The following is a 72,089-nucleotide window of genomic DNA, read 5'->3' on the forward strand; positions in this document are numbered from 1 at the left end:
TGAGAACATGTTTTCCTGCCCCAGATGTCCTCAAGGAGTCTGATGAATTGAATGCAGCACGAGGAGATGGAGTAAAATGAGTTAGCGCCTTGCATAACTTCTGCACGCTCACATGCGGAGGATGGGATCACATTCAGTCCAATTAGAATAAAAAAGAAGGGAAAAAAAGAGAAAAGCTTCCAGCACGTTGGACAACTTGTATGTCTGTGTGTAGCATGGAGGGATGACATCTATGCGTCTGCACCAGGATGATACACATTTCACAGATTCACAGTGAATTCCCACTGACCTCATATTCTCCAATAATTTGACTTGATGAGCAATATTCTGCTTTGAAAATGTATGCAAAAAAAAGAAAAGAAAACGTGATCATTGTAATTTGTAATTTGTTTTTATTTGTAAAACCTCTTCATCTTAGTTTAAATGGTAAACTTTAGTTGTGTGTATTTGTGACTCATTTTCTACTTGTTTGTCCTTGTAAGAAACACATTATCAACACATGTGAAGCATACTAGTCTGGGTAATGTTTTAGATTTGATGGTATTTCCAATTTCTGTGGATGACGGGGCATTTTTGTGTGGATATTCCACAGAATTATGTTACTCTGGCTCCATAACGGGTTAATTTTACATACCTTTTTTCCTCCTTTTTAACAGTGGAGCATCTGCACCGCTTTTTCTTTGAGAAGTAATTGGACATTCATTTTATCTGATCTCTGCTGACATACTCTAGTATATATGCACCTATTTTCCTGTGTGTGTGTGTGTGTGTGTGTGTGTGTGTGTGTGTGTTTCCAAAAACAGGTAAACGTAGATGAGCGGAGTGAAGCAAAAAGAGGCAAAAAGAAGGGAAGTGGGGGAGGAAAGGAGAATGAGCGTAGGGATAGGGAGAAGACAAGAGAGGAGAGGAAAAGGTAAAGAATAGGAGAGGAGTTAGAAGAGAAAATTAGATGAAAAAGAGAACAGCTAAATTTCAAAAGAGCGATGTGTATTGGGCATCTAGTGCGGCTGCCCCCGACATACCTCTTATCACACTTTTCAGACACCCCCCTCCTTCTTTCACTCATTCACTTCCTCCCCCATCTTTCTCTCTTTTCAGCTCGCTTCACCAGTTTCTTCACATTAGTAGACAGGTGTAGGAGGGGAACCGGGGCAGGGGTGGTACAGGTGTGTGTGTGTGTGTGTGGGTGGGTGGGGGTAAGAGTGAAATCTTGGTTAATATTTAATCAATGTCGAGGGCTATAGAATGCTGGTGAATGGGAAGGCAGGAACAGGTACAGTAAATGGCTACTGTTGAATCCCACCATCCTTTCCTTCCTGATAGGCCAGCTGACAGGACCTGTTACCTGATGCTAATTTTTGTAACATTAGTAGACATTCACACTTCAATAAAAGTTTCTCCATTTATCACTTGGAAGAAGGTGCGAAGGGCTTTAATTTTCTACACTTCCCCACCTCCTCCTCCTCCTCCTCCTGTTTTGTCACTTTCTTAACTTGCATCAGCGGTTTCCTAAGTTTTGAGACAGTTGTGTGTGTGTGTGTGTGTGTGTGTGTGTGTGTGTGTGTGTGTGTGTGTGTGTGTGTGTGTGTGCGTGTGTGTGTGTGTGCATGCATGTATGTGTGCACATGTGCATGCATGTATGTGTGAGTGTGTGCAGCCACATGCGTACCAGGATCTGGTATGTGTAGTGTAATGCAGGTAGATGAGAGGGGTGCAAGTAGTGAGTGTGACAAGGGGGAGATGTTTCATAGCTTTAACTCATCTAAAATGATTATTAGATGGAATCTACAGAGATATTAATGATGTCACTTGCCACACACCCTCTGACTAATAAACCAATTGAGATGTGTTTTTTTAAAAGTCAAAATCCATATGGTGGTTGGCTCACTTTGTGGGTATATATTTGAAGAGCATGAGAGGCCTCATACTCCTAGAAAAAAAACATCATAAAGAGTGTTGTGGTGGAAAAATAGAGGGATTAAATGCCACAGTGTGAAGAAGAGTGAATAAAGACAACATACAAAGCGTTCCATGTTTTGATTATACCATCATTTATTTACAAGCGATGGAGGACAAAGCTAGAACAACCAATAGACACTGTATAAACATCTGATTTGGGGACCATTGCATTGATATAAACAACACCTAACCAACAATAATGCCCAAAGAAAGAAGAAGTAACCATGGCCTACATAACTGAACAGTTTTCACCAAAAGATTACAACATTCCTCTTTATGCAGATGACTTTATACTTTATCTCTCAGACCAAGAAACCTCCATATATACCTGAGGTTCTTTCTAATTTAGTAAACATTTGGTGGATGTCAGGTTATAAGATACATTTTTAAATTCTCTACCTGCAATCAATTTTAACCCCTTCTCTCAAGCTTATATGATCATTTTGAATGCCTGGCCCATCTGCAACCCTCACTGGCAGGATGCATTTATTGAAAATGAACATTAATCTGAAACAATTTTCTGGTCATCCCTGTTTTAACTCACAAATATTACTTAAAAAAAACAACAACAATAATAAAACCCTAATAGTAATGTGGTATCAAGGATATTATGTCCCGGTTGTGTGGTCTGGGTTTCCAAGTCTCACCATTGGCAGCTCCTCCTGGGGGACCTCAAGGTGTTCCAAGGCCAGATTGGACATGTAGTCCCTCCAGCGAGTTCTGGGTCTACCCCGGGGTTTACTCCCAGTTGGACTTGCCCGGAAAACCTCCAAAGGAAGGCGCCCAGGAGGCATCCTAATCAGATGCCCGAACCACCTCAACTGGCTCCTTTCAACGTGAAGGAGCAGCGACTGTACTCCAAGCTCCCTCCAGATGTCCGAGCTCCTCACCCTATCTCTAAGGCTGAGCGCAGATACCCTACGAGGAAACTCGTTTCAGCCGCTTGTATCCATGATCTCACCCTTTTGGTCACTACCCAAAGCTCATGACCATAGGTGAGGGTTGGAATGAAGATTGACTGATAAATTGAAAGCTTTGCCTTCTGGCTCAGCTCCCTCTTCACCACAACGGTCTGGTACAACGTCCGCATTACTGCTGATGCTGCACCAATCTGCCTGTCCATCTCCTGCTCCATCCTACCCTCACTCATAAACAAGACCCCGAGATACTTAAACTCCTTCACTTGAGGCAACAACTCATCCCCAACCCGAAGGGATTAATCCACAATTTTCTGGTAGAGAACCATGGCCTCAGACTTGGATGTGCTGACTCTCATCCTGGCCATTTCACACTTAGCTGCAAACTGCCCCAGTGCGCGCAGGAGGTCGCATTCTGATGAAGCCAACAAAACCACATCATCTTTGAAGAGAAGAGATGCAATTCTGAGGTCCCCAAAATGGACACACTCCTCACCTTGGCTGTGCCTTGTGCTCCTGTCCATGAATATCAATCACAAACAGAATCGGAGACAAGGCACAACCTTGGTGGAGTCCGACAACCACTGAAAACATGTTTGAATTTGTGCCGAGAATACGGACACAGCTCTCACTTTGGTTTTACAAGGACTGGATGGCTTCTAACAACTGTCCTAGTACCCTATACTTCCGTAGTACCCCCACTGAGTGTCCTGGGGTACATGGGCATAAGCCTTCTCCAAGTCTACAAAACACATGTAGACTGGCTGGTCAAACTTCCATGCCTCCCTCAGCACTTCCGCAAGGGTAAAGAGTTGGTCCATGGTTCCGTGCCCAGGACGGAATCTGCATTGTTCCTCCTGAATCCGAGGTTTGACAATCAGTCGGAGACTCTTTTCCAGCACCCTAGAGTACACTTTCCCAGGGAGGCTGAACAGTGTGATGCCCTGATAACTGGAGCACATCCTCCGGCGTGTTCTTCTTAGTTATATGAAAGTCATCTACACCCCTAATATGAATCTTTCAAGGTATAGTATATATATTCTTTTTTCCTGTATCCGTGTTGATATATATAGTATTAATACTAAAAAATATTTTAGCATTAAAACCTTTTTTCCTGTATCCATGTTGATATTCCGCTCCTCATTAGTTGAGCACTCACAACACCATTGCCGGTTTCGGAAAAAAAAACCCTATATATATATATATAATGGCTCCAGGCAAAATAACAAGGACCCCCAAAGAAAATCTTGCCTTGGGCCCCCTGTTGTCTAGAGCCAGACCTTCATATATGGGTCAACAAGTCTATCAAGTAACGAGAGAAACAAGCTGTGTGAGAGAGAGGTGTCACTGCTTTTGTTATTGTGGCTGTTTATAACAACAGTGTTGATGTTTCTATGTTAACTTGTGCTTTTCTAAGAGCAGCTGTATTGTGAGCACTGACGACCCTTAGCTAGATTCAACGCACATGGAAGACAGGATGGACTGACAGACCTGACAGGTGAGGCTGAGGGAGAAAGTCATACAGATGTAAGATAGACCGGTGGGTAGCATAGGGATGACAGTTTGTTTCATTCTTTTCTACCATTGTTCTTTTCTCTCTTTAATTAATGAGGAAGAGTTTGAAAGACAGCTCTCTGGGTAATTGTTGTTGATAGTTGTTATTGTAATTACCATTCATTTTGTTATTTCAGCTCACACTTCCCTAATGAACATCTGCTTTGTGTCTGCGACTGCTACCTAGACATTAATCCATTTCACATATGGCAAATAACAAGTCAGACACAACACACCCACACATGCAAACACACACACAGACACACTGCACACTCAGAGATACTACACAGTTTTTTCAAGTTGCCATGTGCAATGCGGTGATCAAATTTATTTCATGCATGAAAGACAATGAAAAACTTAAATTATCTAAAACAATCTATACATCTAAAAAAATTATTGTTTTCATGAATTTTTACTGTTTTTATTGCGTAATATTTCCCACAAAACTCTTGCATCGCTTGTCTCGCACCTTTCTTTTTAACTATGATTGACAACTGATATTGTATTTGCTGTGCATTAAGATGAGCCTAAATTGAACTTACCACAGCATCACATTCACACTTAGACCAGAAACATGTCTGAGGCTTTGCACATTAGCACTGTTAAAAAGAAAACAAGCCAAACACAGAAAAGAAGAAGACAACCCTTTTGGTTTCATGCTGTTATCTGTGTTTTAAGATAGAGATCATAGGTTGGTCTTTAGTGTCTGGTTAAGCTACCTTTAGGGCTAACTGTTCATTTGTGATATGTGGTCAGGCTGTGCTGTGCTGAGTAATTTCATTGCTCTAGCGTTGGTGCTGAGTGATCGACTTCTGCACGTTTTGTCTTCTTCATTCTTTGTTTTAGAAATGCAGTCTGATCGTCCAGTTGCCTCACATTGGGTCTAACACTGTTTTTTTTCAGCGTTTGTATTTCAAAGATATCATCAAATTGTAATCTCTCACTTATTTTGTGTGTGTGTGTGTGTGTGTGTGTGTGTGTGTGTGTGTGTGTGTGTGTGTGTGTGCGTGTGTGTGAGAGAGAGAGAGAGAGGGGGGGGGGAGAGGGAATAGATGTGGATCAGGGTGATTGGTTGCATCAGACCATGCATGCACTGTGTGCTTACTATGAGAAAGAATCCTGCAGGAACTGCTGCCCACTGAAATATACAGTTAAGTTCAAACGTATTAGCTCTCAAGGAACTATGGAATATTTCCCTACAATTCTGCCCAATGTTTGCATCATTCATAAAACTTTACATAGTAAAACATTCATCAATGTTAAGGCCCCGATTTGGTACATTTTGGAATGTAAAATACATTTTCAGGTTTGCTTTATACCAAATGTAGTGAAAATTGAGGTGGTCAAAATTATTAGCCCCATGTGATTTATTGCTTTCAAAACACACCTGAGCAATCAATCAGCTTTCAAACCACACCTGAGCAATCAATCAGCATTGGACTTTACTTAAGGGGCTCCAATGAACAGGGCTAGTGGCACTTGAACACTTGATTGAAAGGAACTACTCTTAAATTCTTGGTAATTTCATCACGCCAAAAAGTAAAGAAATCAGTCTGGAACTCAGAAAGAAGATAGTGGATGCTCATCTTAAGGGGGAAGACTGTACTGCCATTTCCAAGCATTTCACAGTGTCTAGAACAGCTGTACGTTGCATCACTGCAAAGAACAAGGAGACAAATTCTGTTAGAAACTAACCTGGGCGTGGTCGAAAGTGCAAGATTTCAAAAACTTTGGAGAGGAAAATAGTCAGAGATGTCAACACAAATCCCTGGATTTCTACCAAGATGATTGTTGCTGAACTGGCCTCTTCTGGTCTTGATGTTTCAAGGAAGACTGTTGTGAGGGCTCTTCATCATGGTGGACTTCGAGGTCACCGTCCAAGAAAAACTCCATTGCTCACACAGCGGCACATCAGAGCCAGACTGAAGTTTGCCCATGAACATTTGAAACATGGGCATGAGTTTTGGAAGTCTGTCCTTTGGTCTGATGAGATAAAACTTGAGCTGTTTGGGCACATGGGTGGTGCTTTTGATTGGCGAAGGAAGGGAGAGGCCTTCAACCCTAAAAACACAGGTGCCAGAGTTAAACATGGTGGTGGGAGCATAATGCTGTGGGGCTGTTTTGCTGCTTCAGGCACAGGGAACCTTGTTCGGGTGCATGGGATCATGAAGAAAGAAGATTATGTTGACATTTTGAAGGATAATGTAAATAAATATGCTGCCAGTCCAGCTTTAGGTCGCTGCCGGGTCTTCCAGCAAGACAATGACCCGAAGCATATGTCCAAGTTGTTCCAAAGCTTTTTGAAAGACACCAAAATCAAGGTCCTGGAATGGCCCTCTCAGAGCCCAGATCTCAATCCTATTGAGAATCTGTGGCAGGAGCTCAAGGTTCATGTCCATGTCCACGCAATCTGGGTGAGCTGGAACAATTTGCCATGGAAGAATGGTCTAAGATCCCTCACAAGGCATGTGCCAACCTAGTTAGGAGCTACCATAAGAGGTTGTTGTCAGTTGTGAGTCAGAAAGGTTACACTATTGACTATCAATTGTCAGAGGGCTAATAATTTTGGCCTTGTCATTTTTTTTTTCTTGTTTCAATTCAGCGCATCAGTAAAATATCTTACTCAAGCTTAGTGGAGATTTTGTCTTTGTTATTTTGGAAGCAATTAAACTATAAACACTTTTGGTTATGGTCATTTCCATGGAAAAGTTAAGGGTTTTGTTTGATATCATAAAGGGGGCTAATAATTTTGGCCTTAACTCTACATGTAGGCATCCCACCTGATGTCCAAAGAGGGCAAATTATTCTCCTAGATAGAATTTTCCATTTTCAGTTAAACCCCAAATCTTGATTGTGTGGCCTTAAATGAACACATTTGCTCTGGAACTATTTCAAATTCTTATTTCTTCCTCAGATCTAATACACATGCTTTTGAATATCGCCCATCTCTCCAGAGGTCCATACCACCATTTCCCCTTTCACATGCTCAATCTTTGCTATAGTTTGAGGGTGTTCATCCAGCTCCTTAAACCAAATATTCATATTGTACACTGTTGATCAACAGCCTAATGACGACCAGAGTTGGGCAAGTTACTTCCAAAATGTGATATATTACATATTACTAGTTACTTTCATTTAAAAGTAATAAGTTACACTACAATATTACTTTATGTGTAGAGTAATTGGTTACTGATTACATATTAATTTGAGTTACTTTCACCAACCTAAACACCGAAACCTAGGCATTAAAAAATCAAAGCACATACTACTTCTTTCATGGCGAATAATGGAAGCACAGAAGCTCAGATTAACTGGAGCTGATTACACATAATTACATCACAACAAACAAATACATGACAAGACACAAAATATATTTTTCTATGCTTTTTTTAATTGCTTGGACTTCAACAACTTCATGTTAGAGCGTCACTAAACGTACAGCCACCAGAAGGGTATTCATGTTTTCCATCCCTTAAATAGTAGGGGACCAACAGCAACAAATATTAGTGCATCATTCATTAATTATAAAATATGGTTAATTTCAGTCCTGGATGAAGAAAAAAATAATACATAACCTCAACTTCATTAAATAAACAAGTGCATAGCTTGTAGTGTAGGCTATTATTTCAACAACAAAAAAACACTACAGCCAAACAGGGTAGACCTGCAGTACAAGCAAGGGAAACATACAGCCTTAGCTGTATGTTTACAGCTGATAGTAATAATAAATGATAAATAAAAATAAACTATAGAAGGCAATTAGCCTTTACCTAAGGCTTTACTGCATACTGCTAAAGAACTTGTTAAAACGCAGCAGGAGTAGGCGCTGAAAGCGTGCTTCACTGAGACGGTTTCTCTTTGGAGTGAGAACAAGTCCCCCAAGACTGAAAAGTCTTTCCACTGGTGCACTGGATGGTGTTGCTGTGTTATGGCGGAGTGCCACTTTAAAAATTCGTGGAAACTTGTGCAGGCTTTCCATCACAGGATCAGATTTGAGATAGTCCACCACCTCTGTTTCCACTGACATAGCTGCACTGGTTACATTGGCCTCTGCATCAAAGGAAAAAAAGTCATCCTCACTGGAGGCAGCAACAGGTGGATGAGGATTAGGGGTCAGGGCCGCTGGTTCTTCTGTAAAGGAGCGGCACGCCGTAATGAGCAGCAGCTTAATGTTGTCTTTTCTCGTTTCCTCTTTCAACCAGCGGAGCATAAACGTGGGGAGCGAGACAGCAGCCAGCAAAGCCTCCTTGGAGTCAAGAGTTGTTGCAAACCGACTTTTGATTGCGGTCATAATGATGTCTGGCAGTCCACTAGTCATCTGCGATAGGCCATGTTTCATTGCAAGGGTTTTGGCCATAAGAATTTCTAATGTTGGCTGACGTGTTCCATAAAAACAATTCTCCTCGCCCTGCAAAATGTCCGAAGCAGCTGTGAAAGGTCTCATTATAGAACAGTATTCTTTTAGAAACTGGTACTCCCTGTCGTTCATACATTTAATCTGAGGCTTTGTGCAGAGGTTATTGATGACAGTGAGGGGCATTTCTGTAATGCGGGCATATGCCTAGTAGAATGAGTTCCACCTGGTTACAGTAGGAACAATCAACTTTTTACTGCTGACCTCTTCCAGGTACTCTGATGCTATTGTAGAGCGGCTGGCCTTTGTCCATAGTGCAGAACATTTGCCTGTAGCACTACGATACACAGCCTTGGATTCTGAATTAGATGACAGCCATTTATCTACCTCATTGTTTGCAATTAGATTTAGTGTATGGGCTGCACATCTAAAGTGGGGAAGCAGTTCACATGTACTGTTTTCAGAATTTTCATCGGTGGTGGAGAGCACACTGTGCAGGTCTGTAAAGGTCACCTCACCTCCTTCCTCCATCTCCTCCTCATCAGACTCAGACTGTGCTTGCTGCTGTTGAAACTCCTTGAACGCCTTTACAAAATTACTCCCATTGTCTGTCACACATGCAGTCACAAAGCCCTCTGCAACTGTAATTTAGGGTTATATGGGTAATCCTGACTTAACTTGAATTAACTTTTTTTCCAGTTGCACAGGACCCAAAATCTGAAGTTTATTTGACTGATCTTATTTAATTTTATAATGTGCATTAGACAGCATTTAAGCAGGAAGACAAATATTTTTAATCAAGATCAACATAATTTTTGTTACACACACACACACACACACACACACACATTCTAAAGACTGGAATTTCAACTAATTTCACAGCTGATTTAGTTATATCATTTACATACCATGCTCCTAAATGCAAATACAGCAAAAGTTTATAAATAAATAGGGAGGTTGAATTTGTTTGAACTAACTAGTAGTTCCTTTGTCCCATTGTAGTTCATGCAGTAATTAACTAGTACATACATAGATATTCGCCCCCCCCCCCCCCATGGCTTCATGGCTCAGTCACATTGTTTTTACTGTGAATATTTTGTCACTTCGCTAATTGAGCCTTAATTCGCCCAAAATGAAGAAATAATTAACTGCAAAACCATCTGTCAGTCAGTCGCACCCCACCCTTTTCTTTAATAGTCTCAGTCTATCTCTCAGCCCCTCTAACCGTCACACAATCCATTCACCCCCCACCTCCATCCATACCTTCCTGCTTATTTCTCTGCCCACATGCCTACATTTCTCCTCTTGTTAAAGAGGCACTAATGAGTGAAAGACAGAGCATCCATGAGGTGTCATTCTGTCGCCTTCTCTCCTCTGTTCCCAACTCAATTAACAGGTTAGGCAGAATCCGATAGATTTCCCAATGGAGAGTTTAGGTTGATCATTTCTGGTTCCTGTTCATAGTGATACTTTGAAAATAATTCCAGAAAAAGAAAAAACTTTATATTGTACTTTAATTTATGTTGGTTTAAAGACTTGTATTTTCACTGCAATGGTCCTTGCCTTCATTTGTGAGGTCTGATCCTTAATCCTATGTACTGTCTCATGCGCTAATCTGTTTTATGTGCTGAGCTATTGTACTGCTTACAAGCCTTTTTTTCCCTTGCAAAACTTAAAGAATAAAGTATTTGAGAAGGATAACAATTTAAATTATTGTAAACAAACCAGATAGACACTATTTATTCAGACTAACGCTATTTATTCAGACTAACAAGTTGTAGCTCATAATGTTTTATCAGGTCTCTTCACTGAGTGCTGAACCTACAGCGTTTTGTTCATCCCACTTTGAACAGTAACCCACTCTATACTGTTCTGCTCATTATGGTGACTGCTACATTATCTCGAGAACTAGGTTGGCCTCTCCAAATATGTTCTTAACTTGTTCTAAAAATACATCACAGTGAGGAAATTTTATGTAAGTCTTAGGTTCACGTAACAGAGAAATATTACATATTTTTTGGTGTTACACAAGGAAGCTGTCTTGGTTCCCTACTTTTCTTTCTATACCTGCATTCCCTTGGATATGTCATCAGGGAACACAATGTTTGCTGCTTTATCTACACAACTGATGCACAATTATGAGCCAAATGATGCATTTGCATCATTTAGCTCATAATGGTAGGCAGAAACATTAATTATTCAATCACCTGGAAAATCCTCTCAAAGAACAAATCATATTGAACCAGTAGTAAAATGTGCAGTCTATGTCTAACTGAAAAGTATGTTCCATCCATCCATTATCTTAACCGCTTATCCTGCTCTCAGGGTCACGGGGATGCTTGAGCCTATTCCAGCAGTCATTGAGAGCAGGCGGGGAGACACCCTGGACAGGCTGCCAGGCCATCACAGAGCTGACATCCACACACATACACTCATTCACTCCTAGGGACAATTTAGTACGGCCAATTCACCTTACTTACATGTCTTTGGACTGTGGGAGAAAACCGGAGCCCCCATAGGAAACCCACGCAGACACGGGCAGAACATGCCAACTCCACACAGAGGACGACCCGGGATGACCCCCAAGGTTGGACTACCCTGGGGTTTGATCCCAGCATCTGATTGCTGTGAGGCGACCATGCAAACCACTGCACCGCTGCGCACCCCCCCACACACACACACACACGGAAAATTTAGTACGGCCCGGCCGATTCACCTGACCTACATGTCTTTGGACAAAATATTTATTTTATTATTTAAGCTGAAAAAGGTGGGAGGCTGGACAGACTCAGTTTTATCTTCGAACTCCAGTAAACTTCGAGTTAAACTGATATATTTGTAAATATTAACATGTTGGTAGTAGTAATGGTAGAAGTAGTAATATTTTTAATATTACTACTTCAACCATTCTATATTTTTAATATTTTCAATATTACTTTATTATCATTATTATTATTATTATTATTATTATAATACCAATAAAAATAGTAACCTGCCTGTCAACAATATTTTATTAAGTTTGCCACCTTTCAGTGGCAAAAAACAAAACAAAACATTAGCCTGATTTACCCCCTTGTTTTGTTAGGACTGTGAGGACTCTTGACATTTACTTGTCAAGATAATGCGTGCAGGACAATAATAGATATCAGTGTCTCAAGAACAGTTTAGGATGTTTTAATTTCTCGTGACCCATCTTAATGCCCTGTCTCTTTTTTTGAAATGCTCCTGCCACACTTTGTTCTATTCTATTCTATTCTATTCTATTCTATTCTATTCTATTCTATGTCTCTCGCTCACACACACACACACACACACACACACACACACACACACACACACACACACACACACACACACACACACACACTTTGGAACTGTTCCTACCTTATGTGTTTCAAGGGGACTCTATAAACTGTTGCACATCTTCCGGGCATGCGCAATTACAACCATGCCGCTGGTGTTTACATGATTTTTCCCCCGTTTACGTCGCCCACAGTTATTAAGAGACATTTAGCAACGTGCTTGTTTTACAGTAAGCGTGAATACTTATCTAATCCTGAGCGGCGGACCCAAGAAGAAATCGCTGCTACACAGCCGTGGTCCTTTTTATATCAGCTCGGAGCTAATGGTAGGAGTCAATGCTTTGCTATGCTAATTGTCCATTTGTAATTGGAGTGCCTCTGGATTCCCGTTTCCCATCAGTTTTTTAAAACTGTCTTAAGCTGCATAATTTTACGTATTTTTATTGGAAAGATTATTTGAGACAATTGCTTGACTGCGTCGTCTGTATAGCAGTAGTGCATCTGCAGTGTGATTGGCGTGACGTGGAATTGATCTCCAGTTTGTTTCTGAACTTAAGTTTTGGATGCATATGACATTGGCTACTCAGAGTTCATTGCAATATTGATAAAAGATAAAGAAAATAAGGGTTATTTGCTCTCTCTAAGTAGACTAGTAGGCGAATGAAAAATGGTTGTCTCCGTCCCTTGGAAGCCATCGTTTCTTATTATTTTTTGATATTTGATTTAGCAAAGCGTGGATGGACTAGTGAGTTTAGCAGTAAATGCATGACTCGTTGTTGCTGTAAAGGGTCTCACGAGTCATAACTCATTCCGTGTGAGGACAGTAGCTGACTGCTAGAAGTTGACCAGTGAGTAATTCTAGCACTCCCCATCTCACTGTCTTCCCAATCACTAACACACCCCTGAAAATATACACCACTTTCTCAAAACTATAAACACAAAAGCCAAAATCACAGTTCAGTCGGTTCAAACCTCTGAGTCATAATCAAACGCCCTACCCCAAAACATCTAAATCAAACATTGCTCTCATATGGCATCCATACAAAAGTCATCAAATCCACAGACTGTACTCTACCCATTACACACGAGTGACAGCTGTTCAAAACACTATTAAAAAAAGCTGTTACTCCAATGAATCAGGATCTATATGTTTTTTCACAAAGCATCTATACAACTTTGCGACAGCGTTCTACTGCAGTCAACAAATTATGCAAGTGTGCAGGCACTGTAAAGAAATCACAAAATCAAATTTCAAAGTTTTATTTCAAGACTACAAGATTACAGCAAACTGATGTCAGATGAGGAAGTACTGTAACTGATAGAGCACACTATTCGGAAGCAAATTACTGTAAAAAATACAGCAATACCCAAGCACAGGACTGTAAACAACAATGTAAATTGAGAAATAAGAAACAGTGAATACAGTAAAAGAAAAAAAAGCATTCACACTATGTTATCTTCTTTGGTATCATGTCTCTGGGCTAGGTCAGGCCACAGAGACAGGAAGTACCCTCTCTGGATCGACTCCAGTGTTATGTCCCCATATGCTTGCAGCAGGTTTTCCCACTTGTAAAGATTTCTCTCTTAAACCCTCTGTTGCTGTGCCAAGGAAGATTTCTCTATGAGAGGAGATTCTGATTGGTGTGTGATCAATTTGTGCTGCGTAGTGTTTGCACCTGGAGCATTGAGTGTTTAGTTCAAGTTGTTGTAATGGCTAAGTTAAATTTGTTGAGTGCTAGTGATTTTTGAATGAGCACATTGTGCAACCTGTGTTTTATAAGGGGATTTGTGGTTAGAGTTCTGCACAAAAGGTTCAACAAATCTGCAACATGTGTGGAAACAGGTGAATTAGTTTTTATAGTTTTGGGAAACTTTCTTTTGGTAGTTGATGAAGGGGGTTGGGATTTTTTGCTTATAGAATCAGTTTTAGTTTGTAAGTGATGGTGAAAAACCTCAAAAAATAAATGAAATAAATGATTCACTTGATAACATTTGCGTTTGCTTACTTAAATGTCCACCTTCATGCTTTAAGATGCTTATTAATTAATTATGATTATTGGAAGATGCAAAAATTCACAGATCAAAACAGTTGGGTGACAGAAAATAGTTTGGTGTTGAATAAGGAGGTTTTTTGTACATTTGTCAAAATGCTTTTTTTTCACTGGAATTTCACCACATTTATAGATACAAAATATAAAACTTGTTGGTTATTAATAAAATATAATAGTTGTTTTTTTCTCCAGATCACTCACATGAGACTGACAGTCAACCTGTTCACGATTTATTTTTGGACATTTTTCTTCCAATTTTTTTCAATACTATTTTAAGTTATAAATACATTTAAAATATTTGTTTCCTTTTGAAAATGTATGCCCATGTATTGCCTAAAATTGATTACTCCCAGTAATTGGGTTATTGGTTTACACTCAGTTGAACCTCCAAATAGTTCAGCTAGGCCAGAAATATGCAATTTAAAAGGGGCCTACAAGTCAAAACATATTAGCTCAGGGTACTTCTGGGGCTGCCGCAGGCATTACTGTCATCCATACAGAGAGCATTGACAATTAAGTAGATGTTTTCTGACCATTTGTGCTACAGTTAAAAGGCTTGTATTGGTGTATTAATCAAATCTTATTTCTCCAGTAGGTATGTCTGGTGAATCTGCACAAAAGGACCTGTATTCTGTCCTAGGAGCTAGCTCCTCTGACTCTCTGCAACAACTGAAACACAGATACCAGCAACTAGCTTTACAGGTATGCCTAACTAGACTGTCCTCTTCGTCTGCTATTCTGCTTCTCTCTGTCTCTGTCTGAGGAATTTGCCACCAGAGGGGTGTGACCTCACTGTCTTTGTTTCCAACAGAAGACAGAAAAAACCTTTAGCAAACATACAGTTGGTTATCTCTATATATTTGCGACATCATTTTCAAATCTAATATCACAGTGGTTAGTGTGGTTGCCTCACAGCAAGAAGGTCCTGGGTTCAAGCCCCAGGGTAGTCTAACCTTGGGGGTTGTCCCAGGTCATCCTCTGTGTGGAGTTTGCTTGTTCTCCCCGTGTCTGCGTCGGTTTCCTCCCACAGTCCAAAGACACATAGGTCAGGTGAATTGGCCGTACTAAATTGTCCCAAGGTGTGAATGTGTGTGTGTGTGTGTGTGTGTGTGTGTGTGTGTGTGTGTGTGTGTGTGTGTGTGTGTGTGTGTGTGTGTGTTTTGGCCCCTCTGATGGTCTGGTGGCCTGGACTTCCAAACGTTTACTGAACAACCGTGTATCTTACATTAGTAAAATCCGGGGCATTCAGGTGTTCTCATCTCACTTGCGTTAGTAAAGTTCTTCTAACTCGTTTTTCGACACTGCTTTGTGGCACTTGTAACTTTACACTCAAAACATCACTGCCACCTTGTGGTCTGTATTAGTCACTATTCACAATTATAATTCTTCATAAACAAAATGATACAACATTCACAATATCTAACCTTTTTAACGGTATATTTTTAACTATATGAATTACTCTGAATTACATGTATCAATGAACTAAAGAGATAACATCGCCTGTATGTAAATACTGCCCCCTCCAGACTGTGTGGTGGTACGGTGTAGCCTGTTATAATTTGTAGCAGAGTGGTGTCGCGTTTCGTTGCAGTTTGTGTCTATGTCTGAGAGACAATAACAGCTTAGTAAACATACATCACAGTAATTACTAAAGTAAGCACAATAAAAGTGATACCTTTGACATGATCCTTGGCAGTAGCCTGTTCACGTAATTTGGGCACCCACGGGCAAAAACGCATCGGCGCCTATGCATGTGTATGTTTCAGAACCATGTGTCCTTCTTGTGTCTTTGGTTAAATTATTTATTATTTAATTTGCAATTATGTTTAATCTGTTCCCCATAATCTGGATTAGACTATCATCCCAGTCCATTATTATTATCAGGCACGTGCATCTTCTATCAGATTGCTGGATAATCAGTAGAATAAAGATGTGAAGTGTCTATTTTTGGAGCAAAGATTGTTTTATTAAAAACCTGCATCAGTCTACCAGGTTGGAGAGGCTTGAACAGGGGTAATTTGCAGTGCCCAATATGAATAAGATAATAAAAGTAAAAGCTTGTACCTTCAAGTTTTATTAGAAAAAAACTATTGCTAAAACTTTTGTTTACAGCTTTTTTACTACTGTTTTTCAACTGTTCTTACATTACTTTCTAGTCTTAATGAAAGGCAATGGAAATGATTGAGGGAATATATATATACAATTGAGTTTTGGACAGTTTAGCATTAACCATTGAGGTGGACATTTTTAAAATTGTGTTAGTTTCTGCATGTTTGTTATTTAGCTAGTCTTATTTTGCAGTTTTGATCCACAATTAGTAAGATATGCACATTTTTTTAAGCTGACTTTGCAGAATTAGTTTCTCATAAAATCCAGCTCAGTACTCATTCATGTTTGAAAAGTGTGCTGCATATCTAGAATTTGCATTCATGGTGTGGAACCAGAATCACACAATGCAAGTTGGTTTTCCTGAATTACCTTACATGCCTAAGAGTTGGTTTCAAGAAGTCTGCACTGAACAAAAATATTAGCATAATATTTATCAACTTCAAAAACTTGGCTAAGTTAAAATTCTAACACTTAGTCTTAGGGTCCAACACTAGTCAGTATCTGATGTGGCCACCTTTTGCATCATGCAGTACAGCCCGTTTTCTTCACATAGGGCTGATCAGTTTGTTGACTGTGGCCTGTTGACTAGTGTTCCAAAACTTTTTAATGACTGTGAGACATCGCTGATTGTTCATTGCTAACAGAATACAAATGTATGCATAATTGTGTATGGATTCCTTTCTGGGTGGCTGATCACAGAAATTCCCACAGGAAAAATAGTTGGAAGAGTCCTGGGCCAGCATGGTTACATGGGGTGGTGGTTAGTTGGCTGGTAGGAGGCACTGCCAAATCCTCTGAAAGGACATTGGAGGTGAGTTTTGTCAAACCTCCAGCGCTTCTCTACTGCATGTCTGCAGAAGTGGGCTTCAGCACGAGGAGACCAGTTGAGAGAAGCTCCCCACTGATACCCATTCATTTTGGGTTGCCTTCGATGAAAAAAAATAAAGGTGTTTCTGAACATCATCACATGCCCTAGTCATCATCTAGAGAATTTGAACAGTCTATGATTTTATTCAAAACCCTGAAAATCACTTTATAGCTTCAAAATACACATTTCTATTGGACAGTACAACTAGTGACCTGCACGAGAGGCTTGGTTCAACCACGTGCTTGCGCTCTCTTGTCTTTTCCGTCATCATACCGTTGTATTGAGCTTAGGTTCCCAGTATGCCAAGCCAGTTTTCAGTGATTTGCATACAAGAAGCCCATCAGGAAGTCAAACACGGTTGTCCTCATCTCCCACTCATTGTGAATGACAGCCTCACTGTGCCCAGTTCTTCAGGTGGAGAAGCTAGCATACTGTTTCCTGGCAACGGTTTTGGTGGATATTTCTGCTGGTAACATGCCAGCGTCACAATCCCTCAAGTTGACTCGTCTGTGGCATCAGATTACAAATCTGTACATTAAGCATTTTAAATGCCCCCTGGAGGACTTTTTTTCTTTTTTTGACAAAATCTGTGATCTATCTATTTTAGTTGCTGAACAGACACCAGAAACATTGTAATTGTGAACTTTCACAGCCTCAGATTATAATGGTGATCTATGGAGAAATGGCTCTTTTGGCAACATTTTTGTTGCTCTCTGTAAGTTGAGATGCTTGTTGGCTTCAAAGCCCAAGGGACATTGATCCCCTGGTCATACCACTTTCCTCCTGTTTTGAGCTGCTTGCAACCGCTGTTGTCAAATTTGAGGCTATGTTGCTGGTGTGAATGTGTTGGCCCTGTGATGGCCTGGCAGCCTGTCCAAGGTGTCTCCCCGCCTGCGTCCCAATGGCTGCTGGGATAGGTTCCAGCTTCCCGTGACCCAAAGTAGGATAAGCAGCTTAGATATTGGATGGTTACTAAATGTAGTGACTTTAAGACCCTTTTGGCAACCTAATTCCTCAAATGAAACCAGCACCAGCTATTTTTTCCTCATCTTTGGGAGAATGTTTGTGTTGACACTTGACACCAGCACATTTAGCAACACAGTTATGTAGAGGAACATAACATGTTCCTCACTTTCCACCCATGCCTATGGGGGTCGAGTCTATGGAGAGGAGGCTGCTGTGAATCTCCTCCAGTCCCACGGTGCTGATTTAGTTCAATGTCACTAAAGGAGTTGTGGTCCAGGCTGAGGCAGAGCATCTTATCTGCATCACTGAGCCTTGGTTGAAACAAGGAGAATTAAGCGAGCCTAGCTGAGCTGGACCTCATGCCACATCTATAGGCACTCACAGAGTACCCACCTCTCCTTTAATTGTGTGCTCTCTCCTACTGCCCTGTGCCCCTGAATTGCATTGTAGAATACATATCAGTTCATCGTCAATATTATTGTGAATGCTGTTCAGTAAGGTTTGAATGAGAACTGTGCTGGAGCCATGTAGAGTCAACCTTTCTCACCTGCCCACCCCTCCCTCCCCCTCCCTGCATTCACACCGGTCCGACCTTACTTTTCAAAATGGGCGAGTTGAGAAGCCAATGCATTAAAGAATGATTTTTTTCACAGCAAATTTCTGTTACATAAATACTGTGCCCTCAGAACAGTTTTGTGTTTGTAAGTGAAGTATTTATGTTTCAGGCATGCATGTTTTAACAATGGGGTGTCAGTCAGGCACTTAATGTCATAGGCTGCTTTACATGAAAATGTAAAATATTGTTGAATAGTACAAATTAGGAGAAATTCATTGTATGTTATTTTACTATGTTAATGTTTTCATCATCTACACTAGTATATATAAATATGTAGGCTAGGTTTTTTTTGTTAATTGCCACTTTTGTCTCCCATAAATTCCGCATTGAATATAGTGCATGTAAATTATTTTTTTTAAAAAACGTGTTGATACAAAAATAGTGTATCATTGTGGTGTTTAATTTCTACAGACACATGGCAATTTTGTCTTTCACTTTTTCTTTGTCTTGCTTGGAATCTAAACTGTATTACTTTTCATTTTTGACACTGTGTATTATCTATCTATCTATGTACCTATCTGTCTATCTATCTATCTCATTGTCCATTTCTATCTCGTTGTCCATTTATGTTTTCATCCATCCTTCTATCTGATCATCCATTTAACACACACACACACACACACACACACACACACACACACACACACACACACACGCACACACACACAGACAGTCTCTATCTCTCTCTCTCTCTCTCTCTCTCATACAAATAGTGGACATGTCCCAGCCCTTGCTGACAGGATTTTCTGGGTAATTTGCTCTTTCAGGTTCATTTAACAGAAGGAAAGAGCTAAAGTGAGAAAGACAGAAACAGACAGTGAAAAAAGAGAGCGCGAGAGAGACAGGAGGAGGGAGACAGGAGAGAGTATGTTGATCTCGTTCTCTTTCCAAGTTTGTGTGTATTGGTAGGCTGTGTGTGTGTGTGTGTGTGTGTGTGTGTGTGTGTGTGTGTGTGTGTGTTAATGGCAGGCAGAGGTTAGACAGTGATGTATACTATGCTTGCCAGTAGCTGGTCAAAAACACATAAAAGTATTTTGGGTACATAGCTGTTACTCAAACAGTAGTGAGTGCTGGCTATGTGGCCAGCTTTTGTTGTTGTGGTTGATTTTGAGCTCATAACTGCTTGCTGTATTAGCATGGATTGGGCTTGGATTGGCTGGTTTGCTGACCCAAACAACATGCTGTTGAGCTTGCATTTATTTAGAATTCATTTGGCATGCATCAACTTTCTGGGCTCTTGGCTTTTCTTTAAAATAGTGAAAAATAGCCAACCACCTTATAGTATTGAGCGATATAGTGTTTCCTATAGACATGGACCTTCACCGGGGCTGGTGTGTTGGGGAGCATGGCTGATGCTGGTGCCCAGACAATATAGATTATGACTGTTCTTATTTTACGTTTACTTATTTAGTAGTGAATTTTGTCCAAAGCAACTTACAAGAGAGCCATGAATTATCAAATACATTTGATTATTTCCAACTGGCATCACAGAGCGCTACACGGTGATCATCTCAGATCTCAGAGCCAAGGGTGCATGTTGCTGCATTTCAAGTTCAACTCTCTGCCTTAACACAGGGGACACGTGTACAAAGGACACAAGGACACGCAATCCCAAAAACAAAAAACAAAAAACAGACTATGTACACAATGAAATCAAAGGTCAAAGAAGGTTGAATCAGTTCATCTGGATACAATGTTTGTTGACAGATATGATTGGCAGATACGGGATGAAATGTATCAGTCAATAAACATTGTATCCAGATGAACTGATTCAACCTTCTTTGATTTTCTTACCTGCATTATTGAGCATGCATAACGATAAACAATGAACTCATACATTATATACGCAATATACAGTCCACGATAACACAACAATGTGCATATGGGTGCATCTGCTGTGCAGCAACCTGACTGCCTGTGGAAAGAAACTATTACTGAGACCGGTGGTGTGTGATTTGATGCTTAGGTTACATTTTTTTTAGATGGAAGGAGTGAAAACAGAACATGAATGGGGTGGCTGGTGTCCTTAATGATGTTTTGGGCTTTCCTTTTGACGAGAGTGGTGTAAATATTAGGGTTAGGGTTAGTTGTGGTAGTTGTGTGAAGTTGTGGTAGTTCCATGCCAGTGATTTTTGCTGCTGTCTTTACAGTCCTGTGACGCAGTCTGCAGTCCTGAGCAGTCAGGTTGCCTTCTTTATTTGAATAATTTACAACTATCCATCCATCCATCCATTATCCAAGCCGCTTATCCCAATTGGGGTCACGGGGATGCTGGAGCCTATCCCAGCAGTACAAATATTAGCTCAGTATAGTTCAAGTTCATAGTGCTACCTGACTTTACTGGTGCATATCTTTTACACTTTTATTAATGCATGTTTCTGTTTCTTCTTACCAATCTCATTTCAGATTAGAGTTGAACCCCTTAAGGATATTGCATATTGTTGTGGTACTGTTAGTTATTGTGACTGAGCAAGGCAATGGAAAGAAGAACTGGGGTTGGTCCCCGGGCGCTGCAGCTGCCCACTGCTCCTTTACAGTAGGATGGGTTAAATGCAGAAGACAAATTCTTTGAAAGAATACAATGACAAAAATGAAAGTGGCTTGTGACTGTATAAATGTCAGAAAGAAAAACTGCTTATCAATGATTGAGATTAAAATAACCTTGTTTGTCTGCTTGTGCTTGTACCTATTGTTTGTGTTTTAACTAATCCTGCCCAGCAGAGATGCGGCATCTTAAATTGTGTCCGTTCACCCTGCAGAAAAGTTGATGCGTATTTGTTCTGTATGTTAAATTGTTTCATGATCTCGTTGTGTGGACAATAAAGTTGTATTGTATCATCTGTATGTGCATCATCTGTATGTGCTTGTATGTCTGTGTAGTACCATCCAGACCGCCTTGGCAATGTGTGTCCTTGTGAAGCAGAGACAGGCCTGAAAAAGTTTCTGGAGGCAGACGCAGCATGGCGAGTTCTCAGTGACGACACCAGCAGGAGAGAGTATGACCTACAGAGAAGAGGTGTGGTTTTATTTTATTTTTTATCAAATATGTACTTGTGTTGCTGTTTTCAATTTATCGGACATTAGAAAACACATCATTAAACTCACAACTCCAGCCACACGTATCTCATTGTTAAAGCAGCAGGTCTTGAGTTTTTGTGATACACACACTGGTTCATTACAGCCATGCATGCCTCTCAAACATGTTCTGATAATGCGGACTTTAAAATGACCATGGGTCCGTTGTGGCGAAGAAGGAGCTGAGCCAGAAGGCAAAGCTCTCAATTTACCAGTCAATCTTCATTCCAACCCTCACCTATGGTCATGAACTTTGGGTAGTGACCGAAAGGGTGAGATCGCAGATACAAGCGGCTGAAATTAGTTTCCTCTGTAGGGTGTCTGGACTCAGCCTTAGAGATAGGGTGAGGAGCTCGGCCATCCGGAGGGAGCTCGGAGTAGAACCGCTGCTCCTTCGCATCAAAAGGAGCCAGTTGAGATGGTTCGAGCATCTGATTAGGATGCCTCCTTGGCGCCTTCCTTTGGAGGTTTACCGGGCACGGCCAACTGGGAGGAGAACCCGGGGTAGACCCAGAACTTGCTGGAGGGACTACATGTCCAATCTGGCCTGGGAACGCCTTGGGATCCCCCAGGAGGAGCTAGAGGGCGTTGCTGGGGAGAGGGACGTCTGGAGTGCCCTACTTAGCTTGCTGCCACCGTGACCCAACCCCGGAAAAGCGGCTGAAGATGAGATGAGATGGGATGAGATGAGATGACATGGGTTTGATGGATAAGACACAGATGGCTCATGTGACAATGACAACGGCATAATTTTTTTTTTTACACGAGATGAAACTTGAGTGGTCCCTGTGGAGAAGTGGGGTCTTTACAGTGTAGTTTACACCAGAGCTGGTGAGGATGGGCAGGGGGGTGACCCAGACGTTTTCAAGGGCCCATAGGGGGCTCACGCTTCTAACACATTTTGTGAAAAACAGTTGTTTTGACTTTGGGTTCTACCATGCAGAGTGGACCAACAAAAAGTAAGTAATCCAAGAGAAATCAACGCAGTTCAGAAATCCCTCACTTCTGCTTATCCCATGATTTATTTTTTAAATTATTTTAATGTTCTTGTTCTTTAATTTCTTTATCTGCTCTTTATCTCTTATTTGTTGTTTTTTATGCCTTTGTGTGAAGCATTTTGAATTGCCTTTAAGTATGAAATGTGTTAGATAAATAAACTGGCCAGGGTTGCCTTGTGTCTTTCTAATGGGATATTAGTGAAACTCTGTTTTGTTGCAGCCGCCGCCGATGTTGCCACTTCCTGTTTGAATGCATAGTGTAACCTACGCCTTTGCTACGCAATTTAGTTACCCTTTCCATTCCATTGAGCGATTTCTGTTCCTCTCATGGCAATTATGTCACGATCATAGCAAGAAAACATTGCAATATTACACAATAGGCCAGCATGGATTTAAAAAAAAATTTTGTTTTAACAGTAATGTCACAAGCAACCTCCTCGCCCTGTGGCTAGCAGCTGTATATGAGTGATCCTTTTGATTGTATGTTTGTGCATTTTGGTTTGTTCTCAGTGTGGATCCTTGGTAAGGCTACATGTTGGTCCTAAAAGAATTAACCAGAACATACAGGAGATTTTTAAAGTTGGTTTCTGACTGCCAATTGTGTGTACTGACAAAAAGGTGGAACATCATTAAGCGGTTTTTAGCACCTTGGTTCACTGCACTGCATTCGACATCTATTAATGTATGTACTGGTCTCTCTGTGGACTGTGCAGGCAGAATTTAATGACTCTGCTAGTAACATATGCTAGCAGCACTGTGGTCAACTGAGGATAATTGTCACCATTTCGGGTTCCATGATCAGGTCATTAAATCTTTTCGCTAAAGAAATTCAGTGCAAATTAGTACAGGATTAAATAACTTTAATTCATGCTCAGTTAACACCAGCTATAGTGTTAGAGTAGTTTTAGGCTTTTAAGGTGGAGAGTAGCCTAATTTATAATTTATTTAAAGTCAAGTGAAGTCAATTTTATTTATATAGTCCAATATCACAAATTACAAATTTGCCTCAGTGGTCTTTACAGCTATAAAACATCCTGTCTTTAGACCCTCGCATCAGATAAAGAACCACTGCTACTACTACTTTCGGCTGCTCCCGTTAGGAGTCGCCACAGCGGATCATCCGTTTACATTTCTTCCTGTCCTCTGCATCTTCCTCTGTCACACCAGCCACCTGCATGTCCTCCCTCACCACATCCATAAACCTCCTCTTTGCCTTCCTCTTTTCCTCTTCCCTGGCAGCTCCATATTCAGCATCCTTCTCCCAATATACCCAGCATCTCTCCTCCACACATGTCCAAGCCATCTTAATCTTGCCTCTCTCGCTTTGTCTCCAAACTGTCCAACCTGAGCGGCCCCTCTAATATAATCATTCCTAATACTGTCCTTCTTCGTCACGCCCAGTGAAAATCTTAGCATCTTCAACTCTGCCACCTCCAGCTCCACCTCCTGTCTTTTCGTCAGTGCCACTGTCTCCAAACCATGTAGCATAGCTGGTCTTACAACCATCTTGTAAACCTTCCCTTTACCTCTTGCTGGTACCCTTCTGTCACAAATCATTCCTGACACTCTTCTCCACCCACTCCACCCCACCTGCACTCTCCTCTTCACCTCTCTTCTGCACTCCCCGTTACTTTGGACAGTTGATCCCAAGTATTTAAACTCATATGCCTTCGTTACCTCCACTCCTTGCATCCTCACAATTCCACTGCCCTCCCTCTCATTCATGCATAGGTATCTAGTCTTGCTCTTACTGACTTACATTCCTCTTCTCTCCAGTGCATACCGCCACCTCTCCAGGCTCTCCTCCACCTGCACCATACTCGCTACAGATCACAATGTCATCTGCAAACATCATAGTCCACGGAGACTCCTGTCTGATCTCGTCCATCAACCTGTCCATCACCATTGCAAACAAGAAAGGGCTCAGAGCCGATCCTTGATGTAATCCCACCTCCACCTTGAACCCATCTGTCATTCCAACCGCACACCTCATCATTGTCACACTGCCCTCGTACATATCCTGCACCACTCCTACATACTTCTCTGCAACTCCTGACTTCCTCATACAATACCACACTTCCTCTCTCGGCACCCTGTCATATACTTTCTCTAAATCTACAAAGACACAATGTAACTCCTTCTGGCCTTCTCTATACTTCTCAATCAACATTCTCAAAGCAAACATCACATCTGTAGTGCTCTTTCATGGCATGAAACCATACTGCGGCTTGCTAATCATCACCTCTCCTCTTAACCTAGCTTCTATTACTCTTTCCCATATCGTCATGCTGTGGCTGATCAACTTTATACCTCTGTAGTTGTTACAGTTCTGCACATTGCCCTTGTTCTTGAAAATCGGTACCAGTATGCTTCTTCCCCACTCCTCAGGCATCCTCTCACTTTCCAAGATTGTGTTAAACAATCTAGTTAAAAATTCCACTGCCATCTCTCTTAAAAGATAAAGAACAACTCCCTAAAAAAAAAAACCCTTTAACAGGGAGAAAAAGTAGGAAGAAACGTCAGGGAGAGCGACAGAGGAGAGATCTCTCTCCTAAGACGGACAACAGGCAATGGGCATGGGGTGCGTCCGGGTAGCATAGCGGTCTGTTCTAGTCTATTCCTCCAGCTTGGTCGGGCGTCCCTACAGACACAATTGGCCGTGTCTGTGGGTGGGAAGCCAGATGTGGGTATGTGTCCTGGTCGCTGCACTAGCGCCTCCTCTGGTCAGTTGGGGTGCCTTTTCAGGCAGGAGGGGGAACTGGGAGGAATAGTGTGATCCTCCCATGCGCTACGTCCCCTTGGCAAAACCCCTCACTGTCAGGTGAAAAGAAGCGGCTGGCGACTCTACGTGTATCAGAGGAGACGTGGTAGTCTGCAGCCCTCCCCAGATCAGCAGAGGGGGTGGAGCAGCGACCGGGACAGCTCAGAAGAGTGGGATAATTGGCGAAGTACAATTGGGGAGAAAAGGGGGGGGTGCAATGGATGTTGTGTTTACACAATTTACAGAATACAACATTGAAAGAAGATAACAGAATTATTATGGAATTATAAAATATATGAAGAATATGATGAGGAGGACGCTAAGTAGTGTCCAGATGCCACTGGAACAGCCTAGGACCTGAGCCATGCGACCATCACCATGTAGACAAACAAAAATCAAAAAACAAAACACATTAGTCACACATCTGAGGAAGAGGATACAACATTGAAACAGGATAACAACATTAAAACTGGAACAGTCAACATTACTCAGATCTGTATTGTTCTGTATATTTGTTGAGATGTTTGAACTCAGTGCAACATTCTTGTGCGAGAATACAGCTCACACCACCAAAGTAATCACATCCTTCTCAGCCAATATGATCACTTTAGGCATAGTTGATGATTAGCTGGTGATTTCAGAGGTGGATTTTTGGAGCGGAGGTGGCACCATTCAGTATCATGGAAGTAAGCAAAAAAAAATTTAAGTCAAGGCAAGTTCAATTTTATTGTCGTGCGTATTAGAATACAATGAAGTTCTTGCGCTCTGGCTCTCTCTGGTTTAACACAGTGGACACACCATCTACAGACCTACATTTCAACACCATTCCCTGTATTGCCTTGGTTTTAAACTTTTTTTTTCCTCATGAAAGACCCAAATTGATCACTTTAGCAGACTGATCACAAATACCAAATTATTTAAATACCATTTTATGTCAATTATTCCATCAGCCGACGTCAGACCAGTATAAGTTGTTGCTCATTGTAACAGTCATCACTATAAGCATATTCCACTGTAGGCCTACTGAATAGTAGAGACTATTTTGCTTCTTTGTAGCCTGAATGTTTTATCAGGGCTTTAATTCTACTGCACAGAAGAGTCCGTTTTCCTGTAAATTTCTTTACTTGCCTACTCAATGCAAAAGTTAGTCTACCTCGTAACATTAAGTTGTATTTTACCAAAGGCGTCCGGGTAGCGTGGCGGTCTATTCTGTTGCCTACCAACACAGGGATCCCGGTTTGAATCCCCGTGTTGCCTCCAGCTTGGTCGGGTGTCCCTACAGACACAATTGGTCGTGTCTGCGGGTGGGAAGCTGGATGTGGGTGTGTGTCCTGGTCGCTGCACTAGCGCCTCCTCTGGTCGGTCGGGGTGCCTGTTTGGGGGGGAGGGAGAACTAGGGAGAATAGCGTGATCCCCCCACGCGCTATGTCCCCCCTGGCAAAACACTGTCAGGTGAAAAGAAGCGGCCGGCGACTCCACATGTATCGGAGGAGACATGTGGTAGTGTGCAGCCCTCCCCGGATCGGCAGAGGGGCTGGAGCAGCGACCGGGACAGCTCAGAAGAGTGGGGTAATTGGCCGGGTACAATTGGGGAGAAAAAAAAAGGGGGGGGGGAGAAAAAAAAGTTATTTTTTACCCGTTTCGTCTGAGTGAACTTCCATGTGTGTGCTGAATTACTTGGCTCATAAAACTTTTTGCAAATCTGATCAGGACAGCAAGGGATGAGAAGAGGTGGGAAAAGGGAAGCGTGAGGATGGGTGTACGAGCTAGGGCAGGGAAGAGCAACTATATGATTAGAAGACTGACACACCGAGGAGAGGGTTGTAGAGATGGAGACACCAGCAGAGAGGAAGAACGGTGCGTAAAGGTGTGTGTTCACCGAGCGTAAACATCACGTCTTTGCCGCCCGCTTCCTTTTCACATGTTCCCCTCTGACGAGCGAGCTGTCAGTCTAATAACCGACTCCATCTGCCTTGGGGCTAAACATAGACTCGCTCATTACATCACATTAATTCTACTTTAATAAGCTGACCGACATAAACAGCATCACGGTTTGAAGGAATAAACGATACCTCTGCATTCCCGTCCGTCCGCCTCTTTGAAACTGTTGAAACTTGACGCCTATTCCAACAGTGAGATGATTGACAGATGTTAACTCATGTTGAGTCTTGGAAAATTTCATCAGCTCTCGTCCCATTTACTTGGAAGTTGATGTAAGTTTAGGAGAGTTTTTGAACAAATACTCTAAATCTGCTCTGTTGCCCTCTCTCTTGTGTTGCGTTGTCGTCTCATCGCCCTTGGCCGGTATTTAGTTCATTGTAGCCACAGGTTTACATGAGTGTTGGCGTTCACAGGCACCCAGCACTCCCCCTCATTAGGTCATCATAGGTTAATTAAAGTTTCCAGTTTAGCAGGAATTGTTCTCCATATAACATAACACTGACCTTACACAGTTTAACACTAATTATTACTAACAAAGTGTTCAAATCTAAAATGAGAGGGAACTGCAACTACTGAGGAGTTGGTGTGGGCCCCAGTGTTTCTTTAAGACGCGTCATCTTCCTTGTTTTTTCCTGCTCCCCAGTTGGCAGGCTGTCACTTACTCCTCCTGACAAACTGAATTCTTGGCACATTACTTTGTTGACCTGCTGCTCACGTTCACTTAACAGCCTTACTTTTTAAACACTGTCCTTTTTACATGAACACTGTCTTCACATCCAACACACTCCTGACATGCTCTTCCTTCAGAATGACCCCTACCCCATTTCTCCTCACATCTGCACCATGGTAGAAGAGTTTGAACCCACCTCCGATGCTCCTGGCCTTACTCCCCTTTCACCTGGTCTGTTACACACACACACACACAGTATATCTGCCTCCCTTCTCTCCATCATGTCATCCAGCTCTCTCCCTTTACCAGTCATAGTGCCAACATTCAACATTCCGACTCTCACCTCCACACTCCTACCCTTCCTCCTCCCCCGCTGCCTCTGGACATGCCTTCCCCCTCTCCTTCTCCTTCGTCGAACAGTAGCATAGTTTCCACCGGCACCCTGCTAGCCAACAGTGCCGTTGGCAGTCATTGGTAACCCAGGCTTCGACCGATCCGGTATGGAAATCTGATTTATGATCTGCTGATTTGATTTGGCAAAGGTTTTACACCGGATGCCCTTCCTGATGCAACCCTGCCCATTTATCTGGGCTTGGGACCGGCACTAAGGATGCACTGGCTGGGGGCGCCCCGGTGGCTCACCCGGTGGAGCGTGTACCACTTAATAAGACTTAGTCCTTACCACAGCGACCTGGTTTCGAATCTGGCCCAGGCCCTTTGCTTCATGTCATCCCCTCTCTCCTCTGCCTTTCCTGTCTCTCTCTACGATCACTATCAAATAAAGGCAGAAAATGGCAAAAAAATAATCTAAAAAAATACAAAAATACAAAAATAGAATGCACTGGCTTGATGCGGAGGTAGGGTTTTCTGTGTGAACACCCTCGATTTAAAAAATAAATAAATAAAAGAAGCCTGGAATGACAGGGGGAGTGGATATCCACCTTCATGAGGCTGTTTATCCATGACTGCCGTCTTAGGATTTGGTTATCCAGCTAAATTAAAGATACACTAACTATTTTGAATTTCCTTCATGGAACAGGTACCGGGTTAGACCAGGCTTGGCCCTCTGCTAATTGCTATGACGGAGGCAATGTACAAACCAGTAACCTCTCATCACAATGGTGGGGATTTGTCCTGGGTTGGCAAGACATTGCATTTTTAGTACAGTGAAAGAGGCGACTGTAACTCTGCCAGTTGTCAGAGCAGAAGCCCGATTCAAATCCCGTCCTACTAACCATAAGATACTGAGGCTCATTTGTTTGTCATTTTCATTCTGAAATAAGATGTGCATTCTTGTCAAACATAGTTACACTTCAGAGTTGTCTTTCCTCTGTTGCTCTCCCCGAGGTTTCTTCCTGTTTTTTCTCCCTGTTAAAGGCTTTTTTAGGGAGTTGTTCCTTACCTAGTATGAGGGTGTAAGGACAGGGTGTTGTGTTGCTGTGAAGCCCCTTGTGGTAAATTTATAATTGGTGATAATGGGCTATCCAAACAAAATTGATTTGACATGATTTTATGCTCAACGCTCAAATGTCCCTGAAATGCCATATCTCATCCCAAATGGCCCAAAGAAAACAATGATAGCAATAGTATTAATATTAATAATAATGCACTTTGTTTCTCTAGCCAAAGAACTGAAACAGGATTGGCCAGTGGATTCTGCAGTCTGTCTGGAGGACATGACCTGGGACATGGGTAAATTATATTCATGAACGCTGAAACACACACACACACACACACACACACACACACACACACACACACACACACACACACACACACACACACACATCCTTTCCATTCCTTTACAGTTGTATCCATGCAAAAGGTTTTATTTATCTGGCCGTAAAATGGCCGGCTGTGGACTGGGAGAAACGGCATTTCGTTTTTATTTATGTGCGCAGGTGCATAATGAAAATGACAATAAACTAAATCTTGAAATCTTAATGAACTCTAGTATGCTATTGGGGCAGCAGACTCACTTCTATATTCAGTAAAGGCCTTTTCCAGGCTTGCCTCAACCCACCAATGGCGTTGAAACATGACTGTGATATGTGGCATTGCAGTTACTGTGGAATCCCCTATTGTTTGCATCATGACTGGTGATCAGCCCATTGCCAGCCGATAATGATCTGTCCCCTCACGTCCATTTGGCTTTTAATCAGAATCAAAATGTGACAAACAACAGAGATTTGACTGTCAGATGTACTAAACCACTCACTCACTCACTCACTCACTCACTCACTCACTCACTCACTCACTCACTCACTCACTCACCCATGCACTCCCTCACTCACGCACTCCCTCACTCACACACTCCCTCCCTCCCACATTCACTCACTCACTCAAGCACTCTCTCCCTCCCTCCCTCCTTCCCTCACTCACTCATGCACGCACTCCCTCCCTCCCTCATGCACTCCCTCACTCACTCACACACTCCCTCCCTCCCACATTCACTCACTCACTCAAGCACTCTCTCCCTCCCTCCCTCCTTCCCTCACTCACGCACGCACTCCCTCCCTCCCTCATGCACTCCCTCACTCACTCACGCACTCCCTCCCTCACTCACTCACTCATGCACGCACGCACTCCTTCACTCCCTCCCTCCCTCCCTCGCTCACTCACTCATGCACTCCCTCACTCACACATTCACTCACTCCCTCCCTCCCTCCTTCCCTCACTCACTCACGCACGCACTCCCTCCCTCCCTCATGCACTCCCTCACTCACTCACGCACTCCCTCCCTCACTCACGTACTCACTCCCCCTCCCTCACTCACTCATGCACGCACGCACTCCTTCACTCCCTCCCTCACTCACTCACTCATGCACTCCCTCTCTCCCTCACTCACGCAATCCCTCCTTCCCTCCCTCCCTCCCTCACTCACTCACTCACTCACTCACTCACTCACTCACTACAAAATCAAACTGATACCATGGATCAGTACTAGTATCTTACTTTTCTCACAACTGTACATTTTTTTTATCTTTAAAATGGGAGCAGTCAGGTCAGTTGCCTACCTTCAGTATCTATTTAGAATGAGGGGTGAGGACACAGCTGATGGACTTTCAAAGAGTTTTCAAACCCCAGGCCTGTTGGGGGATATGTGTTAATCCTGATCCAGTCAGTGGAAATTACTGCTAAACATCCTCGCTCACCAGCTATGTGCATTTTCGGGAGGGTGCAGTTTCCTTGCTCATTCTTTGACATGGAAAATAAGCCACACATGTTGATCAGAGGACACATTTAACAACGCAACCCAGTCAGCCATCATTCTACACTACAACTTGGTTTTAACCTTGGGTTCACATAAAGCGACTGAAAGGGGGTTAAGCTAATTTTGGGCTGTTTGATGCACATTGGGAAACAATGCACCTGCCTCAGTCGCTGAATGCTCTGTGTGTTCTTTCTCAGATAACTCTGTGTATACGTACGGCTGCCGCTGTGGAGGGGAATTTGCTGTCACGGTGGAGGAGATAGAGGGGTTGACAGAGGAGAGGGGTTGCAGAATGGAGGAAGAAGAAAGGGGACTGACAGTGGACGAGATGGAGAAAAAAGTGGAGGAGGAGGGCAGAGGAGAGGGTGAAGGAGTGGTGGTGTGCTGTGATACCTGCTCCCTCTGTGTATATGTCACAAGGTCAAGGACATACTAAACACACAGTGTCAGTGCAAAAACTTTGCAAACCCATCATATACACACCAGTCACAACTGGTAAGAATATTATGGGCTGAATTTTGGGTGACATTACACTTCTTGGTGGGTATCCTTCCACAGTATGGAAATGTACATTTACAGTATGACATATTTCTTTTGCTTTCTGTTTTGTTGTTCATGACAGGCAGGTGAAAAATACACAGGCTTCTTCACAAGTGAAACATTGATCTGAAATTACTATAGAACACAAAAAATACAAGTCGGTAATTTCATGAAATGTTTTATTTCAAGTGAAGAAGACAGGATATGTCTTACCTTCGGCATGACTGGTCTGAAATGAAAAGGATGATTCTTTAAAGAACGAGGATAACATAATGGATGCCAGCTTTTTATTCCTGAGTATCAAACTTTATTAGCCTGTACACACCACCGGTCCAGTACCTGAACTGAACAATAGATATTAGTTTTAAGAGTCATCAAACAAAATTAATCACTTTTTGTCATTATAGAATGAAGACCTTGATGTTTTTGAAAAAGGAAAAGCGGTCCCTTTGCTTGTATGACTTATGTGCTAAATATACCTCCAAGTCAAGGAGAACTGGTACTGGCACTACTTTTCCTCCAACCAGTGTCAATATAGTAAGTACATCCTCAATGTGTTTCCATCTTGGGAGTAACTCTTGAAGAACATATTGTGTTGACGCTGCCATAGAAGAGCAATGGCCAAAAGACAGTCGAGCACGAGTTGCGTTTGGGAGACACAGCATTTCTCTTCGGTTGCTGCGGTGTCGGGACTGTCTGCATGTATCTATCTGTATATCTGTAAACAGTGTGAATGAATTACTTGAATGATTATTTATGATAACACAGCACAAAATTAAAGCAAGTGACATTCAAACAAACTGAACGGAGGGAGAGTCCTTTATAGTGTGTGTGTGTGTGTGTGTGTGTGTGTGTGTGTGTGCGCGCGCGCGTGTGTGTACACGTGTCTGTATGCAACAGCATGTTGCTATGTCAGTCCACATGAGATACGGTAAATAGGAAAAACCCAAGATAAAGGCTGACAGTAGGGGGCGTCCGGGTGGTGTGGCGGTTTATTCCGTTGCCTACCAACACGGGGATTGGTGGTTCGAATCCCCGTGTTACCTCCGGCTTGGTCGGGCGTCCCTACAGACATAACTGGCCGTGTCTGCGGGTGGGAAACCGGATTGTGTGTGTGTGTCTCGGTCGCTGCACTAGCGCCTCCTCTGGTCGGTCAGGACGCCTGTTCAGTGGGGAGAGGGAACTGGGTAGTCTAGTCAGTTAAGGCAAAATGGCTGCAAAAAGTCATTCACATTTGAGCCTATGTTTTTCTGTTAATTTAGAGTCCAATAAAGAAAAAAATGCAAGGAGCCCAAAATTTTAGGTGGGGGAAGTCTCTGAAATGGCCACGCCCACTTTTTAGGCCTGGAAATCAGTATCTCGGCTCCTGAATGTCGCAGAGAGCTGATCATGGGCTCAAAAGAAGCAGAAGCACCACATTTATATAAGCAATATGAACAAACATATACCCCAAAACCTTTACTTTTTCAGATATTTTAAGAAAACTAATTTTTACTGGTCACGTTTCACGTATCAGCTCCTGAAGGTTGTAAAAAGCTATATTTGACATGAATCTCATTCGCTGCCTATGTTATAAAGCATGAAGCACAATACACACACGAATCATGAGTTTAGAAAATATCTTAGTTGTCTTCAGCTCCATGTCATGAGAATAGCAGTATCATACACAAGATATCTTAACCCAGGCCAGGTTGCAGTGGGTGGATCCGATCAGCCCCTTTATGCCATCAAGAAGATGATACAGTGGGCCATGGGGGAAGAGTTTTCTCATTCATACTTCGCGTTCATGGGTGGGCTGCACCTTGAGAAGGTTTCTCTTGTCTGTGTTGGGCAGTTGATAAAAGGAACTGGCCTTGATACCATCTTAACCTCAGCTAATCTGAATATCACAGGTCTGACAACTGCTGTCTGCGATGTGAATTCCATAAAGAAGGCTAGATACTGTATTCAACTCCTGGCTGTGGTGCTGGCCAAGAAGAGAGATGAAGCATTTCAGGCAAAACGTCTAGAGGACAACAGTTTGACTTGGAGTAACTGGGTGGCCAATGAAAACAGCCCCATGTTTCACTACTGGAACAATGTTGTTGACACAATCAAGAAGGTTCTTATCTTCATAAGATCCTTTCGAGAGGCAAACTTCATCATGATGATCAGTGCACTTGAGCAGCTCATTCCTCTTTTCTTTGCACTTGATCATACACACTATGCCAGATGGGCATCAGTGTTTCTTCAGGATCTCAAAGAGCTCAAATGGAGACACCCATACTTGTTCAAGGAATTTCTTTCAGGCTCTTTCACAGTAAACACCAGAGACAACCCATTCTCAAAGATTGCATGTGATCAAAAGCAGGAACATAACATAAAGGTCATCAAGTCTGACACTGGATATGTCGATATCATCAATCGGGAAGATCAAGAGTTCTTCAGGAAACTCGAACTTGCGCTACCCGAAATCCAGCGCTACCTAGATGAGGTCGAAGGTCAAGATCCATCACACGGGCACAAAGAAATGCTGGATTCCTTCAAGGAAACATTTTCAAGCCACACACTCAAGGTGTACCAGGGTATCCTTACCAACCCGTTCGATGAAGCTCAGTTCATGAGGTTGAACTCATCCATTCCCTTCCCAGATGTCATAAGTAAAGACTCCAGTTTTGTCTTTACAGTCGGCAAAACTCAGCATGACCAGTTTGTGCAGGAGCGAATTGTATTAAGTAAGAAGGATGTCAATGCAACCATCTCACGAAATGCCCTGAAACTCCCAAGTTCATGTGCAAAAGTCCAACTCGCTAGCCCTGCAATCAAGCCACCCAAAGGAACCTTTGCAAAGCTGAAGGAGGCCTGCAGATCAAGAGAAGAAGAGACAAGGAAGTTATTTGGTGGTGAATTCACAGGTGAAACTAATTGATATAAAGTCAGTTATTCAAATATTTTAGATGTTACTTAAGTCTTACCAGATTTTTAATACAGTGATATTCATTGATTCAATTTCACATTCAAGTTAATTGATTTGACAGTAAGCCCAAGAGTCACACTTAGCTTAACTATTCATTTCAATTTCAGGTTTACCCGACGCCTTGTCAACAAAGGATGGAGATATTTATCATAGCCAAAAGTCTCAAATTCTTAAGGACATCGGTGTACAAGTTCAATCTACATCCTCAGAAGGACTTGTGATAGATTTGTCTGTGCAAGTACGAATCATGGCAAAGTCTCTCACCAAAGGCATGACATTCCAAGACTTTGTAATCAAAGTGTTGAACAGCATTGCCAGGATCGGTCATGAGAAGAAAGCCAATCGTATTGACATTGTGGCTGACCTCTACCAGAATATGAGTATCAAGACTGCGACTAGGAAGAACCGGGGATCAGCAGGTAGTTCACAGATGGCTTTCAGTGAGAATGACACCATGCCAGAATCTAAGCAATTCTTTGAAGCTTTTCTGTCTAATGTAGACAACAAAGTAGCCCTGAATCTAATGTTCGCCAGGATTGCTAAGGCACAAGCGTGGAACTGGGACAAGGAGTTCAGCATCACCTACGGCAGAAAGGTGCTTGCAAACTTCGGCGAAAGCTTCGAGATCCAGCTTTATGACAGCATAGATATGCTTGAGGAGGCTGACAACCGCATCGTTTGCCATGTGATGCACATGCTAAACAAGGGGATCAAGTCAGTTACAGTTAGAACAGTCGACTCCGATGTGGTAGTCATCCTACTAGGGTTCACTACACAGTTCCTATCAGTATGTAATGACTTGCAACTTATAGTTGACTTTGCAGTTCCTGGCAAACGCCAATTCTACTCAATCACAGAAGCACACAAGAAGCTTGGTGGAGATGTGGCCGATGCCATGCCTGTGTTCCATTCTTTTAGTGGCTGTGATTCTGTGAGCGCCTTCTTTGGCCACTCAAAGACTGCTCAATACAAAGCCTGGATAAACCACAGTAAGTCCACAGAACTCACTGCTGCTTTGAGAGGACTAAGTTGCTGCCCTAGTATCGAGACAGTTAAGGAAAGCATGGACGTTATTGAGCCCTGGGTAATGAGCTGGTACAACAAGACTGGACTGTACAACTGTGTCAGTATAGATGAGCTCAGATTCCAGCTGTTCAAGCACTCAGTTAATGATGAGCTGAGAGACCTACCCCCAAGTCAGGATGCGCTTCTACAGCATCTGTTGAGAGCTACATTCCAGGCAGGATGGCTGTGGGGAAACAGCCTGCTACAACTCCCTTGTCCCCCTGTCATTGAATGGGGTTGGACTACCGAAGGAGAGGAACTCTTCGTCAAGTGGAGCACAGTTTCCACAAGAGATACATTGTCTCAAGTAACAGGGGTGTGTAGTTGCAGATCTAATAAGTGTACCTCATGTTCTTGTGCTGGCAGAGGGATGAAATGTCTCATTTATTGCAAGTGCCTCAGCAAGTGTTTGAATCCAGTCTGATGGGATGTGTGAGGTTAAAATAAAGATTTTTTTGGACCTCACATGGTTTGCTTTGTTTCTTTGGTGGTTACTGGGTTCCTCCTCTTATAACAAAGAGTCAACTTGAATACTAGCACTCCATGAGTAGATGTAACACTTTTACTCAAACAAACTGTATAGCCTTCTTGCACAGATTTGGCTAAAGTTGATTGCATGCTGCTGATCAATTCAATGGAAAAAAGAACATGTTCATGAATAGCTCAAAACGTGAAGGTTTTAGGGCATACAGTATATTTGTTCAGAGCACTAATATAAATAGTTATTTCCACATCTTTTGAGCCCAATATCAACTCGGGGCAACCTCCGAGAGCTGAGCCTGAGATATAGTCCCAGGGCTAAAAAGTGGGCGTGGCCATGTATGTGACCAGTGAAAATTAGTTTTTTGTAAATACCTGAAAAAGTAAAGGTTTTGGGGTATATGTTTGTTCATAATGCTTATATAAATGTGGTGCTTCTGCTTCTTTTGAGCCCATGATCAGCTCTCTGCGACATTCAGGAGCCGAGATACTGATTTCCAGGCCTAAAAAGTGGGCGTGGCCATTTCAGAGACTTCCCCCACCTAAAATTTTGGGCTCCTTGCATTTTTTTCTTTATTGGACCCTAAATTAACAGAAAAACATTGGCTCAAATGTGAATGACTTTTTGCAGCCTTGACCCCATATTTGCCCTTAACTGACCAGACTAGGGGGGAAATGGCGTGATCCCCCACGAGCTATGTCCCCCTGGTGAAACTCACTGTCAGGTGAAAAAGAAGCGGCTGGCGACTCCACGTGTATCGGAGGAGGCACGTCTGCAGCCCTCCCCGGATCAGCAGATGGGGGTGGAGCAGCGGCCAGGACGGCTCGGAAAATAAGGTACAGGCCCGGCTCCAGGGGGCGCTGTAGTGAGGCTTAGCCCCCAAGCCACATTCAAGCCCCCCTTCCCCCTGGCCTAGTGTCATTTTCAAGCAACAGCTTGTGTGTAAAATGAGCTGGTCATGTGCCATTTCATCTGTCGCGCCTCAAACTTGCATAGGCTAGATAGGCCTCGTCGATCAGCCACATACCGCGATACAGACTCCACCCGCCCGTCGGTGTTGGCGCCTGAACGTAAGGCGACGGAGAGGAGCGCCGTGTGGAGTGGGGAATGCTCCTTGAGGAGATTCACAGCCTCTTCATAGTTGGTTGATTTTGGGAAAGTTCCGAACAGGCGCTGTCCCTCTGCTCCGAGACAGTGCAGCAACGTTCACTCACGTGTCTCAGCTGAGGACGTTTAACCGGATCGGAACACGGCATTGTCGCAACAATCCCAGACGTAACAGCGAATAAGGAGGAGAGGGAACCGCCCCTGGGGCCTCGTGTATCAACCATTACTATGAGCAAATTTGTGCGGATACACTCATGGGATTTTTTAGCACTTAAGTTTGTCTCAGAGACAAATGTAGAACCTGGGTAACCCCTGAATTTAGACACCGATTGGCTAACACTGATGTCCTTGCGGGCCTGAGTAATTGCTGGTAGCAAGAGGTAGACAATAGATGTAATGAATGAAAGGTCACGTGTTTAACTTGACCTACTCACGGATGTACGTGCAGTGCGTGTGACGTATACAGGAAGTTAGAAGCGCATGTTATGAAGGTTGTATGTCGGATGAACGCTAGTAAAAGCTACACAGTTAAGAACCTACGAAGTCGGCTCGTTCTTGAATTATTCTTATGTCAGTAAGACAAGGCGTCTACGGACATTACATGGTGTCAGAATAGTCTGTGTATCGGAACACGAGTGGTCATGCCGAAGTTTAATCCGCCGAGTGAATTCAAGTTTGACTGCCCCGTTGAATGGCCGCAGTGGAAACAACGGTTCTCGCGATTCAGGCTCGCGACAAAGCTGGATAAAGACGACGGGGAGATTCAAGTGAGTTCGCTGATTTATGCAATGGGCGGCGAGGCTGAAAAGATATTCAGCTCGTTTGACTTCGCGGCGGAGGGTGATAAAGTGGACTATGATTTCGTACTGAAAAAGTTCGACGACTACTTTATTCCCCGCCGTAACATCATACATGAGAGGGCGTGCTTCTATCAACGTAGCCAGCAGCCAGGAGAGACAGCGGAGATGTACATCCGGACATTGTATGAGCTGTCTGAACACTGTGAGTTTGGGGACAAGAGGGATGAACATATCAGAGATCGTCTGGTAGTGGGCATAAAAGATAAGGCGCTCTCCCGTCAGTTCCAGCTCACAGCGGACCTTACTCTGGTGAAAGTCATTGAACAAGTGCGCCAGGCGGAGGCAATAACAAAGCAGCTCAGCCTCCAAGCTAACCAACCAGAGGCCCAGCTGGCTAACGTCAATGTTGTCCGATGGCGGGACGAACGCCAAAACAAAAAGGGCGGACAGCGTCATGGTGGCGGCAGTCCGGCAACCAACAAAGTAGATGAATGCGGGAGGTGCGGCAAGACGCAGCACACCGATGAGCGGAAGTGTCCTGCAATGAACAGTAAGTGCAACAAGTGTCATAAAAAGGGACATTGGGAGCGTGTATGTCGCTCTAAAGCGGTGAGAGAAGTCACTGAAGAGGTTAAACAGCTGTACTTTCTGGGAGAAGTTGGCAAAGAGAGCAGTCAGGAAGATTGGACTGTTAGTTTAACAATAAGTGATGTACCAATAACCTTTAAAATTGACACGGGGGCTGACGCTACTGTTACCAACCAAGGGACATTTAAAAAGCTGAAGCCAAACATAAAACTGGGACCTCCTGACACATGCTTCATAAGCCCAGGTGGAAACATCAGCTGCATAGGACAGTTTCAAGCCACAACCAACTACAAGGAGAAACAATACTCCTTTCCAGTGTATGTGATCAAGGGGAGAGGCAACTGTCTGCTGAGTCGTCCAGAGGCAGTGGAGATGGGTCTAGTGAAGCGGATGAATGAGGTCAGTGGAGTTTTCGGTTCAAGTGGACTGCTGAAAACAGACCCAGTGAAAATAGCTCTGGTGGAGGGTGCCCAGCCATACGCGGTGCATACAGCCAGACGGATACCGCTGCCACTTGTACTACTGGTTAAGAAAGAACTGCAGCGCATGGAAAATGAGGGCATTATTGAAAAAGTGACTCAGCCCACAGAATGGTGCGCCGCTATGGTGCCGGTGCTGAAACCGAACAAGAAAGAGGTTCGCTGCTGCGCTGACCTCAGGAGGCTGAATCGAGCGGTGAAACGTGAGAAATACGTGCTGCCCACTATGGAGGAAATAATGCCAAGGCTCGCAGGGTCAAAGTTCTTCACAACGTTGGATGCAGCAAGTGGGTTTTACCAGATCCCCTTGCATGAAGACAGCAGGGGGCTCACCACTTTCATCACCCCATTTGGGAGGTATGCTTTCTGCCGCCTTCCATTTGGTATAACGAGTGCTCCAGAGATTTTCCAGAGAAAGATGGCGGAAACTCTGACCGGGCTAGAGGGCACAGAGGTGTACATGGATGACATCCTTATACATGGAGAGACTGAGGAAATCCATGACCGGCGCCTAGCAGAAGCGCTGGGGGTCATTGAAACAGCAGGTCTCAAACTGAACCAAGCGAAATGCAAGTTCAAACAGAAACAAGTCCGCTTCCTTGGTCATATCATCAACGAGGCAGGCATCAGACCTGACCCGGACAAAGTGGCCGGAATAGAGAACTTTCCTCAGCCCCAGAACGTGACGGAACTCAAGAGGTTCCTCGGGATGGTGAACTATTTGGCAAAATATGTCCCAGAGCTGTCCACTGTAGGTCAGCCGCTTTATGGACTGCTTAAAGCAACGACAGAGTGGCTGTGGGGACCTGCACAGAACACAGCATTCCAAGACCTTAAAGCAGCACTCGCCACCGCCCCGGTACTCACCTTTTATGACGTCACTAAGGCTACGGTGGTGTCAGCAGATGCCAGCAGCTACGGGCTGGGGGGCGTTCTGCTCCAGCAGCACGGGGAACACTGGAAGCCCGTGGCCTACTGCTCCCGACGGCTGAGTGACGCAGAGACAAGGTACGCACAGATCGAGAAAGACTGCTTAGCCAGCGTCTGGGCATGTGAAAGGTTCGAGAAGTACTTGTTTGGGCTTGACAATTTCAGACTTGTCACCGATCATAAACCACTAGTGCCTCTCATGAACAGCAAAGACTTGGATAATGTGCCCATTAGGTGCCAGAGACTGTTAATGAGGCTGATGCGTTTCAATGCAGTGGCTGAATACGCACCAGGCAAAACTTTAGCTGTGGCTGATGCACTCTCCAGAGGCCCAGAGCAGTGCTACGGAGATGGTGCTTCTCATGATGATGTTGCAGCGCACATTGATGCCATCGTGTGCCAGGTACCTGCCACACCTCAAAGGATGCAGGAGATAAAACAGAGCACGGATGGGGATCTGCAGCTCCAGACAGTGTTGGGCTTCATCAGACACGGCTGGCCTGAGTATGTCGATAAAGTGCCGGAGACAGTCAGAGACTTTTATCAGGTGAGAGGGGAGTTATCTGAGGTAGATGGTTTAGTCATCAGAGGCAGTCGTATCGTCATTCCCACAGAGATGAGGGAGGTGATCTTAGACAGAATACACGACGGGCACCAGGGGATAGTTAAGTGCAGAGAGAGAGCTAGCCAGTCAGTGTGGTGGCCCAAAATGACAGAGCACATTACAACAAAGATACAGCAATGTCAATTCTGCAGAGAACACAAGAACACACAGAGAAAAGAGCCTTTAATGTCAAGTGAGCTCCCATCCAGACCATGGCAGAAAGTTGGCATAGACCTGTGTGAGTACAAAAAGCAAAACTACTTGATAGTGTCTGACTATTATTCCAGGTTTTTGGAGATCCTAAATCTACCAACAACTACTAGCAGTCAGGTTGTAGCTAGGCTGAAGGCTACATTTGCACGTTTTGGTATCCCTGAAATTGTAGTTAGTGATAATGGGCCACAGCTAGTTTCAGAAGAGATGAGGAGGTTCAGTGAGGATTATGATTTCATCCATGTGACTTCAAGCCCACACTACCCCCAGAGTAATGGACAGGCAGAGAGGGCTGTTCAGATAGCCAAAAGCATATTAAGGCAGGAAGACCCTCTCCTCGCCCTGTTGACATACAGAGCTACACCCTCTTCTTCCACTGGAGCCAGTCCAGCGGAATTGCTCATGGGTAGGAGACTCAGAACCACCTTACCCACATTGCAGCATAACCTGAAACCGGCCTGGCCTAAAGAGGAACTGATCAAAACCACTGACGCCGCAGCCAAATCGAGGCAGGCTTTCTACTACAACCGCAGGAACGGCGTGCGGACACTGCGCCCACTGAACTCGGGTGACGCAGTACTCACCAAACCTGATGGACAGAAAACATGGACAATGCCAGCAGTTGTTCACAGTCAGAGCTCCACTCCCAGATCCTACATAGTGGAGACAGCTCAAGGTGAACATTACAGAAGGAACAGGCGCCACCTGTTGGCCACACCCAAAACACTCACCTCTGTCAGCAGGGATCCTGACCATGTCACTCCAGGGGAGAATGGAAACACGGATGAGTCCCGAGCAGCAGAAATGCCAACTTCCACACCATATGTTACTCGCTCTGGCAGGGTGAGCAAGCCAGCAATCCGGCTGGATTTGTGAGGCGTATGGACTTGTGTACTGTGGGAGATTTTTAATTTTTTGTGAAAAGGGGGGTGATATACAGGTTAAAATTGTTGGCAGTAAATGTTCAGAGAAATGTTTAGAAAATAATCTTAGAGGGGGAGATGTAATGAATGAAAGGTCACGTGTTTAACTTGACCTACTCACGGATGTACGTGCAGTGCGTGTGACGTATACAGGAAGTTAGAAGCGCATGTTATGAAGGTTGTATGTCGGATGAACGCTAGTAAAAGCTACACAGTTAAGAACCTACGAAGTCGGCTCGTTCTTGAATTATTCTTATGTCAGTAAGACAAGGCGTCTACGGACATTACAATAGATGTTAGGAGGAAGGAATTACAAATAACCATCATGCCTTGCTACTGTCTGTCAGACAAACTTGAGGGTAGAGGCTAGTTCCCATCGATGCAGAGAACAGAAATGGAGTAGAGAACGGTCAACTGAGCATGCGCGAAATGCCTCTACCACGCCTCCACACGCCCCGCGTAGCATCCAGGCGCTAGGATTCTAAGAAGACCCACCCCTACTCTGCGTCTGATTAGCTAACTTTAACCCTAACCTCGCCCTAACCCACCCAAACAACGGAGGCAACGAGTACTCGCGCATGCTCAGTTGACCGTTCTCTGCATCGATGGGAACTAGCCTCTACCCAAACTTGAGGGCGAAAAAAAATCAATGGGTGTTTACGCACAAATTTGCCCATGGTAACGTTTGATACATGAGGCCCCTGGAGTTACTGAGGTTAGTCCACGCAGCGAGGAGCAACAGGGGACCACATCCGAAGTAGCAGAGGTATGGAGCGGGGAGCAACAGCCATTATTAGCCATAGTGAGGAAAGTGGCAACGTTCCCTCAAACAATCCTCACAGTAGCTCTCCAACCGGCAGCATTGCACCGGACTATTTGGGAGTTCATATGCCTGCTCAGCTCACCTTGACCAAATTCCCAGTTCGTTCGTTTAAGGGTCAGAAACGGTCTTCCGTAAGCCAGTGGGTATAACCGCAGGGAGTGGTTGGAATACAGCGTCAAGACTGACGCAGGATTATGCTATCATTGATATGACAGAATTTCTAGCGTCAAAGCGGTTAGCTTTTCGGGGATCAAAGATGCGTTTCGGTCACGAAAGGAGGACAGTTGCGGCCTGCTTCTCTCTTTATTTGAATACACTCTGAGGAAAGATCCAGAGTTACAGGAAATATTGATGAAACATACTGTAGCGAATTCGGGAGGGGGGGGCAGTCTGGGGGATCGTCGACACAGCTGGGACGCGAACCCGTATCTTCCGCTCCGCAAGCGACAACGTTAACCAGTCGACTAAAGGGTCCGGCCCGTTAGCCAAGAGCTAACGTGTCTACTTATTCGTGTGCGTTACAATACACTCACTTTTGGCGCATCAGCCGCCCTGTGTGAAAACTCGTTCTCAGCGTTGAAGAACGTCTTTTACTGACAAAGGGCTACTAACCATGCTGCATGAACGGAAGGCGCACTTGCTACAGTTGTCTTTTGAAACCGACTTGACAGCAAGATTTCGCAGTGAGTGGAAAGATGATGTCACGCGGAGATTCATCTCGCAGCGGAATCGCCGCCGTCAACTCTACTAATCGGTGAGTTCAGTATTCCATTTAGGGAAATTATTGTGGAAGGTATCTGCTGTGCCATTTAAAGTTGTGTGGCTGGCTGCCACGCCACCCTATTTGTGAGTGAGTTAAGCGAGAATGCGCGTGAGAGAGATTATTACCACTCGCCGTAGTGGATGTGGACTGATGGCTGTAGGGCCTACCTTTTCTGTATGTGCTTGTACTAAGATGCATAAGCTGGGAACGAGTTTCTATGTTGCGTGCCAATTATATTGCAAGCCTTTATTTGTCTAATATCTACATATATATATATAGTTTGGGTGCCTTTGACGGTGGTCAGATTGGTCATTTTCATTGTTCATACCCCCCCCCAATTATTCACAATGCCCCTCTTAACAATTTTGCACTGGAGCCGGGGCTGATAGGGTAATTGGCTAAGTACAATTGGTGGGGCTAATAATTATTGTGCGGTTGGCAGAAATACAGAAGTTATTACAACTAAAGATTGTGTGTGTGTGTGTGTGTGTGTGTGTGTGTGTGTATGCAAGACCCGAATGCAACCATGGCACCATGAGAGGGCATCTGGTGGCAAATCTCGGGGACTTGACTTGACCTCAGTTTTAAAATTGCTTTGGCTTGTGTGTTTGTTACAGAAGAACTGGACCCTGCTTGATGTTTGTGTGCATTCCATTTTGGCATAAAGTACAAACTGGGAATCAGTGGGACTTGGGGACACACACACACACACATACACACACACACACACACACACACACACACACACACACACACACACACACACACACACACACACACACACACACACACACACACACACACACACACAGGGAGATTGTCTGTTATGTCGGTAACAGTAGGATGCAGCCTCATTGTGTTGCCCGCCTCCCTCTGGACATGCCGGCCAGCCTGACTGCTGAGCTGCTGCTGACAGGCAGCCTGTGTGGCCTCGGCCCGGACACACTCGTACTGCAGGAAGACAGAGGGGGAGAGAGAGGTACAGGGCGCAACGAATCAGCACCGGGCCCTAATGCAAGATGGTCGAAGTGGGCCCTGCAGTAATAGGTCGGACCACCATAACGCGCGCCTCTAAACACAGATGAAAACATAACGGTGACGGCACAGCAACACATAGGCCTACATAAACATTGTGGTGACAGCGCTGCACCAACACGTATATAAGCCACCGCACACTGACAAGTCAAATAATTAATAAATAAGTTCTACTTGCATCATAGGCGCACTCTCCTGGCTTTTCGCTGTGTGAAGTTAATTAAACCATTAAGATCCAGCTGGCAGGCACAGGCATTCTCTTGAGAGGGTGGCGAGTTGAGACAAACAGGCCTGTCCCATTGCGCTCCTCAGATACGACTTGATGAGCTTTAGTTTTGAAAATGACCGTTCTGCAGTTTCAACAGTCACTGGAAGTGTTAAGAAAAGTAGTAAACCTGTACAGACTTCCCCAAAGCTTGCAGCGACGCAGTTGTTGTCCATGATCAACATGTTGGCTAGTTGTTGGATTGTGTCGACGATATTTTCTCTCAATTAAACGAGCACAGAATGACACGGGTTGCATTGGAAATGCTGAACTGATGTTATTTTTGTAAATATCACACAACTTGCTTGCTGGCTCAAAAAGTTCATCATCTGTTGCGATGCACAGTGTTTAAGGCTGTACAACTTGGAATGTGTCCACTGTTGTCCTCAAACCCGTGAATCGCTGTGTCAGCTGCAAGATCACAGTGTCGAGAGAGGCACTGAACACAGCCACGCCAAAACAGGACTCTGCGTCTGCTAAACGTTCGTCTTGACAAAGTCCATCAAAATGCCCTTTCACTGTCCTCGGTCGAGTATCCTCAAAGGTTTTGCTCACCCCCCATTTCTCTGCGAGAGCCTGTGTGGTCTGTTTGGCATCCTCAAACCGGTCTCGGAGGGCCTGCAGGTCTGCGATGGTGCTGTCTAGTAGCCTAACATCTGTCGCGTGGTCCGCGTTTTGGGCTTGGAGAAGTTTGGACACGGTGTTTGTGCATTCCAAAATCTTGCTTTGGAGGACAACAAGGCAGATGAAGCTGAACTTTTCCATTGCACGTTTCAATGAAAGAGCCTCGTCCACCTCATCTTTCTTTTTGTTTGTTAGTGTGATGTGTGTCAATGCCTTCAGCACGTCGGTGTAACGGTACCTCAAAGCGGCCACTGCGTCATAACGCCATGACCATTGGGTAGGACACAGTCCTTTAACAGTGAGTTTGGGATTGGTGTCGGAATTATCTGAGGGCATTGCCCATCTCTTTATGCTGTGCCCAAAGAACACATATATGCGCTCAACGGTATCATAAAACTTCCTAACCTCTTGTACGTTTTTTACTGAATCATTAAGGATGAGGTTTAGGTTACGAGAGGCACAAAGTGTATATATATATATATATACTATATATATAGCCGTCGGCTCCTTGGCAGCAATTCTTGCTTGCACTCCTGTGTATATGCCACTCATATTAGCGGCCCTGTCGTACCCTTGCCCTCTGCACTTTGATAGATCTAATCCGTTGTCTTCTATAGATGCAATTATATCCTTGGCAAATTCACTGGCTGACGAATCTGACGCCTCACCCTCATGGAATCGAACGAACGACTCCTTGATTTTCATGTCACTGGCTACTCCGCGAGTGTCTCTCTCTCTATAGTGACATATCTGAAGATCTGATTCATTTGCTCTACTTTAGCTACATCCTGTGTAGTGTCCAAAATAACAGAAAAAACGGGGCTGCTTGTATTTCATCCAGAATTTCTTTTTGGACACGTTGTGCAAGGATCTCGATAAGCTCATTTTGTACTGATGGGCTTAGGTATTTCAGTGAGCGAGCTGGGAAACTAATTAAATCTTTTAGGACTGGGTCGTATTTTGCCATCAGCTCAGTGAGAGCGAGGAAATTGCCACTGTTCATTTGCTACCATTTCCCGGTGTCCTCTAAATGCCATGTTGTTCGTAGCTAGTGTAAGTGTGACATGAATGAGATGGTCCAGTACCTGCCTCCAAAAGCTCACTTCCTTAGCTATCTCCTTCTCCATGTACTTGTCGATCGTCCCATGTAGACGCCACTGGTCGTACACACATGCAGTGGTGTATACAGGACGAGGTCTAATGCTGCTGGATTTTCATAGATAAATTATGCCAGTTTCTCATTTTCCATGTAGGCCTCTCATCTAGCGTGGATCTATCTGCAAAGAGCCAACAAGTCTTGCAATATGCTACATCTAGCTTGGGCGAGTAGCATAGCCATGTCCATGGTATCTCCAAACCAGATTTGGTTTTGCTGACGTAGTAGGTAGTGGAAAAGCAGCGGTTGCCCTGTGTGGGATCCCGTGGGAAAGGGCCCAGGGGTTTGCATGACCCCTTAGACATAACATAACGTTTCACATTTGCATCTACGTTCTCAGGAAAATGTCCCCTGTCCGTGGGATACTTGTGCAGAGATGCAGTGGTAGTAGCGCTAGGCTCTGGCTCTGGGATGTCCTGCACATGGTCCCCGCTCTCACACTCACCACCATCTCCTGTGATGTTCGATGGCGTGCTGTCGTTGATGCTGCTGCTAGCTACTGCAGCAACAGGTGCAGTTGGCTCTTGCTCGGCGGAATTAGTCCTGCTTTCGACCTCATCGTCTTTCTTTAAAAAAAAAAAAGACACTATTTTTGGGAGCTTGGCTTTTTCCTTCTCTACTGCTTCTTTTAATTTTCTTTTTTGAAACCCGCTTTTGTGTTTGTACTCCATCTCCATGCTGCTTGCTGTCAGTTTACTTAACGTTACTGGTCTAATTTAAACTAGCTGTAGGCTATCGTGTAGTCTCGGCACATGATCAAATTGAAACTTGACATTGGACAACAACAACATGCATGCAGCACTACCCAGCAATCACTGCATATTATGTGTAAAAGTATGATAAATATACCAAAAATAAGAAGCACTCATTCATTTAATTGAATAGTTTTAGTTTATTTATCGTGTTTCATAGTTTACAGATTGCTACAGACGACTATGTAAAAACCATAATGGAGAATGCCTGTTTGTGGGTATGCTGTATGGCTTGCTCCACGGGCCCATTCACCTCTGTGGGCGGGGCCCAGTGCAGCCGCGCTGCCTGCCTTGGCCATATTCGGCTGTGCAGGGCGCGCCCCAAATCATTGCGGGCCCCTATGCAGCTGAATACCCTGCATAGTATATGGTAGTTATGCCCCTGGGTACAGACATGACCATGACATGATGACAGGCAGGACTGTGAGTGATTCAGTGTGTCAGAGGGTCAGTCATTGAAATTGCAAGCATGTGTAATAAAAGAGAAAATGGCGTCTTCCAAGCTCTCGTATGTATGTATATTTTGCAGGTTTGATTTTTATGTCCTATTCTTTGTAGTTAAAGCCTAATTGTGCATGTGTTCTATAGAGTGTGTATGACCTCAAATGGATTCTGACTTATTTCAATTATTTCACAGCAAACATAAACAAAGACTGCATTTATTAGCCTAGGTGAAATAACATGGAAAAAAACAAAACAAAAACAAAACAACCCCCCTCAGAGTTTCTGTATCTTTACCAAAAGTAGGCTGATCTTGACTGGAGGAAATTTCCATGTGCACATTATTCCTGTTCTTGTTACCTCTGTAACTTGCATGGTCTAATATTTTTGGAAAGAATTCAACTTAGATTTGTTGCACTTTTGTTTATCTTGGATTTCAGGCTGCTTTAAAAATACAGTTAGATTTACTTGTTGGCTTTTCAACTTTGGTTTGGCAAAGGATCATTTTTACCTCTTTAAACTGTTCATCTGAACCGATAACACCCATAAAATCTAAATGGACTCTTTGGATTTAAACTTTGGGATAACCCCCAAAGTAAGTCAGACATGTTTCACTGTCCAAATAGACTGCTGCTGTTTAAACCCTCCTCCTGTGCTGTCAGCAAACTGGGAACAGAGTTCCTGTTAGTGGGTCAGATGTAATGATGTCTTTATGGTGAAGATGATCTCCACACACACACACACACACAAAACATCATTATCATTGGCAGTCACTCGGGGTCAAGTATGACCATCCTCCCTCTGGGGTCCTCAGGGGGGCATACAGGCCGATCCTGCAGCCGCATAATGGGAGGATGCTTGTGCGTGATGGCTTTTTATGTGGAGTGGCTGATGTACCTGCAGTCCTTGGCAGGGGGTGGCCAGAGTCCAATGGCATGGAGAACCAAGAGGATTGGGGACCACACTCTGTTGCAGCCTTCTTCCGCCTTCACTGCCATTGTGATCTGGAGACATCTTCCACCAGCTCCGCAGTTGAGGTCCTTGTTGGAGCTTTGTTGGATCGTGCTTCATCTGAAACCTTCCCCTTGACCTGTCCGCCTTGGGTGACCCTACCAGGAGCCAAACTCCAGACGGCATAGCTCTTTGGCTCATTGGTACATGCAAGCTTCTCCACCATGGCAAAGTGGTGATCCAGGACACACACACACACACACACACACACACACACACACACACACACACACACACACACACACACACACACACACACACACACACACACTCGTTTCACTATCCTTATGAGGACCCCTCATTGACTACATTCATTTCCTAGCCCTTAACCCTAATCTTAACCACGCAAACTACATGCCTAACCCTAACCCTTAATCTAACCCTAATTCTAACCTTAACCCTAAAACCAAGTCCTAACCCTAAAATAGAACCTTTTACTTGTGAGGACCTCTAAAATGTCCAAACAAGGTAGGTGGTTTCTGGTTTTTCTATCCTAATGAGGACATTTGGTCCACATTAGGATAGTTAAACGTGTACACACACACACACACACACACACACGCACACACTACCCATGGGCTTCCTTCTGGACTCTGGCTGCAGCAGCGGAGGCTCTCTGAGTGTGGTGTCCTCTTTGAATTGGGGAGTTGAGATGTTACCAGGGCTTTTTCCAAGCCACTAGCATGTGGGCGCATTTGTGCGTGAGGAGAAAGATTAAGGTGAAGGAAAACCTTCTGAGGAATGAGAGATCTACTGTTTCGCTGACATATGCAAAGGTCTAACAAGAGTTGATCTCGTTGTTCACCCTCTTACCCCCTTTAAAGGCCAACTCTCAGATTAAGCCTCAGTTCTCAGTTCAACAGAGAGCGTATCACACGAGAATAAATATTTTCAATACTTGAGTGGAAATTGAAAATGGGTCAGTCTGACCTTTTAACAGGAGGATTGAAATATAAACAAGAATAGAGAAGAATGGAGGGAGGCACGTTTTGTTTGATAAATTCCATGTTCAGAAAATCAGAAAGAGTTTGTCATGTACTTTCATACACAAAAGAGACGAAATTTTGTTTCTCCCAGCCCACAGCAATGCAACACAAAAGACAAAACACACATAGCCAAAAGAAACAACAACACCACCACAAACATAAAAAAACGGAGAGAACAAAGCAAAAAAAAAGTTCCACAAGTAAGAAGAAAAAAAAAGCTTTGCAATCTATTAAGAGGCATTAAAAGAGAGATGGGGCATTTCTCCAGCGCTCCGCTGCTGCCTCCTTTTCTCCCTCTCCTCTGTCTCGGTCTGCTTCCCTTTCCCTCCCTTTCCTTTCATTCATCCCTTTCTCTCCATCTGTTTTCCTCCTCCTGGTTTCCTCTCCTTCCGTAAACAATCCCTTCTTTCTTTATTCCTTCCTTTCTTTTCTCACAACTGCTCCATCCTATATTCCTGGGGGGTATTTTACAGTAGTGTTTGTGTGTGTCTGTGGGTGTGTGTCTGTGTGTGTGAGAGCGAGAGAGACCTCTAGGTGGAGACAGAGAACCCTGTCTCAATCCACAACAGTCGTGAAAAATTCTCGAGCGCAGTGTGTGTGTGTGTGTGTGTGTGTGTGTGTGTGTGTGTGTGTGTGTGTGTGTGTGTGTGTGTGTAGAGGGGAGGGGAGATTGGAGGGGGGATAAAGGTTCATCATAGAATACATGCTGTGACAGCCCCCTTAAACACAATTTTTTGATGTTTTCAATTCAAATTATGATGTGTTGTTTTCCTGCACCATAGACTTCTTACACCAGTGAGGTCTTTCCGTAGGGAACATGGTTAAAAAAAAAAGAAAAGAAAAGAGAAAACTTTGATTTTTACTCTGTGTGAATTTCAATGTCATTTAAACGGATATAATGCGAAGAGGTGAATACTCTGGCACTTAATGGTGACACGCTCCTGTCAATTGAGAAAATGAATTTGCCATTAATGTCCGTGGATTCTTATTGTTTATGAGCTAATATTAAAGGGTTGGCCTGGAGCCAGAGTACTGAGCATGTGGAGGGCATCGTCCGCAACACCAAAATAGTTTACTGTAAAAGCACATTTTCTATTATTATCAATTATTATCAATTGGGAATTTAAGATTGAGGCAAAAAAAAAGAAAGGATTTTTTGCCAACATGGGTCTTGAGGTTTGCCAGCCAGCCACTTTGAGCAACAGTGATAGTTTACATGCCATGTTTATCTTCTGAAAACCAAAAGCGTTGTACGAATGTAAAAATGGAAGAAAAACAAATTAAAGATGCACACACAAGATGTATGCAGGGCACCACTGAAACGGAGCGATTGGCATTGTTTTTTCATGTCACACCTAATCTGAACCTTTAACAACAACATAATATGCAATAACACAGCAAAGAGAATTCTACACGGGGACAGTTTTTATTGATGTCATTTCTGAAAGAAAAAAAAAACAGAATTTATTCATATCCAAATGAAGTCTTTGACTGTGCATGCATACATATGTGTCTACATGCGTGCATGTTTATGTGCATGCACAAATGCGTGTGTGTCTGCTGGCTGGTGCCAACCCATCAACCCGTTCAGTCAGCTGTCACTAACGCTAACAGCCTAGCAGCCGAAATATGAGGTGTGTGTGTCCGTGTGTGTTCGCAACCTGCATGTGTGTGTGTGGAAGGAGTTGCACAGGGAGGGAGATGGGAGTAAGTGGGGAGAAAGAGAGGGATAGAGAGAGGGGGACAGACACACAGACACTAATAGCCTAAAAAGAGAAATGGAAGAAGTGGAAAGGGAGAGAGTGATGAATGGGGGCAGGGAGATATGTTGGATAAAGTATCTCTGTGCAGTAACTAGGTCTAGACAAAGCCCAAGTACAGGTTCAGTGACCCCACCAGATACCAAAAAAAAAAAACAAGGTCCACCAAAAGATGTGGGCAGTGTTTTGCAGGTGGTAGCTGCATATGCCAGTTCAAGTTGTGGCCTTAATATTTGGCTACTGACTATTGTCAACAAACATGTAACATTTTCAATTATCTAAAGCCAGTGGATTCTTGTCATTCTGCAATAGTCCAGATTGCCTAACAATCACCATCTTTGCATGTTGTTTCTTCTGAGGGTATTGTTTCTGATACAGATCAATCACTTAACCAATGCTTAACAGGCCACTATTGGTCTAAAAGATTTGTACATATGTCTGAGAACACAATACATTATGTAATCGTAATGCTGTCACGTCTCATCCATTAACCGAGAGCCTCTTAGGTTTTTATAGCAAGAAAAGCTGACTTGTGTTGCACTATTGTGGTATTTTTTGCACATAATCTGTCAGAAATCATACTATGGGATTTTTTTTTCATACAGATTTTGTTTGCGACTGAAGTAAATTGAACCCCATACATGTCATTGATATTTTTCCATAGTTATCCCTCCCCCACCGCAAAAACAGAATTCAAAGTACATAAACGGGATTTCTACTGAAAGTAGAGCCAATTAATTAATGAGAATCAAGAAGAAAAATGTAAAATGAACTCAATGTAGCTATATATATTACCTGATCTTCTCCAACACAGTGGTCCATCATGCCACGTTCTGGTCAAATATTCACCATGGACAATTTCAGGGCAGGTCACAGAGGTCTTTGCACAGGCCTCGGTAATGAAAAGGGGGATGACAAGGGGGGGGTGCAGCAGTTTAGGGGTCATGACCAAGGGAATTAGCAGCGGCCGGAGCAGCTGAAGCTGCAGCTGTGTGCACCGCAGCTAAAGTGAGCTGCGGAAGATGCACAGATGGAAAAAGTGTATGCGTTGAAATTGTTCCAAAAAGCAGCGCTAACTTAAGATGTTCAAAAGGGTGGAAGCCACAGATATGAGTCAGTAATCCTCAGAGAGGCAGGCTGGACCTTTTGATAGTCCTCATTTTGTAAAATTTCAAGGATAGCTTTGACTGCTAAGCACCCCCAATCCATAGGAAATTTTGACGCTGATAAAGAAAGATGTTGAGTACGGACACTAATCACAACAGGGCCTCATATAAACCATCAAGTGTCAGTGGAATGTGAACCAGGAGCAGTCAGCTACACTGCGAGAAGTGTCCCGCAGTATTGTGCCAGATGTATCATTAGCAAAGTTGAGCTGCCGGCCCAGCACAAGCGGTGGGTGGTTCGAGACTTTTCATTGAATTGGTGGATCAGAGTCGTGATGTTTCAGTGAGTCCAACTTTGGAGTGTTTCTAGTGTTCTGGGTTTCGGGTACATGACACCTCAAACCCTCTTGATTCACGCAAGCAGCAGAGCTCACATGCTTGATCGATGTTACATTGATCCTTACAATATGAATATTGTCATTCAGTATTCACATAGCTTACTGAAATTCTAGCAGTAATGTGCAGCAACTATACCAACGCATTGTAACGTTTATTATTTTGAGAGACATTATTTAAAAGACAGTATTGACAATTTTCTAACCGATTAAGCTGAGGCCAAAGTGCTGGCAGCACTCGACGATATGTTAAAAAAAAAATCTGTTATTTTTTTTTCTTTCCCCTTTTTCTCCACAATTGTACCTGTCCAATTACCCCACTCTTCTGAGCCACTCCGGTCGCTGATCCACCCCCTCTGCCAATCCAGGGAGGGCTGCAGACTACCATTTGCCTCTTCCACGGATACATGTGGTGTCGCCAGCCGCTTTTCACCTGACTGAGGAGTTTCGCGAGGGGGACATAGCACGTGGGAGGATCACGCTATTCCCCCCAGTTCCCCCTCCTCCCCGAACAGGCGCCCCGACCGACCAGAGGAGGCGCTAGTGCAGCGACCCGGACACATACCCACACCCTGCTTCCCACCTGCAGACACAGCCAATTGTTTCTGTAGGGACGCCTGACCAAGCCGGAGGTAACACGGGGATTCAAACAGGTGATCCCCATGTTGGTAAGCAATGAAATGGACCGCTATGCTACCCAGATGCCCCATCTTTGTTGTTTTTGTTGGATATTTTTCCCCACGCTGTATCAATTGAAAATGAGAACAACAAAACATTTTTTGCTGACAAAATTATCAGGCTAATTTAACCGTCGAATGTGACACAAGTGTGATAAAGAAAAGCAGTGGCATTTATTTGCCATTTGCCAAAAATGTAGTTTTCTGAGATGGCTGCAGGATCTAAATGTAAATGGTAAATGGACTGCATTTATATGATGATTTTTCCGGTCTACTGACCACTCAAAGCGCTTTACAGTGTACGCCTCACATTCACCCATTCACACATTCATACACTGATGGTGGAGGCTGCCGTGCAAGGCACCAACCTGCTCATTAGGAGCAGTTTGGAGTTCAGTGTCTTGCTCAAGGGCACTTTGACACTATTTAATATGAGTCTACTGTTTACTGCTTCTATGTCTACTGTTTGATATGAGTTCAGTTGTCCTATTCAGCACATGAACACACATGAGCTGTCTGCCAATGTTAAACGTTAAATGCACTCGAGCTTTTGGGCTTTGCAGTATGCTACTGATTCAGTACTACTTATCAATTTGTTTGAACCATTCAGTTTGTACCGTGTGATTCATTTCAGCCTTGTAGTGTTGCCATATGCAGCAATATGAGTCAAGTCAGTACATTTAGTATGTACGATTCACTTGATACTCAATTCATATCAAGCCCAAAAATTACTGGCTAAAACACGATTAGTTTGCTCATTTTGCCCATGATTCCTTTTCAGATATGGCCTTATTTTAATTCTCCAATTCCAGTGGTTCAAACATGTCGGTCCTCATGTATCCTCACAGCACAACACACCAGGGTCTCTGGACTCCTCCCTACACCGCATACTGTATAGAAAGAAAGGGGTTAATTAGGTGCAGGTGTTTCTTCTTGGCCAGATGAGTCATTCCTGATTCCCCCTGCATTCAATTTATGCTCATACCACACCCCGCCTGCCGCATAGACATATCACACTTTATATAAATTCATCATCCTCATTCATCACATGTATTAAATAAGTGAATATCATTCAGGGGGAGCCTATGTTCTTGCAGCAGTAAAAAATAAAACACGGAAAATGTATTATTGTACTGTGCAAAAATTCTTCGCATAAAAGCTCACTAAAACATAGTCAATTGGGCTCTGTTGGAAACATCTGGAATGAGACAACAAAAAATGGTCCTGAGTAATAATCTTATGCTTTAACCTCTGGGGATCCTACCTAAGAGTTTATATTCTGGCAGCTCCCTGACACAGCTACATGTTGGGACCTGCCCTGCTACCTTATTTGATGCTAGTCAAGCTAACCAGGGAACACCTAGACACACAGCCATACTGGATGATGGCAAACCATATCACACAGACTTGCAAATACACACACAACAAAAAAACAATAAGCTTTAACAAATTTTAACAAGTCTTGCACTCCTATATAGTGCTGCAAAATATTCAACATAACAAAAAAACAGTGTTTCGGTATAAAAATGTATGATGATGCAGGTATAGAGTTTTAAATGTCATTTATTATTTTGGTGCATAACATACACTATTAGCTTTCCCTAAAAAAGGTGGGAATATAATGGAAACTTAAAGAATTTGTTTGTACTGAAACTCTGCAGACTCTGAACTTGTTTGTGAATTTCAGCTTGTGGAAAGGGCCGAAGAACATATAATCTAGCAGATTATTTGAGGAAGAAAAAAAATACATGAAAAAGACACTGGGAGGGTATTAGAAAGGCAAGAAATCCAGAATCCGTGTGTCTTATGACTTCAATAACAGAAAAAGATACTCTTCAACAGTGACTTGAAATAATAGGTTGATGTTGGATGGATGGATATGATGGATTAGAGTAAATTGTACCCATTGCTCTTAATAATGATACAAACTCCCCTGGCTGTTTTTCTTTTCTAGTATTTATGCAGAAAAGGGTTTGCTAAGCATGCATGTTATAATTAAGCATTGTCATACTTTATATTCATACATTTACATACATTGCACATTAGTATAACCACAGAGCAGCTTCCTGTGATAGTTTGCATCTTTGTGCAAGTACCTTTCTCATGGCCACTATAAACACATGCCTATGTCTCTACGCCTTTGAGAGTGAAGGCATGTCTTGAGAGTTGCTGAAATACTTCAGTAACAATACAGAAAATTTGAAGAGGAAACAGTCATTACAGGGAAGCCATTCACAGATTTTGTTAAGAGCTGACAAACTTTAACTTCATTGTGAACACCCAAGAAACAGTTTCAGCTTTTCCAGATATACAACTGTACAGTCACATACAAAGAAAAAATGAATGGATTTGTCTCTAATTCATCATCATCCGCAGTCACTTGGGGTCAAGTATGACCATCCTCCTTCTGGGTCCTTAGATGGGTGTAGAGGCTGATACTGCAGCCTCATAATGGGAGGATGTCTGTGCATGACAGCTTTTTATGTGGAGTGGCTGATGGGCCTGTAGCCACCACACTGTCCTTGGCAGGGGTGGCCAGAGTCCAATGGCATGGAGAACCAAGACGATTGGGGACCACACTCTGTTGCAGCCTTCATCCGCCCATTGTCACCTGGAGACATGTTCCGCCAGTTCCACCAGGGGAGCTCTTTCACGCTTCATCTGGAACTTCCCCCTTGACCTATCCGCCTTGGGTGACCCTACCAGGAGCCAAGCTCCAGATGGCATAGCTCTTGGGATCATTGGTACACACAAGCTTCTCCACCACAGCAAGGTGGCAATCCAGGATAAGTCTCTAATACACTGTAGAAGCAGAAACAGAACAAACAGAGCTCAGCTGGCATGTTTCCCCTGGAAAGGGATTTCTACTTCTCTAAAGAGCTCTTAGATGTTGACCAGCGTATGTACGTCTATAGATATTTCAAACAAGTGGAGGGATGCATTGAGATTAATTTTCCATGGGATAACACTCGGGGACCAACAATAAATGGCACCCCTGCTGTTGGCATGGGACAGAGTTGCCTATTGACTGAGATTAGAGACATTTACACTAAAGTATCAATACATTATGCCCTTCATAGAAAAATATATGTTGTGGGATGTACTACAAGAAATTTGACCCTTCCACACAACCAAAACGGCTACCGCCTACCTGAGCTCCCTCATTCAGGTCTACACTGAGTCCAGCTCACTAAGCTCTGCCAATGAAAGGCATCTGGCACTTCTGCCACAACGGGGCCCTAAGTTACTTGCCAGACTCTTCTCTTCTGTAGTTCCCCGATGCTGGAATGAGTTACCAAACTCCATTTGATTCACTGAGTCCCTCTCCATCTTTAAGAAGCTAAAGACCCAGCTCTTTCCCGAACACCTCCACACCTGATGGTATTAATAAAAATGCCAAAAAAAAAACTCAACCCCCCCCACTTATATACATCCTATGCATTGCCTTTGTGCACTGCCTGTTGACACCTATGTCCAATCGGACTTGAACCTAGTTTTTTGGCACTCATTTGTGCTTTCCCCTGACTAGATCCTTGCTTGTGTTGTATTAACTCTCAGATGTATGTCACTTTTGGATAAAAGCATCAGCTAAATGAAAGTGTCACGTTGTATATGTGTGTTGAGTAGGCTGAAAGAAAAAAAATGGCTGTTCTGATGGCCATCAGACTTTTTATGAAAGTTTCTTAGCTTTATACTTCAACGGACACCTTAACAGCAAAGGTTTTCAGAGAACCATCTCTAAAGACCTTTAGCCATAGTTCAACCACTGTCTCAGACCTGTGTGGCAGGCTGTAGAGCAATTGTATGGAGGCTGTGCAAACAGTCGTGACCTGTCTAAATACTATTGGCCTGTGAAATAGGCCAGAAGTCAGTCCTTTCTATAGCTAGCTAAATGCTACTTAAACTAGTTTTGTTTGACCCAATGCTATGCATACCACACTTGTATAAATGTGCCATGCTGTTTTGTGTTGTATTTTTAGTTGGCTATGTTAGCTTAGTATATATATATAGGACATTAAGCCAAACTTTGTAAGAGGAACCAAGTATGCATACATCCAGAAATGAAGGTGCAGGACAAAACTAGAATGAATTGCATAAGGTCTGCATACTAAAGTGCTCCCAAAAACTTATTTGTAATTTTTCCATCAATCAAGATCACCCTCAGGCCACTATTTTTGCTTTTTCAAATTATACTGTTTAAGGTCTCGCCAAAGTTTATACATCTTTTCTTGTTTGTTTGGCATGAATTTAGCCAGTACATGGCCAAAGTTCATTTCTGAAAATGTATTAATTCAAAACTTGTTAACCGGGGCTGCAAGGCTGAACCCAATATGCCAGAGACTCAAGGCAGGATTTCAGTAACACTGGGTCTGGGGGGGGGGGTGCAGCCTTGACCAAACCGGTAAGCAGGAAGACAAGCGGGGTTCCATGGCAACAGACCAATGACTAGAGACGGGCTGGGCAGAGCAGGCAGGACATAGAGCAAGGTAACCAGGTACTGTATGTAAAGGAGTAGGGTTGATTGCAGTAAATGGACTCTTAGGCCCCCCCTCCTCAGTTCAGGGATGGTCGTTCCCCCTTCACATAGATGGTCTCTTGAGCATAAAGACATACTTGCTGAAGTGCAACATCAAGTCATTTGACCTTGACAGAAAGCATGGTTTGTGATTCTTTTTTCAGTGGCTCATATTAAGACTAAAGATGCACCCATTTCAATTTTCTTGGCTGATTCCGATGTTTTAAGTAACAGCCTACCTAAAACAGCAAACATTTTTGTAACTTGTCTTTAATGGACATTTCAATTGTATATTCATAAAGAAAACATATGACTTACATTTTGTAACATTTACATTTTCTCCAACACTATACCCGGGTACAGGACCTTCTCTGTGAGGGAGTGGTTTAGTCTTCATTAATCTTCATGAGTTGAGTTTCAGGTTTTGATTGGCTGTATGTAAATAAGTGTCTGATGACATCATGAGGATCAGGAAAAAAAAAGATCAGCAGATAGAAGCTGAACTAGGGGACTCTTAAATACAAGCAAAAAGAAAAAAAATGAATTGTACCTTTAATACTTGAGTAGTTGTTACCTTGCATAGTTGACATGCCATCGGTGTGTCAATTATGCAAGGTATGTGTGAATTAATTTTAAAGTGCTTTGAGTGGCTGTTGCAGCTAGAAAAGCACTTTAAAAAACATTGATATTGAAATCACATAACAGATGAGTAGTTTAGACATAGATAAGGACCTGAAGCTGTGTTGACTAAGCTAATGTGAAGGCAACATACCTCAAATGAGGGACACCAAGTGCTGGAAGTTTTAACCAGAACATCAGCTCAGATGTACAATAGCCAGCCCATCACTGTGACGAATGGAGTGAGGTTTCTGTATGTACACATAACCTGGGGGTATGGCTTGATTTTGTGTAATGAAGTCCTGCCGATTTTTCCATGTCTGATGCATAGAAAGTAAATTTTCCCCCATTCATGATGATGTCATGGCTGAGTAGTGCTTTATTCTTTAAGGAGTGAGTGTTCAGTAGTATGCATGTTGCCATAAATAAGACCATGCACACATACTGCCGACTCAAAGATACAGCCTCTGATAAGTTGCGACAGTGAGGATTCCTGAGGTCCTCAGGTGTTTCAATATTATACACCCTCTCAGGCAACCCAGCTAGGGTTGATCAGGCCCTGGCTTGTGTCCCAGCAGCATTGGCCCACAGACCACTCTTGATCCAAAGCCATCTGGGAGGCCTTCTCTGCAGCCTCCATGGAAGACTTGATGGCTTTCCTTAGCAGACCCAGTGATGCCGAGAGCTTGCAGTGAGTGTCCAGCAAAGCCTCTACACCCCACTTCAATGGGCTCACAATGTGCCTTCCAGCCTCTCCTCCAGCACTGATCCACCAGCTCCTGGTACTTGGACCACTTCCACTCATTTGCCTCCATGTGGTCCTCCCAGGGAACCATCAGCTCCACAAGGAGTACCTGTTTTGAAGAGGCTGACAATAGCACTGTCTGGCCTCAATGAAGTTGTTGCAATGTGGTCTGGGAACCTGAGCTGCCCCGCCCCCCAAGTCGACTCACAGCTCCCAGTCTGACACAGAGGTGAGAAGACTGGCTGTGGCTACTCACCAGCCCCGACAAAGGCAGTGTTCTTCTGTCCATGGGTTTGCTCATTGGCCACAGCTTTGGAGATGGCCTCTGCAACCGTCTTCAGCACCTGGTCATGTTGCCAGTGGTAACGGCCCTCCCCCAGGGCAGCTGCTGAGGATGTGCTTGAGTGAACCTTTTCCAGGGCACAGAGAATCAATCTTGCCCCAGAGATGGAGATTTGCTGGGCTAGGCAGAACATCATGGTTTGTACCATGAACTTGATCCACTGTGGTTTTGCCTGCCAGATATCTTCCTCTCCAGTGCACCCTTCCACCATTCTGCTGGCCCTTTCCTCCTCACATCTCCAGGACTAGATAGCATTTTTCCTTATAGAGAGGTTGTAGGATGGCTCCCAGCTCTGCCTGTGCCCACCAAAGCCCTTTGTGTCAGCCCAGACTGCCATCTCCACTTCCTACCCGCAACATAATGCCAAACTCCAGACTTGAACAGAGGGCCTCTGCACTCAGTTTCAGCTGCCTTGACCACCATATTCATGGCAAGGGTGTGAAGAGTGTAACTGAGGTGGTACACCCAATTGTGATCCCCTTCTCAAGCCAGTGCCAGTCAGGTGTGTTCCCAGAAGTGACGCCGAGTCTGAAGTTCCTGTAGTAGTTCAGGATGAGGCCCTTGATCTTACTGGGTACATGGTGTTGGTCCAGAGTAGTCTCGATCAGCTTGTGGGGTATTGAGCCATATGCGAGGGCAAGGTCAAGCCAAACAACAACAACTAGGTCACCTTTCCCTTCGTGTGCCTCCCCGATTAGCTGGTTGACAACTCCGGTGGGTTCCAGACACTCTGGAACACCCCCTTTTTGTACCGAAGTATCAACATAGGCAAAGTCTATTATCCTTCAGGCCACTGAAGATATTCCCCTCCACACAGGAGTGAGAGGGATCTGAACTGCTCCAGCTTGTTTGAGTTTTCCGCCTTCAGTATCCAGACTCCCTCTTCCTTCCTCCACAGTTCCCTGGTGCCAAATCCCCCACAGAATCTTCAAGATACTAAGGAGCGCTTGTACACCTTATAGGGTACTCCACTGGGTCCCAGAGCAGAACTGGCTCTGGCTGCAGTAACCTCCTGGACTTCAAGGTGGGCTCTCTGGTGTTGAACTCCACTGTGGGTGCTGGAAAGTCCAAAAGGGCTTTGTGGGGACCTAGCTCTCTATCAGGGTCACTCAGTGTTGTGCGGGAAGTGGTCTACCTCTTTAGAGCAGTCAAGACAACCGCTGCCTTTTGAAGCAATGCATCAGCTATAAACAGTACACTTACTGGCTCTCTTCTCCGTCTCCTGTGCGATGAGCTTCTTCTTAATGTAACGGCTCAGGCAGTTTCTCCTCGGTTGCTTCCTTGAATTGCCTTGCCAGAGTCCGAAGCTCTTGCCACAGCTGGTGGAGCTTGTCTGCCCTTCAGTTCGTAGTGTAGTTGGGTCTGGTGGTCTTGCCCTCTTCAATTCCAAACCTCTCTGCTGATAGTTGTCATTGTCAGAAGTCATCGGTCTGTGTTTCCCTTTGCTTTTGACATGATTCTGGCCATGTCCTCATCAAATTGGCACCACTCTGTGCTGGAGGCCACTTGAGTCGACACTGCTGGGAGCCAGAGAGCTTAGCACATGGCGTTTTAGTGCTTTGTGGGGTGTCGCCAGGCTGGGCTTCTCCTGCATCTCACTAGGAGTGGATCCTGTGCTGCTCCCCTCATATATATAAGCAGGATAAGTAGTTTTCACATGATACTTTGAGGGGGTGGAAGAGAGTAGTAAGAAGAAAAAAAAAATCCATGTGGTGGAATTATGCCTCTTACAAAGAAAAACCCTGCGCCCATAGAAGAGGTGCATATAATACCTGCAGCCAGGGAGTCGCAAATGCACATTTCCATGGCTACTTGTTCTGGCCCGAAAAAGTAGTAAGGCCGGCTGCTGGGCAGAGGCACAGTCATAGGTGTGGTAGAGACAGGGCCTGGTATTTGCGAAAAACTGAGGCTAGATCAGGGGTCGGGAACCTTTTTGACTGGGAGAGCCATAAAAGCCAAATATTTCTAAATATATTTCATTGAGAGCCATATAGTATTTTTAACGTATAATAAATTAAATATGTCTTACTTTTAATGCGACTTCTGGTGCTGCATGGTTTTGCTGATGGCCTTGTAGTCTGGTTCATACGTGGGGAGGTTGAGCTTCATGCAGGCGTTGAGGCTTCCATCAGTTAAACGTGAGCATAGGTTGGTCTTAATGTTCCTCATATGTGAGAAAGACTGTTCACATGCATATGTAGAGCCAAACATGGTCAATACGGCAATACTCACACGCTGCATTGTGTGGTATGTCACAGGAAGCTCGTTCCAAGTTTTAAGAATCAGCTGGTCTTCAGGTTGAAGATTTTTAATTTCTGTCCACTTGTGTTCCCTCGCCAGCTCTGCTCGCTGTCGCGCAAGACTTTCCAACTCTCCATTAAGTGACTTGAACTTACTCATCCACATGTCTGATGCCTTCAGGTCAGCAACTTCCAGCTCAAAGTCTCCGATAGAGACCCCGGGGATGCATGTCAGGTCGATTTTGTCCACTGCACACTCATGTGGATGAGTGATGAACTTGAAAAGACCAGTGCGCGCACGAAATTCTCCAAAACGTGCTTTGAATGACTGCAGGAGATTGAACGTAAAGCCAGCTAGCTGCTGGAGATCCAGATGTTGAGTGGAGTCACTTGCTAAGCATGCATCTCTAAATTGTTGCAGTCTTTCAAAGTGCAGAAGACGACCTGTTTCAATGTCCCTGAGAAAGACTTCCAGCTTGCTTTCAAATGCAAACACTGCTTGTTGAAGGGATGAGATTGTATTTCCAATACCTTGCATTTTCACATTGAGCTGGTTCAGATGGCCAGTTATGTCCACGAGATAGTGAAACTGCAGGAGCCAGTCAGTGTTGTCTAGCTCAGGATGCTTGACGCCTTTCATTTCAAGAAAAGTCCGGATTTCACTCAGGCAAGCTGCAAAACGGCTGAGCACCTTCCCCCTTGACAACCAACGCACGTTGCTGTGTAAAAGCAGACCGGGATAATGATTCCCAACTTCTTCTAACAGAGCTTTAAACTGGCGATCATTTAAAGCTCGGGCAACAATAAAGTTGACCACTCGAATGACCAGAGACATCACCTCACCAAGCTCCTGGCCACACGTCTGAGCGCAAAGCGCCTCCTGGTGCAGGATGCAATGAAAACTTAGGATGGCTCTCTTTTCATGTTCACGGAGAAGCGCTACAAATCCTTTGTTCTTCCCCAACATACAGGGTGCACCATCAGTACAGACAGAAATAAGTTTATCCATCGGTAGTTTTTTTTCTTTAGCAAACTCCATGAAAGACATGAATAAATCCTCTCCTCTTGTTGTCCCTTTCATTGGCAAAACAGCCAAGCTTTCCTCACGCAGTGTGTCACCTGCAGCATACCTGGCAATGATACTGCACTGAGATAGATGGCTAACGTCTGTTGACTCATCTAACGCGTCCTTAATTTGTGTTTCCTCGACTTGATTTGCCATCATGATGCTACGATCGTGCACAGTTCTTGCTGACAGGGGCATGTCTTTTATTCGTTTGATTATCTTGTCTTTATTTGGGAAGTCATCAAACAGTTCATTGGCCACATCAAGCATGAATGTTTTGGCATACTCGCCATCTGTGAATGACTTTCCATTCCTTACTATTGCCAAAGCCCCCGCAAAGCTAGCGGAATTCCCGTCACCTTGCTTGGTCCACACACGTAGTTGCTGCTGACTCGTCTGCACTCTCCGCTGTAGCTCCTCGCATGCCCTTTTCCTGCTGTCCCCCGCTGGATATTTCGATGCAAATGAAGCATGGTGCGTATCGAAGTGCCGCTTTATATTTGACCGTTTCATCGATGCAATTTTATCATTGCATATTAGACATACCGCAGATCCTGCTCTCTCCACAAATGCAAATTCCTCTGTCCACGCAGCCTGGAATGCACGGTAATCATCGTCTTTTTTTCTTTTCGCCATCTTTTCCGTTACAAGGGTTGAAGCGGATAAACTAGTTGGCTATCTGATAAAATTGATTTCTTCACCTTTACAATGACCCGGACATGCTCGCGAGCCATTGGTTCCCGACCCGACCCACGGGTGACCCGTGAAATTTATCTTCAAAACTAATTTCTGTTTACTTTAAAATGACACAGTATTATTAAGAAATATCACAAGTATTTTAAAATCAGTTCCAAACTGATTTTTTTGAAAAAAAAAATAAATTTTCAACTCAAAATTGTCTGGGAGCCATATGCCGTCACCGGAAGAGCCATATATGGCTCGCGAGCCATAGGTTCCCGACCGCTGGGCTAGATCATAATATGCTAAAGGGAACTGTGGAGAGGTCTGGGGGCTCGGGAAGAGACTGCACTGAGGAGAGTCAGAGCTCCAACAGTTACAATGGCAAAATAAACTCCATGCATAAATCTTACCCATGGTCCAGTTGAATTATGGGTTGTGGAGTCTCAGCCATGGGTGCCAAAGAACTACGGGAGCCGTCAATGATGTGAAAACCTTACCGGAGAGACATAGGATGACAGAATGGTCTTCTCTGTGACATGAGCAAGGCCATTTTGTGAGTTGGCCTGCAGAGACGGGTCAAGGAGAGTGGTGTCCAGAGCCAGCTGTCTGGCCACTCGCCGATCTTAAAAAAAAAAACAAAAAAAAACACGCATCGGCACTAGAGTCAACAAGAGCAGGCCAGACAGTGTCCCTAGACACTGCCAGACGGGGCAGGCAGTTTTGCCATCTGCTCCTTCACCAGCCATCCCTCTTCTCAAAAAAGAGCCAAAGTCTCTGTGAGGAGAATGAGGTCTACAGACTGTTGCTGACCATGGTCAACCATCTTTTCTCTTCACAACAGCAACTCGCCCACTATTGTGCAGCAGTCATTGCCTGATGCACTCCTCTACCCCTTCTGGCTCAAGAGCAGGGGAGAGTTCAGAGCCCCCCCCACCCAAAGTACCCAGGGCAATTCTAGTCAGGTCTCCAGCCCAATGGAAGCATCTAGCAGGCCAGATCGTACTGCAAGGCTGAACCCAATATGCCAACACAGATTCAAGTCAGGGTTTCAGTAAAACAAGTGTTAATGCCAGGCAAGACGAGCCAGTAGCACAAGGAGCAGACAGGGAACACTGGGTCCAGGGAAAGAGCACACAGGAGGGAGGGGGACCTTGACCAAACCGGGAAGCAGGAAGATGAGCAGGGTTCTATGGAGATAGACCAACAACCAGAGCCAGAGCAGGCAGGAAGGCAGGCAGAACTGTGGGACACACAGAGAGCAAGGTAACAGGTACTGTTGCAACATAAAGGCTGGACATGTAGACTGAATGGGGCAGCATCTGAGTGATGTCACAGCATCGCTGTCACTATGGACGAGTCACAGGAGGTCAGACATGCAGACCACGTTAGACAGTACAGCATGGCTGTGTTTACAACATCAACTCACATATATGCTGCCATAGGTGAAAACGGCAAAAAATTACCCAAAAAAAATGAAGAAAATTACAACAAACTGCTTACTTCTAATGTAGTCTTGTGCATCCAATGTCTGACTTCCGTTTTGCTGTAAAGCTTCTGCTCGGGAAGGGCTAAAAATAGCTCATGGATGCTGCCCCATTGAGCAGGCACGACAGTCTACCACGGTGGATACGGCAAGGGTGGGTATATAAGGAGTAGGGTTGATTGCAGTAGATGAGATGCAGGTGGTGGACCTCTGCTCTTCCTGCCGCAACACCTGCCTCCAGTCCTGAAGCACACATACACACACAAACAGGAGAGAGAAACTAGAGTAGGTGGAGTGGCTAAGATAAGGAAGACAGGGACGAAGAGGGTGACTCCTGGGAGGACGCAGGGGTGGCTGTGACAAAACTCTTTCATATAGCAATTATAGAGCTTTTTGAATGAGTGTTAACCAATTCCCTGTCTCTTTTTTAAGTCATCCGTGGGCAATTTGAAAAATAGATTTCAACCCACATGTCTTCTGCTTCCTTGGGCTAACCTTTCTGCTCTCTTGGATCTGTGTTTCAATACTAATGCCTGACTCTTCAGCAGGCGGATGCTGCTATCCTGCTGCCAGTCTCTGGGCCTGACTTGTCTGTGTGGTTGACTTGCCAAGTACCGATCAAGTCAGTCTCCGTATTCCCTCTGTCAGGCACCCTTATTTGTTTTTTTATAGCAATCCACAAAGTACTTTCAACATTTATTTTCTCAGTGTTGCCCCTGACATACGAGAAGTCCACCTCTAATTATTTTCTCATGTTATCTTAATAACATTAATAATGTTGTGTGATATGCAGGCTGGTGAAACCCATTGGAAGTGTGCTGCAGAATTGAGAAGAAAGGACTGCTGAAAAGTTAACTTTTCTTCATTTGCAGTCATCAGTATGCACCCTTTCCCTAAATGAAAGCACAATTTTTCCCTCAGTGGGGCAGCGACAGACGCACAATGGGACAGATTCATAATGACTCACTTCTCGCAATGGTCACTCATCTGGCAAAGGTCACTGCTGATTTGGTGCCTGACAGCTGACAGCCACAACTTGTGATCATCTCTCATCTATTATCCCCTCCCACTTATCTATCCATTTCTCCCTTTTCCAAAGAAAAGCGAAGCAAAAAAAAAAAAAAGCGAGATAGAGAGAGAATAGTGGTTGGGCAATAGAGGGGTCGAGAAATGTGTTGTCTCAATACTCTTCTAATCAGTCACCCTCCGAACCATTGTCAAATACAGCACAATCAAATAGTGGTCAGTAATCTAGTTGACTTTTTAGACAGGTAAGAGAGAGAGGCAGGGTGAGATAAAGAGAGACACACGTAAACAAAGAATAGATCGAGGAGAAAGAGAGGAGACAACAGAAACCGACAGATAGACCGAAGTGACAGGTGATGTTTAAATTAGGGGGTGGTAGAATATTGATGTGGCAGAGACAGAGACATGCTGGGATATGGTGGGACACAAAATCACTAACACCAACACACCACCTGCAATTAGAGTGCTTTAGATCAGTTTCGAGGCCTCTCCCACCCCCCCACCCCCTACTCCTTTATCTCCCTCCCTCTCTGTCCTCCCCAACCCCTCTCGCTCTCTCTCTCTCTCGCTCTCTCTGTCTGTCTCCCTCCATCTCTCTCACTAACCCCCACCTCTGTATAGCCCTACAATTAGACTTCTTTACATCACTTTGTATCCCTCTCAAACCCCCTACCTCGCTCATTTTCTCCCCCTCTCTCCCTCTCTCGCTCTGTCTCTCACAGACACACACATGCTTCAAACACATGCAATTAGGCTCATTTAAATCGCTTTCAATTGTCTCTAAGCCACCAAAGTCTCTGCAGTATCACTCCATTTTTGTCCCTCCGCTCTGTCTGTGTCTTCTCGTCTTTGTCGGTGTCTTGTGACAGATGATGTCTTGGAGCTGATTGGGGTAAGGGAGGAGGAGTTAAAGGTGATGACTGTGTTGATGGATGTTCTGAATAACTGTCAGGATAATAAGTATGAAATGGTGGCATTGCCCTTTAATTACCTGCAGCCGTTAAAGGTTCTGGGGAGTGTGGATTATACTGTGTATGAATGAAGCCGCTAGCTCAAAGCCCGATGTCGCCAAAAAAAACCCTCTTTTCAGGTATCCAGAAAGGAATTATTCTCATTTAATTATTCCCATGTAACTCCAATGTAAATTTGTTTTAAGCCAGTTATTAATAAATTTAAATACTAAAGGGTTTTTTGACATCCGTAAATGTGTTTGGAAAGTTGTATTTTGATATAAAATACCCATCATGTGACAAAAGTAACAACCACTATTACAGATATGTACAAATGTTTGTGCAGAAGTGAGAATGTCCATGTCTGACAAAATACAAAACGAAAAGATTTTGGTAAATTAATGTATGCATGATATTTTTTTCCAGTATATTTATTGAATATTACACCTCTTGGGTGTGTGTGTGTGTCTGTGTGTGTGTGTGTGTGTGTGTGTGGTTGGATCCATTGCCTTAGTGTTCCTACATTACAGCTATATATCTATATCTACACCTAAAAAAGAGGTGATGAAAAAGTGAAATGTTACAGTGAAAAACTGCGTAGACAAGTGGGTGGCATTGAGCTGAAAAGTCAAGTGTATTGCCGTCACACGTCACATGGCCTCTGTTTAGTGGAACATTACCAACAGGGGTTTTATTCTTCTTCAAATGTTTTTTTTTAAATTAGTGGCTATGCTCAGTTTTATTTATGTCAGGAATTACTTATACCCTAAATTTAGTCATTAACTTACTTTTTTGAAAAATGTATTTTCTGATTTTCAAGTTATTGGAAACTATAACTTTTTAGTGCAAATGGCTTTATGTAGTACCATCTTAATCAGCTGTTTAGGTGTTCATTTTGGTTGCGGTGTGAGTCCTCAACCACATTTTTTTTAACATTACAAGAAAGATGAGATATATATACACTCACTGGCCACTTTATTAGGTACACCTTGCTAGCACCGGGTTGGACCCCCTTTTGCCTTCAGAACTGCCTTAATCCTTCGTGGCATAGATTCAACAAGGTACTGGAAACATTCCTCAGAGAGTTTGGTCCATATTGACATGATAGCATCACGCAGTTGCTGCAGATTTGTCGGCTGCACATCCATGATGCGAATCTCCCGGTCCACCACATCCCAAAGGTGCTCTATTGGATTGAGAAGTGGTGACTGTGGAGGCCATTTGAGTACAGTGAACTCATTGTCATGTTCAAGAAACCAGTCTGAGATGATTCGAGCTTTATGACATGGCGCGTTATCCTGCTGGAAGTCGCCATCAGAAGATGGGAACACTGTGGTCATAAAGGGATGGACATGGTCAGCAACAATACTCAGGTAGGCTGTGGCGTTGACACGATGCTCAATTGGTACTAAGGGGCCCAAAGTGCGCCAAGAAAATATCCCCCACACCATTACACCACCACCACCAGCCTGAACCGTTGACACAAGGCAGGATGGATCCATGCTTTCATGTTGTTGACGCCAAATTCTGACCCTACCATCCGAATGTCGCAGCAGAAATCGAGACTCATCAGACCAGGCAACGTTTTTCCAATCTTCTATTGTCCAATTTTGGTGAGCCTGTGCGAATTGTAGCCTCAGTTTCCTGTTCTTAGCTGACAGGAGTGGCACCCGGTGTGGTCTTCTGCTGCTGTAGCCCATCTGCCTCAAGGTTCGACGTGTTGTGCGTTCAGAGATGCTCTTCTGCATACCTCGGTTGTAATGAGTGGTTATTTGAGTTACTGTTGCCTTTCTATCATCTTGAACCAGTCTGGCCATTCTCCTCTGACCTCTGGCATCAACAAGGCATTTTCGCCCACAGAACTGCCGCTCACTGGATATTTTCTCTTTTTCGGGCCATTCTCTGTAAACCCTAGAGATGGTTGTGCGTGAAAATCCCAGTAGATCAGCAGTTTCTGAAATACTCAGACCAGCCCGTCTGGCACCAACAACCATGCCACGTTCAAAGTCACTTAAATCAACTTTCTTCCCCATTCTGATGCTCGGTTTGAACTGCAGCAGATCGTCTTGACCATGTCTACATGCCTAAATGCATTGAGTTGCTGCCATGTGATTGGCTGATTAGAAATTTGCGTTAACGAGCAGTTGGACAGGTGTGCCTAATAAAGTGGCCGGTGAGTGTATATATATATATGTATATATATGTGTGTGTATATACACTACCGTTCAAAAGTTTGGGATCACCCAAACAATTTTGTGTTTTCCATGAAAAGTCACACTTATTCACCACCATATGTTGTGAAATGAATAGAAAATAGAGTCAAGACATTGACAAGGTTAGAAATAATGATTTGTATTTGAAATAAGATTTTTTTTACATCAAACTTTGCTTTCGTCAAAGAATCCTCCATTTGCAGCAATTACAGCATTGCAGACCTTTGGCATTCTAGCTGTTAATTTGTTGAGGTAATCTGGAGAAATTGCACCCCACGCTTCCAGAAGCAGCTCCCACAAGTTGGATTGGTTGGATGGGCACTTCTTTGAGCAGATTGAGTTTCTGGAGCATCACATTTGTGGGGTCAATTAAACGCTCAAAATGGCCAGAAAAAGAGAACTTTCATCTGAAACTCGACAGTCTATTCTTGTTCTTAGAAATGAAGGCTATTCCATGCGAGAAATTGCTAAGAAATTGAAGATTTCCTACACCGGTGTGTACTACTCCCTTCAGAGGACAGCACAAACAGGCTCTAACCAGAGTAGAAAAAGAAGTGGGAGGCCGCGTTGCACAACTGAGCAAGAAGATAAGTACATTAGAGTCTCTAGTTTGAGAAACAGACGCCTCACAGGTCCCCAACTGGCATCTTCATTAAATAGTACCTGTTAGAGCCTGTTTGTGCTGTCCTCTGAAGGGAGTAGTACACACCGGTGTAGGAAATCTTCAATTTCTTAGCAATTTCTCACATGGAATAGCCTTCATTTCTAAGAACAAGAATTGACTGTCGAGTTTCAGATGAAAGTTCTCTTTTTCTGGCCATTTTGAGCGTTTAATTGACCCCACAAATGTGATGCTCCAGAAACTCAATCTGCTCAAAGAAGTGCCCATCCAACCAATCCAACTTGTGGGAGCTGCTTCTGGAAGCGTGGGGTGCAATTTCTCCAGATTACCTCAACAAATTAACAGCTAGAATGCCAAAGGTCTGCAATGCTGTAATTGCTGCAAATGGAGGGTTCTTTGACGAAAGCAAAGTTTGATGTAAAAAAAATCTTATTTCAAATACAAATCATTATTTCTAACCTTGTCAATGTCTTGACTCTATTTTCTATTCATTTCACAACATATGGTGGTGAATAAGTGTGACTTTTCATGGAAAACACGAAATTGTTTGGGTGATCCCAAACTTTTGAACGGTAGTGTATATGTGTGTGTGTGTGTGTGTGTGTGTGTGTGTGTGTGTGTGTGTGTGTGTGTGTGTGTGTATGTATATATCACTTTATTTATATATATATATATATAGTATATATATATAGTGTATATATAGTGTATATATATTATATAGATATACTGTCACTTTGTTTGTGTGTGTGTGTGTGTGTGTGTGTGTATGTATATATATGTGTGACAGAAAATGAACTGTTGATACACTGTCTTACCAATATCTTCCAAATCAGTCATTGCACAAAAACATAGCATATCATGACGGCAGTAATTCTAGCATAATCTCAAACGTTATGGCTTAAGCCATTTTAAAATAAAAGGGAGATATTAGCTGGACCTTTTACATTTCTGATGTCTGTTGTTTTTTTTGGTTTGTTCTGGGTTTTTTTTAGGGAGTTATTCCTTATCCAATACAAGGGTCTAAGGACAGAATGTTGTGTTGCTGTAAAGCCCCGTGAGGCAAATTTGTAAGTTTTGATATTGGTCTATACAAATAAAATTGACTTGACTTGCAAACTACCACAGCAGCAAAATATAAGCCTGAATACATTTAGAGTAATATGTGTGGTTTGGCAGTAATACACAAAGACAAGATTTGTATTTTTCATTTATGCATTACTGATAATTTTAATAGTGTCGATATTTACTAATGACTGCTTCAAAGTAGGGCATCTATGAAAAGGCCTTAAATATAATGAAAACAGGCTCATTGTTGAGTCTATATTTTTGGCTGGGGCCAAACAATTGCAATAAACATATCTTTTCGTGTAAAAACTATTAATAATTTGTCTTGTGTGAACTTACTGGTTGTCTCCTGGCCAGTTTTTTGTGGCTTCTCTCTGTTTAGACAGGTTGGACAATGTCAAGCCAACAGATTTTTCTGTTCCTTACATTGTATATATTCCCCTTTTGGGAAAGGTTGAGGATGGACGGGCGCCTCCTTCTTTAGGAACAGGAAATATCATTATATCAGTTGATTTCACTAGAATTTACCTGACCCACCTCCACTTAGTCAGCACATGGACGCTGATCTTACCTGCCCACTGCAAGGCATCTTATAAATGGGAAATAATATCCCACTGGGTAGCAGCTAATTGGCTGCAGCAGACAGGATGACAGGTTAATGGCCTAGGGGAAACGCTGACCTTGTT

The 72,089-nt window shown here is 43.6% G+C and overlaps 1 protein-coding gene across 2 annotated transcripts; it reads left to right on the top strand.

Moving 5' to 3' along the window:
- Positions 1-12,225: 12,225 nt before the first annotated feature.
- On the top strand, positions 12,226-32,686 carry dnajc24 (DnaJ (Hsp40) homolog, subfamily C, member 24). Of its 2 annotated transcripts, none has more exons than XM_056282255.1 (5): positions 12,226-12,412; positions 14,730-14,839; positions 21,577-21,712; positions 29,765-29,833; positions 31,553-32,686. In XM_056282255.1, exons 1-5 carry the CDS (start codon positions 12,250-12,252, stop codon positions 31,789-31,791), a joined length of 717 nt encoding a protein of 238 aa, XP_056138230.1. In that variant the 5' UTR covers positions 12,226-12,249; the 3' UTR covers positions 31,792-32,686. The 2 variants fall into 2 exon arrangements, with proteins under 2 accessions (XP_056138230.1, XP_056138232.1); XM_056282257.1 differs by having other exon boundaries at positions 14,733-14,839.
- Positions 32,687-72,089: the final 39,403 nt, after the last annotated feature.

The sequence above is a fragment of the Lampris incognitus genome, chromosome 6 (assembly GCF_029633865.1).
Source record: "Lampris incognitus isolate fLamInc1 chromosome 6, fLamInc1.hap2, whole genome shotgun sequence".
NCBI classification, from domain to species: domain Eukaryota; kingdom Metazoa; phylum Chordata; class Actinopteri; order Lampriformes; family Lampridae; genus Lampris; species Lampris incognitus.

Coding starts and splice junctions, on each gene's coding strand:
- dnajc24 (XM_056282255.1), top strand. CDS start 12,250: ATGATTTTTCCCCCGTTTACGTCGCCCACAGTTATTAAGAGACATTTA. Junction 12,413..14,729: donor ATATCAGCTCGGAGCTAATG/GTAGGAGTCAAT, acceptor TTATTTCTCCAG/TAGGTATGTCTGGTGAATCT. Junction 14,840..21,576: donor ACCAGCAACTAGCTTTACAG/GTATGCCTAACT, acceptor ATGTCTGTGTAG/TACCATCCAGACCGCCTTGG.